The 60,948-nt window shown below is 39.9% G+C and overlaps 1 protein-coding gene across 1 annotated transcript; it reads left to right on the top strand.

The window, feature by feature from the left end:
* The first annotated feature begins 5,318 nt into the window (after positions 1 to 5,318).
* Positions 5,319 to 16,132, top strand: LOC135989815 (astacin-like metalloendopeptidase). Its single transcript, XM_065636878.1, has 13 exons — positions 5,319 to 5,387; positions 5,619 to 5,643; positions 7,873 to 7,889; positions 8,660 to 8,684; positions 9,662 to 9,733; positions 10,751 to 10,885; positions 11,533 to 11,650; positions 12,440 to 12,618; positions 12,745 to 12,829; positions 13,204 to 13,331; positions 14,349 to 14,464; positions 14,879 to 15,104; positions 16,098 to 16,132. Exons 1-13 carry the CDS (start codon positions 5,319 to 5,321, stop codon positions 16,130 to 16,132), a joined length of 1,230 nt encoding a protein of 409 aa, XP_065492950.1.
* Positions 16,133 to 60,948: the final 44,816 nt, after the last annotated feature.

The following is a 60,948-nucleotide window of genomic DNA, read 5'->3' as shown; positions in this document are numbered from 1 at the left end:
GCAGCAAACCTGCTAGTCCAGTGGCCCTGTTGTCCCCAGCTCCGTGGCGGCACCTCCATCCCACCCCGTGGGGTGGCAGGCCCTGCTGGTCCCATCCGGACCCCATGCCACCAGGCCAGACCGTGTCCCTTGGTCTGTCTGCCTGAGACCCAATGGGTTTCGCTGATGTGCAACAGCACAACAGACAATGAGCAAAACAGGCTTGCTGCCTGCCCTGAGATATATCAGTTATGGTGGTGAAAGCTGTCAAAGATCTATGGTTTCTTCTTTGGAGGCAAATGGTAAATGACTTCGGGAGCAACAAGCAGATTCTTTGTTATTTAATAAAGTTTATTATCAATTCATCTTTCCAATGTCCATATTTAGTCACTACCATCTGCCTGGATAGCAGCTCTCTTAAAATAGGACAGGGACTGCAAAGGCTGTGCTTTGACTTTCCCCAAAGTACTTTTCTGTGCATCCAGATAAAGTCAGGAGTAGCAGGGGAAGGTGTTCAAACTCGCCTGCCCAGGAGGCATGAGAGGAACTACAAATTATCCTCCCAAAAGAGGAAGCAAAGCCATACGCTATCCTGGTAAACGGGTGTAATTCATGGAGAGTCTCACATTGCACAAGGAACCTGCATTCAGACAAACAGAGTAAGACTGAAACTGTCTTCTTGAGACTCCATTTGAAATACTCAAAAGACAGTCAGGAAGCCAGTGAGTGAAAAACAAGCAAAAATATTGAGACAGGCAGTACAGACACCCTTTCTGATGATGTGCAAACGAAAAAGAAAGTCAGTGAAGTGCAGCTAACTGATGGTGATGAGAGTATATAGGAGCATATTTGTTTCAGGGTGAGAGACAATGACTAGAATTACCAATGGACTCTTTACCAGGCAGTTCTGTGTACCGTAAAAGCAGAGAAGTGGTGCTTTTCACTTACAGCGTGCACAGTCAGCTCCCATGCACTCATCAGAGAAGCAGACATGAGATGACGTTTTGAAGCCCATAGTTAAATCACCAAACAAGTGTTCACAAAGGTGACTTCCATGGCACAGTTAATGTCACCAAAAGCTACTCATCAGTAAGAGGGGACCATTTCTCACAGAAGATGAAAGCAAGCAGGGGATCTGGCTGGCATTGCACAATCTGTCACAAGGAGATGCGGAGAGGAGACAGCTCCGGTGCTTTACGTGTGCAGCTGGGGCAGCACCATGTGATGGCATGTCTCTCTTCAGAGGGCAGAGACCAAAGATAACCCCAGGCACTGCTCCAACAGCCCTCACCTTACCCCATCACACGGATTCCTTTGCAATCAGTATAACATTGTTCTGCAGGCTGGAAACACCATGTAAAACCTTTGATCCATCCATTCTTCACCTAAGGGCAGCAGACAAATCAGATGGCTTCTTCTGATAAAAGAAAGGAATTTGTTGTGTTTTTTTTTTCTTTTCAAGACAATCAGAAGTTCATTACTGGAGTTGTCCAAATTAAAGTTCCAGTTTCATCACCTCCATTCCGCACCCTCAGCCCAAATAATAATTGGATCATATGTCATTACAATTGTTAGTTTAACTGGTAAATTACGTTTCACTAAATTTGGCCTTGAAATCTGATTTCAAAATGAAAATGAATTTTGTTTCAACATTTATTTTAAAAGTTACAATGTTTTGTTGTTGGTTGGTTGTTGTTGTTGTTTTGTTAATTGCATATTTTTCATAAACAACGATCCATCACCAAAAAAAATTTTCTTTATTTTTCCTCTTCTTCTGATGACAGACTGAAGATCAATGTTTCTAGGTTGGCTCTTTGAAGTGACTAATCAATAGAAAGCCAGTGTTCATCATTTAGATTTGAGTTCTCTCACAGAAACACTTCCAGGTCTAGGACTATGACTGGAGCTAGTCATTGGTATGAGCCCATAGCTGAGCTGAAAAGAGAATTCCTCTTCCAAATAGAAGTGAGCCAAATAGAAAAATGCCCCACAAAGCAGACATTCCTGAGAAGTGATATTGAGCAGTTCTGTCTAACAAATTTATTCCTGGTTCAGACTTGTCATTAACCCCAGACTGTGAATGTAATTGTGTGGTGTTTATGTAACACCAATCCACAGCAATTTTATTTCTGTGTTGTGGATCATACCATTACTTCAAGGGTTGGTTTTGGTAAAGCCAGATGATTTTAAACTTTTAAGATTTTTTAATATCTTACCATGGTGGCTACCACATGACTTCCATAAGCTGTATATATAGATATATATACAAATCAACCTAATTGTGTCTATTTTTTTATTTCCTGGAGTTATTTTTCCTGCATTTTACTACACAGCAATTAGTAGCTAGTAGTTATAGAGATTAGTAGTTTGCCATCATAGACACTTCATTTCTTTCTTGTAACTAGGTTTTCATGGTTGACATTACATTTTTGGAGCTGTTTACAATGAAACACTTCAAAGAGAATAATAATTGTATAACACATAGGCTTCAATGACACACAATTGAGCAAAATCTGAACGATGTCTACAGAAGTGTTGTAACTTTTATATATCTGCTGTTTTGATTTCAGCTATATATATTTTACAGTGAACTTACATATGTAACAGAAAATGCATGCTTTCATTGGTATGTCTGTAAAATCTTTTCTTGGTCGAATCAGAGTATGTCCTCCTGAGTAACTCTAAGTTTTGTAGTTGTCTTTCAGAAGCAGTGCTCTTTTTGCTGACAGACTTCTTGCAGACTATGACACTGTCCAAATAATTCTTGACATTTCGTTGATGGGTTTGGACACCTGCCAATCATTGGTCACATTTTCAAAATCTGTGTGGTCCCTACTTTCCACCAGAAACTGGGATATACAGACAGAAAAACTCGAGTCCTGCCAAAATTTCCCACATGATTTTTTTCTATACATGCAAAGACAGCTTCTTTTTGCTAAGCCCTAGTTTGGTTCTTAAAGGTTCAAGACAATTTCTGTGGCACTTTTTTTTTGCTGGAGCTACCAACTTTACTGCATCTGGTAAAACCATGTGCTATTTTTGCAATACCTCAAAAAATTAGGTAATTTTCTGATTAGTGAAAACAGGACTGCTGACAATTCCTCCTCCATGAATACCATACTTAGGAAAACAACCAAATATTGAATATAAATATCAGGTGCAAACCAAAGCTGACAGGATCTTCAGGATGAGCAGCAGGCAGGAGTGTCACCGCTCCCCCTTGCTCTGTTGTGCGTGCTTTGCCAGCTGTAGCATTTACAGCCACATTGTTGACTGTAACAGCAATCTGCTCCGTCATCACTAGTGTTAGCACATGGAAAAGGTGTCAGCATATTAGCACGTTCAGCATAAAATGTGCAGAATCCTTTTTGCCAGCCCAGTTACCTCCCTCTTTCCTGAGCACAACCAGGTTATCAGTCACTCAGGAAGCTGGAGTATTTTTCCATGCTATAAAGGTGCTAAGGTTACCAACCTTCCTAACTTGCTTTTTAACTTTGTCTTATTCCCGCACTATCGCTGATCTCTCTTTTTGCACCCGGACTGGTTTTCCCTGAGGGCAGTCTGACCTTTCCTTTTTCCCCCTAACTCTAATGGAAGCAGATTATATACAAGCCCCATTCTGCAGTGTATTTTTGGTATGTTTTGGCATACCAAGGCACCTGGCATCACAGACATCTGTTTTGCCTTTGTATTAAGCGAGAAACCTGGAGAACCCGTCTCAGATTGCAGACCAAAGCTGCACAACTTTGCTTCAGCGCGAGGAAGAATTTCATCCTTATTAAACCCAAATATGAAAAGACGCATTTAACATTGCTTAGAGCAAGCATTTATGCGCACAGAGGACACACCAACTGCCTGTGTCAGCAGGATTAGCATGCTGACAATGCCTGCTTGATCTTTTTTCTTTCATGGTCACAAGGACTATGTTACCCTGCTTTTCACTGTCTGGTGCCTAGGGCACACCTTACTTCAGCCAGAGTGCAGGGACAGAAAGGGAAAAAGTAGTCTTTCCCTATGCTGCCTCCCTGTGGGGATAGTGAAAGTTTATCCCTGGACTCTGTCAGTTCAGAGTCTCCTAAAATATTCAGCAGTGTGTGACTGTGAACTGTCCTCCACTAAAATGAAGAATAATCCCCACCAATGCAATCCAGATTACATTTCCATGTAACTTCTAGCCTTGACTGGAGGTGATTTGGTGACAAACAGGTGGAAAGCCATCTGCTGCTTCTTGATTCATTCACCAGCAGGGAAAACTTCTAGAACATCTTACTCAATGCAGAAAGAAGGAAGGATTTAAAACTTACTCTGAGGGTACCTGAGCACTGTCAGGGTCTAGAGACAGAATCTGTACCTTCTATAATTCAATTTCCTTCTCCATGCATGGAAACTGTACTGTAATGCAAAACAAGCATGTATCAGAGATGAGACAATTCCGCAGATACGGCACCTTCACCAGGCAGAGCTTTGCTGTGAGAAGAGGTTGTGACAAAAGGTTGCTGCAACAAGAGGCTCTGTGATTGCTGGTTTACCTCCTGTAACCATTTCTTGCTAGGTCTGCTCACTGCTTCCTACATCCACTTCTGCTAAGTGCCCTCCAGTGAGTAGCAGGTCTTTTAATCATTCTCAAAAGGAGCAAGTGCTGCTTGTGCTGCTGCTGTGTTTCTTCCCCTCTCTGACTGCTGGTCACAAAGCACCTATAACTATCAGACTGCCAGAAGTTATAGAACACAGAAAATGTTCCTGATGTTATCAAACATCAGGAAACACAAAGGAGGAAATAAAAAATCCGCTTATAGAACCATAATCTGAGAAGATGAAGGATATCTTCTCAGGGAAGACACAGGCATGACCTCACTAGTGATGTGTTGGATGTTCCAAAGCAACACAATCCTGTCATGGCCTTCTGTGCTTTCTGTGACATAAAGAAAAAAGTCACCTACCATCTGAAATCTCACCGATACTGTACTCTGGAAAGGTATCCTGGCACAAGGTGGTATCAGTCAAACCGAACACTTAAGGAAAGATTCTTCCAAGAAACAGAGGAAGCACATGGCAGAACAAGCATGAGGCTGATCCAGGTCTAGAGAGCAGGATGAATGAGAATATGAAGGCAAGGGATGCTATAGATCAGAGTGACAGCAATAGCACAGCACTGGGAGATGCCCAGAGGCCAAACTGGCTGTTGAGGACACAAAAGAAGTTGTTTCCTGCTTGGATCCCCATTGGCTGGTGCAGATTTTTCAGCCCTGGCAGGGCAGGCTCTGCTGGTATATCTAGCGGCAGCACTCCTGAACGGGCAGAGAAAAAGGCAAGCACTGGTGGTCTGTCAGGGCTGGAGAATGGAGCTGAAGATGTTCCCAGTCTTCACTGCATTTCTGCTTCATGCAGCCCTGGGTTTCCCGATTCAGGTGAGAGCAGTTCCATGCAACCTTGCTCTGTCTTCTAATTCACCTGTTTTTCTGGGAATGAAGCTGCAGAGACCGACCTTGATAATTTCCCACAAGAAAAATATCAGTAATATAATACTATCTTAATCCAATCTAACAATTTAGTTCCTCCCTTTAGGCTGATTTTGATGCTATTGTTGCTGCATTTATGAGCTATGGAAAAATAATGCCTTTTACTTTTTGATTTTGCAGGAGACCTATGAAAACAGCACAACAAGTAAGTAGGATTTATACCGTCTTTTAAAGAAAACTGTTAATTCTTGACTGTATATCACATACTTTGTTGGTTTGTAACTTGACTTTAGAGCATGTGAAAGCACTGACTCTCAGGCATTTTGGACAAGGCCATGTTTCTAAATTTGTTATTGAGCTGAATGCAGATGTGTTTTCACACAGATGTGCTTTACGCTTATTTTTGGAGTATGGTTTGTTAGGTTAATTTAGATGCGCTTTTACAGACTTGAAAATAAAATTTTAATAAGACATTTTGATACCTTTCAGTTAAGTTAAGGATTTAAAATCCCTGCTACTCATTTGCCTCTTTGCCTACCTTGGTACAGCAGTAAGAGAAAGGGATGTCAGGCATCGGAGAAAGCTTTGCTTTGTGCTGGGAGAGAAAACAAATAGTACACGTTTAGTTGAACAGCTTTTGTCAGCCCACAAAATAGAAGGAGATAGTTGCAGGTCTCCAGACTTGGGGGTGATGTGTTGTGAGAAGAAGAGGCCTTGGAAAAATTTGCTTGACATGATCAAAGCAAGTAAGTGGCTAATGAAAACTGACCAATTCTTCTTTTGAGCTGTCATTTATGGTATGAAAGTAAAGGGATGTTGTAAAATTACTGCTCAGTATATTTGAAGCCGGCTGACGGACATGATTGTTTGAGTAGTCAGTTGCTAGGACTCAAAGTTGCATGGTTATTGGGCCAAACACATACAATGAGTTTTGATTTACCATTGTTACTGCTTTTAGTGCCTTTTGAGACTCCTTTCAGTATTTTTAGTGGAGGGAAAAAGTGAACTGCATCGTTTTGAAAGCTGTATCAGACCAGATGTTCATTTCATCAAGGACATGGCAGATGCCTTTGGTGGTGTCTCATTTGGGTTTTAAAAAGGGGTTGCAGGCTTTATGTGCCTAGGAATCTGGAGCCTAATTTCCAGTGACTTTGAGTAATCAATTAATCTAGTGCCTCTTGGGTGCAGGAATTCTGAATACGGTCAACTCATCTCAAAAATGTGCTTTCCTGCAGAATTTTTTTAGATGCCATGGATCTTTCTGATGCAGCTGGTGGGAACTGACTGAACTTTTCTATAATAAACCACCAGCATTACAGTGGACTTTCATTGCCGTGTAACTGAAGTAACAGTCTGGAAAGCAGACTGAAGCCTTTTTGGCTCAATAAAAGCAATTCTCTTGCAGGTTCTAGAAAGATTCTGAACAGGAGCAAGTCTCCTCAGCACTTTTGGGCAATAACCACTGTGAAAAGAGAAAGACACTGCAAGGAGTGACAGAGCTTGGCGCATCCTCTGTTGGAAAAATGTAGTCAAAAAGAAAAGGAACACAAACCACAAAAGGCTTAGAAATAAGAGCTACTTGCATAAGAATTCTCTGTGTCAGTGTTGGGTAGGAAAAAAATAATGGCTCTAAATTTGCAATTATTGGTAAACAGGATGAAATTTCAAGAACAGCTTTCAGCATATCCATCATAGTTAAGAAGAGGTCAAACGAACTGTGGTCAGGAATAACATAGATAAAACTGTTTCTGCCTTAGGGAAAGCAGACAAACTAGATGACCTCTGGAGGTCTTTGCAATTTCTAAACTTTATAATATTATAACAATGAGGTTTCTGTTCAGAAATTTATAAATCAGATCAGATTTTCACTTCCATGTTTGTATCTAGAAACAGACATTTGGTAGAAATCAGAAGGCATCACACTAGAAAGACACCTTGGGATTCAGAATGGTTCCAAGCTGCTCTCAGGTACATACTGAAGCCGAGATTATTTGTTGCATGCTAAATTATAGCCTTCATCCCATTTATTACTTTACTCTATGACACTGTGAAACCTGAGAGGATTTTTGAGCTGGTTACCCTGCACCTATTGCAGTGAAATCTAGGGACAAAGCTTTTTTTTTTTTTTTCCTAGTTTCCTTTGTCGTTTTCCACACTGAAGCTGATAAAATGCTTTGCTGATGCTTAGATGGTAAATGACCAGGACTGTGCCCCTCAGCATGATCTGCTAGGAACCTTCATAGCTGCTTGTGTAAACATCAATTTAATTTCTGTGCGTATACATCAATTAGTGTTCCCCATTCCCTCCAAGCAAAGGGACTTGCCAAAGGCATCCACATGGCTGAGGAGCCCTGTGATACTGAACACCGTGAAGTTGCATTCAGAACCTAATTTTTCCCTTTTGCTTGTCTTTTTTCTTCCTTGCTTTTTGCAGCAACAGAACCTACTGAGGTAAGGACAGCTAAATCAGCTCTTTTGATCACTTTGGGGTTCAGCATTGTGGAAAGTGAGGTCAAGGCTCCTGTACTCCACCTATATCTTCTCAGTCTTCTCAGATCAGCAGTGTAACAGAGTGAGCAGTTACCATCCCTGTTCCAGTTATTGCTCCACAATGCCCAGATATAGCCCAGGAAGGTTTTGCTTTCTCCGGGGTCACAGAGAAAACTCAAAACCTGCTTTTTATTTATGCAAGTCAAGGGCAGTATGGCGAGCTGTTTTGCTACAGACATGGCCCCCACAGCTGAGTACCAGCCTCCCAGTCCCCTAGAATCACAGAATGTTAGGGATTGGAAGGGACTTCAAAAGATCATCTAGTCCAATCCCTCCACCAGAGCAGGAGCAGTTCCCTAGAAGCCTTTCATCGCTGTGACATCAGGTGATACTAGGAAGATTTCATTGGCAATTTCATTGACCTTGCATGCCCACTAACAGGGATGTAAATAAAATGGGAAGATCTGAAACATACTGCCCACTTTAAGTTACATTTCCCAAATCTCCTACACTGGTTCCCTTTCTGATATCCATATTTGCCAAGATATCAAAGAAGAATATCTGCCATACCATGGTACTTCTTTACACATGGCCCAGTATATAAAAGCTTGAGACTGCACAGGTGAAAGATACTTTCAGTGGTAGCCTGGACACTTTTGATCCTTTGCATGTTATATTATTTAATATTTATGTTATAGTATAAAGTGTGAAATAATGCATCATTCTTGCAGGTTACTACACAAGAGGATATATATGGTATGTATTATTCCATCTAATTGTAAGTATTTGATAGGATATACTAATTGTTAGCTACCCAGTTACTCCAGAAAATAACACATGCTTAACGCAAATTAATCTCAAGGAAGAAATTTTAAATGAATGCACTCAACCATAATATTTCATGCAAAGCAGAGTCTCTTGGTCTTGGCCAATTGCTTGGGCTTACTAAAAACCTCAGCCTTTACTTTGGCTAAAAATAGCTCTGCTTAAATAAACTTCTGACATAAGTCTCTTCCAAATGTTACAGAAAGTGCAGAGGCCATGTGTTTGTGCTTTTTACTGATGTTAAAACTTATTGCATGATGCTCAGACTTGGCTGGTTCTATGTACTTTTAAGGCCTAGGAGTCCTGATGCTGGGCCTAGCTGGGGACAGCAGTCTGACCCATGCATGGAATAGGACTGCAGTTCAAATTCCACTTGTTTCAAGGGTTTTTCAAGAGGTCAGCATGTCCAGCAGCAAGCAGCAGGACTGCCCTCCATCCTTTTTTACTCCTGGTGTCTTATGTTGGGGGTTTGAGTGTGAACTGTGCATGTGGAAGGAAAATTGCTGTCTGAGCACATGGAGGGAGCCATGCAGCCATCTGGCCACTTGAGCAGGACAAGACAGGCTTACAGGAGCCAAAGGCCCAGCCCTTAAAATGCAATGGCTAGGGGGAAAAAAAAAAAAAAAAGAAAAAGAAAAGGAGAGAGAAAGATCGAAAGAGAATGGCTTTTGGGACTGGATTATTGCCAAAATAACCACAGGTGTCAGGAGGTTCACAAGACTGTGTCACTAAGCAAATATCTACACAACTGAATGCCATGCCAGTCCCTAAATAGGCTCTGTAAGTTTTTCATGCATCACTGTAATCAGGACCCCATCTAACTGAGCTCCTGGAAACTCATCAGGTAAAAATCAGGATACATCTTTTCCCTGGGAATGAGAAACTGATACTCTTCTCTTTCTACTCAGAATCTCCATTGCCTACAGAGACTGACTTTGAGGATGAAGTTGTTTTTAACAGAATCCTGGAAGTTAACAAAGGTAATGCCAGCAAGCCCTGCTTATAACGGGTCTCTCTTTGTTGCTTTTTGGGGGTGATGAGGGAGGAACAATGTCTTACCACAGTCTGTGCAAATATTTTTCCCATCTTACAGACAGTCATATAAGAGATACCCAGAGACAGGCCACAGGGACTACTTTGTATGGTCTGCTGAGGCCTCATGGCATCTCAAACCTATAGTGTCAATACTGAAGATGATGCCAAGAGTGGAAGCAATCGAGTCTCCAAGCAGCTTCTTCAGCTTTAGTTCTTGACATCTTTGCTGTTCTTTGGACATAAAAAGAGAACTTGGATATTTGGATGCTTCACTATTTAATTGCCTTTTTCTTGAATGCAAGCATCACTTGCGTCCAGGCATCACACGGCTTTGTGCTACAGACTCCTAGATAATCTATGGTCAGTTCTATGCTCCCTGCTCCAAACTTCCTGTTCCTTGATTCTTCCAAACATCCCCCTTTCTATCAGCTTGCCTTTCTCACATTTTCCCTTTCATCAGTCAATCAAGAAGCTTTACTACTGTCTCTAGAACTGGACACCAAACATTCCTACAGTTTTCTCTAGACAACACACACTTCTTTTCAGTTTGCATGCCCTCTTATGTTTACTAATTGGCACCTCCGGCCTTTTCCCAGCACCCTACCTGGGCAGATATCTGATACCATTCATTCAGTGTCACATGATGGGTGAAGAAATAGTACCAAGGTACAACATCCCTCTCACTATTGCAACTGCTTCCAGTCATTCCCTGTCTTGCCTCAACCCCGTCCAACAGAGTTGGAGCTTCCCACCTCTCCTCTTAGCTAAGGACACAGCAGGAAAGGTAGGGAAGCAGATAATGTCCATCTAGCCCAATAGTCCATTTCTCAAACTATTCAGGAGCAGATGCCTAGGAAAAAATAGCAAAGGAAGATGAGGAGAGAGTGACAGTTTTCCAAGTGTGCTTTGCCAGCATCCAGCAATCTGGCTCAGGTTTTTCCATTCTTTCTCCCTCACCACAGCGAGCTCTCAGTACCTGCAGGAAGGTGACATAGCTCCACGAAGGAGTCGCAGTGCCATCAACTGCCGCCAATGCAATTGGCCCCAGTCCAGCGATGGGATTGTTCGTATTCCCTATGTCTTGGATCCAACTTATGGTGAGTGTAAATGTCCTTTTTTATTTTTTTAATTTTTTTTTAATGGATGTTATCCAATAAGCTTCAGGTAGATACCTGCTTCTAGTGGCCACACAAAGAGCTGATTAAATCAGTTCTAAGGATTTACTTGCACTGTGCAAGCACAAATTAATTATAAATTACAAAGACCTGCACGGGAAAAAGAAAAGAGATCAAATTTACTTGAGAAGTTTGCATCCATAGTGTTTCAGGTCTGGTCTCTTGGTCATTCTGTCTAGTGGTACCTGCCAGAATACCTGCCTTTTTAAGGTTCATACCTGTTGAAGTGTGGTTTCAATGGCCTACCTTTCATTAGCAAAATAGCTTTCCATAGCTGTCTCCAAGTGTACAGTCAGAAAATACATCAACAATCACCTCTATAATTTAGAACAAGTAGCTGAGAAAATAAGGCTCCCACCTGAATACATTTGGATAAATATTTGGATAAAGAGGATCTTGTGCTAGGCTATTAATATCTTAAATGAAATTCATAACTGATCAAAAGGCAAGAAAGAGCCTAGGCTACTGTTTCTGTCCCTCATTTATCTTGTTTTTGAGCTCATGTGAGATTTTAATGGCACTTGCCATTGTCCTTGTTGGACTCCCAAAATTAACCCTTTTTTCTCCAGAGGAGAGCCACATAAAGGGGATTCATGATGCCATGGCAGAATTTGAAACACTGACTTGTATTAATTTTGTGAAGCGCAAGACAGAACGTGACTACCTCAACATTAAATCTGCTAATGGGTGAGTTGAATTATAAATTAACATGTTATTTCTACACTGTTTTTCAATTCTTCACTACACTCATTCTGTGTGACACTAGAGAGGAAAGAGGAATGGATTTAGAGAAGAAACTTTATGTTTTATCCCAGTGCCAACGTGTCCTCCTTGGATACCTTGCTAGCGCAAGGACTCAGCAGTTACACCAGGGACTCAGTGTAGACACTGAAGTGAAGCAGATCATGGGAAAGCAGCAGTACGGTGAAAAGAATACCTAAGCTCATGTTTTCTGTGTGGTATAATGCACACTTGAGCACAACATATAACAGATGACTGTAGGTCTTATTTGCACAGGCAAAACCAATTTAAATTTATGAAGTAAACAGTTCTCTGAATCACACAGTTGACTGTCAAGGTCAGAATTAGAGCTTATGAGAGAATTGTTCAACACCCATTAGCTTGAAAGTGCTATTCATCTTAGCTCCAGCTAATGACACAGGGTTCAGTATTTCAGGAAAAAAAAAAAAAAGTTATTTCTAGGAAGTTAAAGTCACTGTGTACAGAAAGTCAGAATGCAGGAGCCTCCTTGCTAATGAAGCTCTTCCAGGAAGCTTTAGCAATGACCATACTTTGTTGTTTTCTTCATCATGGGCAGTTTTGCCGTTCTCTAGACTCTGATTATTACAGTGGACAGGAAGGAATCCTTCCACTCCCATGAGACATGTTTGAAGCAAGGTTCTCTGTACTGTCCCTTTTCCTTCCCCAGAATAAAAATCCCATAAGTCTTCTGTTGATGTTCAATGCCTCTTTCAGCTGCTGGTCCCACTATGGGAAAGTAGGAGGTGGACAGATTGTCTCTGTGATGAAAGGAGGCTGCATGTGGAAAGGAATAATTCAGCATGAACTGGACCATGCTCTGGGCTTTTTGCATGAACATTCTCGAAGTGACAGGGATAAACATGTAAAGATCATGTGGGAGTACATCAGTCCATGTAAGTACCTTTGAATGCCTCGATAAGGAAAGTGGTGTAAATACATCCTACTGTTCCCAGTCCTTCCTTCTTCCCTGGAGAGAGTAGGTAGGAAGCATATTCTAAGTACAGTATCATATATTACAGCTGACAGACCAGACTTCAGGAAGTTTGAACACTCCAATAACCTGGGTCTTCCATATGACTATTCCTCAGTAATGCACTATGGCCCGTAAGTAGCAGCATGTTATTGCTTTTGTTGGAACTCAAATCTTACATTAATTTCTATAATAACTCTCTCCTAACTACCAGTTTCCCTGCTTCCCCTTCTGAGAAAAACACTGTGAACCAGTTCAGAGAACCACTCTCTAAGATTAATTGTCTTCTAGCTTTCCATTAAGGAGCCATTCACAACTGAGCTTGGGGGCAAAGGAGGGCATCTTGAGATTGGCTCTTCCTACTGCTGGACATTTTAATCAAACTTATTTGAATAGCACTGTTAGATACAACAACAACTTGTGTACAACTCTTGTTCTTCCTTCAAAGCATGCCATTAAAACCTGAAAGAAGTAATTGTACTTCATGTTTCTTGTTTTTGTTCTTCAGCTACACATTTACTAATACCTCTGGGCAAGCAACTATCGTACCAATTCCTGATGAATCAGTACATATTGGACAGAGGCAGGGACTAAGCAACTTGGATGTGGCCAAAATCAACAAACTTTACAATTGCAGTAAGTATCTCGAAAGCCATCCTTTCATTTTCTGCTCAGATCCTTCACAGAGACGTTTGGGTGCACTGCAGAGGCAGCAGTTTCTCATCAAAGACTGTGAGACTGTTCTCCTAAATTTGTGGTACCTATTAGGGTTACTCTGGAAGAGAACGCAAAGCTGAAGCTGGAGGCACACTGTGATTAGTGAGAAAATGCATTCTGCTTCCAAATTAAATCGAACACACTGTTGGTATAAGTGGCGGCTGCTGTGCAACTGGCCTAACTGCATACCACGTGTGCTTCACTGGAGTAATTCAGTTTCTTGCAGCTCGAGAGACAACTATAAACCCCACAAAGAGCCGGATATCTCTGTTCCTTATTGCAGTTTGTATTTAAAACTTGAGCCAAACCAAAACAGTTGTAGGCTCCTCTGAACTGGAACAGTTTCATGATGCCTTGTCCAGTTTTCAAATGTCTAAGTTGCCATTCTAGACTTGTATGTATTTTTAACTCTTCAGTTTTAATGTCTGCTAGAAGAAATTCTCCCATACAATCAGAGATATTTGTTCAGTAAAATGAAAAAAACATGATGAATAAAGTATCACCCCTTGCACAGAGGAAAGCCCAAGTCCTCCTCCCAAGCTTGGACTCTAAGCATTGCAGGACATCATATTTGCACTTGACTCTTCTAACATAACTTGATTTCCCCACCTCAGTGGAAAATGAGGTCACCAATTGCAGTGAATTGAAACCTCTAACAGTCTTTATAGAGGTGAAGAAAGATACCACTTGCAAAATTACAGAGCTAAGCAATAAAAGCTAATTTTTTCCCCACGCACTATTTTACTTCCCATTTTGATGCATTATGTGAAAATTAGGATAACATGATTCTTCATTTAACCAAGACATACCAGCACCTTGAAATGAACCCTGTTAGATCAGAAAATCAAGACTGGTCCATTCAGAAGAGATTGTAATTGTAAATGAGTGGGACCTTCCACATCCTTAGTGCTGAAGCAAACTTTGTTTCTTTCTCAGGTCGCTGCAGCACTATTCTGGATGCAGCATCTGGGTTACTGAGATCTGCCAACCATCCAAGAAATTACTCAGATAACACCAACTGTGTCTGGCTTATCCGAACCCGATCCAGAAAGGTAATAAGGCGTGAATAGTGGTCTTGGAATATGGCTGAACAATGTTAAGCATTTTGCGCTTCGCCTGCCTACCAGCTGCTAGCTAAGATCTTTTCCATGAGAGAGATTTCAGACTAGTCTCTACTTCTTCTTCATGTCCTTAAGCGAGGCAAAGACAACTGCAGATTTGTGATTTTGAAAAACCTCCATACTTCGGGCTTCAGGTTTGCAAAATCAAGACAAAGCAGTCTGAGCATGAGAGCATTCAGTCACAGGCCCATTACATCCCCTGCAGCTTCAGGGGATGAGACAAGACTGGGTAAGCAGTTCCAGTTCAGGCCTTGCTAAAGCTTGGATTCTCTATGTTTTAAAGGACACTCCATGAAAGAAGTCACATACATGTCTGTTAAAGGCTGGTTTTCTCTTCCCTTACAGATAACCTTGCACTTTCAAGCCTTTGACCTGCAGAGAACCAGAGGCTGTCAGGGGGATTATGTTAAAGTTTATGATGGATCCAGCAAGTCTTCTGCAGTTCTAATGGACAAGACCTGTGGATCACAGTTACCCAATGATGTAGTTGCTTCTGGTAGTCTTATGCTCGTAGAGTTCGTCACAGATGATGCTGATACAGCTTCTGGTTTCCAAGCCCTCTTTACCTCTGGTAGGTTTGAAAAAAAGGAAAATGGCAAAGAAAAACAATCTGTGTCAAATCAACAGGTGTTCTACCTTCCTCTTCACATGACACTTGGCAAAACATTGTTTGAGGAACTGATCTCTGCAAGAGACATCAATTCCTACCTTGCTTTTGATACAATGGATCAGTCCTACACTGGTACTATTTATTCACTGTGGCAGATGGGGCCACGCTCAGGACAAGTAAATAGTGTTATCCAGGTCATCTACTGTTTGCCTTTTTTCTCAGATATACGCCATTCAAAGCATGCATCATTAAGGGTGTGATCAATTTAATATTACTGCTAGTGTTATTGAGAATAAATCCTAATGTAATATTTAAATATATTGCTCCTCTGAAAAAGATGCAGTTTTTAATTACACAGTTCAGAGGGTGAGACAGATCTATGGTGAAACAGGTCACCCAGACCCATGGCAAGAAGAGAGGCAGTATTTCCATGGTCAGGATCCCTGGAATATATCCACCTAAAACACATTTTCTTCAGTCCCATTTAATTAATAACTAAAGACACCACTACACAATTAAGTTGCGCAGGCTTCCAAGTTAGCATGTATCAGCTGGAATAAAGAAATGCCTGTGAGCATATCTAGCTTACAACAACTGTACAGTAGTGTAGCTTGCCTTAGCATGAAAAAAGATCAGCTATGTCATATGATCTTTAATTAGCCATGGGATAAGCACAAGCATACAGAGAGTTTGCATAAATTCACTGAAATGCAGTAACTTAACTGTATACCCAAATCAAAACAGCAATTTTGCATATTTTCCTATGTAGTATCCATTTCCGTCCATTGCAGCTGTGGAAGGAAAGAGTAGTAAGAAAACTCACCATGCCACTTTGATGTGTCATAAACTATAAAATGATCCTAGTTGTCAGATAAAATGTGATTAACATTTGCATACTTTAGAGATACGATGATTTGTTCAGAGAGATCTGACATTCTCTCATTTCACTTACAGTGAGGACTCAAAGAAGAGCTGGCAGCAACAACTGATGTAATGAAGAAGAACCTATTCTGTGAATATTGAAATTATGTGTTTCTTACTTTGCTCCTGTCCTGGTTTGGATCAGTATGAAATTTAATTCTATTAAGAATCTAAGTCTTCATCTTCCTGAGAGAGTTTATTCCTCAAGCCATATGAATGTATGAATTCTATACATCCAGCGTGCTCCCCCTTTTGTCTGCACAATTAAGTTATTACCTCTTTCTATTTAACAATTGAATAAAATGCTTTTAAAAAAAAAAGAGTTTCCATTTCTGTTTTCCAGTAGTCCTTTCCAGCCATACACATTATCAATGTGGTCTTATACCACTGACATCGTCATAGGTCTGGTTAGTTGACTGAAGAGACCAGCTCAAAACTTTACAAATTCATTTTATGACATTTACAGTCTTTCAGGTCTTGGATACAGCTTCTTTTCCCAGCCTAAAATTCAAACTTCCAAAAACGACATCTGCCTTAACAATCTTGCTATACCCTTAAATTGCAAGAAAGAGGGAGAAGACAAGTGTGTTGCCAGTAAAGGACTGGTACTTCCTATTGCAGTTTTCCTTGTACGGCTCTGTAGGAAGGGGCCAGCTAAGGGTGCTTGTTTACCCACAAGCCATTTTTAGTCCACCAATACAGTTAAATCTATCACAGGACAAGAGGTGGACTAGATAATGCCACCAGAGTCAGGCAAGCAGCTGAACTCTCTGAGCTCACAAGGACAGAGAGCTGTAAGAGTGGTGGAGCTCCTGGAGACTTCGTTTCACAGCCTTTGCCTGCAATCACACTTTTAAAATGACATCCTCTTGACCACATCAAGCCTGTAACAGATCTGAGAACTAAATAGGCTGCTATTTTACTCTTGTAGCATAGACAGATAGTATAACATATGACTAACCTTCGTATTTAATACTTGTATATTTAGGTCTGAAAAAAATGGAATACTTTTCCTGTTCTTACTCTGTAACACTAGGAACCTTGGAATTTTTCTCATAGAAATACATTTCTAGAAAAGGACAGTGGGAAATCAACTTGAATCTCAGAGTAAAATTTATACAGCAAATGCTGAATTATTAATTGATTTTATTTTCTTAATGTATGCACTGGTAAGACTTACTTTGCAAGAATTTGCTCAAAGCCCTGTCTGTATTTATACTACTTGATGAATAATCACTCACTTCCTCATGTTAGAAAAATTATAATACCATCGAAGATTGCTTCTTTATCCACAGTGGCTGTTGCAAATGCCTCTGAAGACAGAAATTTTGAGACTGCTTTAGAACAAATATTTCATCAGTTCTTCAGATGCTGCAAAACAGGTTCAGCTCCTAATACATTGTTCTAGTTACTCTCAGCAGTCAAGTGTTGCTATCAATACATCACAAAAGGAGTAGCACTTATGAAATATTGTTAAAAATGCAGTTCTAGAGAAAAATATTTGACAGCTGTGATTCCCGATAACCTACAAAACAAAATGGACAAAATAATAATGCAAAGCCAGAATCTATGGGCAGATCATTGAGTACCAACATCATTCTCTGGAGAGGAATTTCAGGTGGGATTAAGGTGTTCCACAGGATGATGAAAAGACAGTTTCAGGTGACTTAGGTTCTTATGCTTCAATGAGGGATACATTAGATGAGCTTTGTGGAAAAGAGCCATGAAATACTGTTGGCAATGACTGAGAATTTAATAAAGCTGTGATCATCTGTGTATTGCTAAAATAATTAAGAGGTTTTCTTTTTAAGGGAAAATAAAGTAAACTGTGTTAAGAAAAAACAAACGTAGTGGACATTAAGATCACTCTCATTCCACTGCAAGAGGGGCCAAGGTTAAACCTCAGAGTGTGACCACTCACTTGCCCCAGGGCAACTCCTCACAGATAGCAGCAGCTCAGAGTGTTGTGAGCAGCCCAGGACAGTCACTGATTCCACCTGGCCTGGGTTCCCAGCCATGAGCTGGAGGGTATAGGGACAGCAGTAGTCGGCAGCCTGTCTGTCTGTATGGAAATGCTTTCTGTCCTAAGGAGATTCACATCCCCTTGCTGTGACCATAAATGTCACTCACCCCAATCTCAACCTGAGTGTAGAAGCCACCCTGTTCGGAGGGGTGGTATCTCCACCTTTTGCTCTATAGCGCAAGTGTAACATTCCTCTCACATAGGTGGGGGCTTCTCTCCAGCTTTAGGGACATGCACTAGGCTACAGGCAGAGCAGTAGGACATCCGGTGAGTATCTCAGCCTAGGAACAGCTTCATGAGGCTATTACTGAATGAGTCTGATTGTGGTTCCAAACACTCGTTGTCAGACACACACACGTATGCAGTCATGTCTGCATCCTCTTCCTCATCCTTTATCCCCTCCAGAAGAAACATTAGATAATGCAGCAACATTATCTTCAGAGACACCAGCAAGAGAATACTTCAGCAGGGAGAGCAGCATCATAAATCACGGCTGGGATTTTCCCAGACCCGTATCCAGGTGCGTGCGCAGTCTCCTCTGGGACAATAGTGGGCATTTGCCTCATGCAGTTCTAGTCTAGATGCTATTTCAGCAGGACAGAGCACCAGACATATTGTGAGGCTCCCTTGCAGGTTTATATTCCTTCGGTGCTGCCCAGAGGATGAAGCTGGGAATTCTGCTTCTTGTGCTAGGTCAAATCCACTTTGAGCATTTGGAAACCTTCATATGCACAGAGTCCCCCAGGGATGTGGCAGAACACCAGCTCTTCCCCCAAACCACATCCATAGCAATCCAGCCAGGCCAGTCCTTGTGGAGATATTCTTAACAGAAATACAAAGATCGGCAGGAATGCTGTAGGGATGGAAATGTGCACGTGTGAGAAAGCACTGGAAGAAGCAGCAGAACAGGGGTTACAAGAACAGCCTGTATTGATAACAAGGGACATAATTCCCATGACACTTCTCCCACGACACCGCAGCTGAGAGGATCATGGAGGAATGCATTGTTTATGGCATGTCCACGGGGTCTGTACTCCATTCAGGCAACAGCACAATGACTTGTCAGTGGAAGATCCTGCACTCACATGCCAGCAAGTCTGCAGCTACTAAATGTGCCAATTCTTTTTCCTCTGTTACCCCAGCGAGAAAACAGACATACCCTTCCAACATGGGCAAACTGTTAGCTTGCACACAAGGGGCTCTTCTATGGGGAGGCGCAAGGCTGCAGCTCCCATGCTTATTTCAGCAGTGGTTCCCCCTCAGGGTCTGAACTCTTCACTGTGCACTATACAGACATGGGAGAACTACACTGTCACCTTGAACCCCAGGCGCTCAGTGGTGTCTTTGCGTTCGGAGTCCTGAGGTACATGCAGAGTGCCCAGTCTGTGCACCATCCTGCCACACCACTCATGCTGGCGGTGACAACAGAGAGCGTGTGGGATCCCTTACCTACTCCTTCCTGTCCTGGGGCTCTTTGTCCACCCCATTGCCTGTCCTCATTCACCCTGACTCCGCTCACACTGAGCTCACCATGAGGTCTCCAGAGAGTGGAGAGCCGCACACAGAGAGGCTCTGGCTGCCCTGTGCTACATGAGGGAGCGCAGAAACCTGCACGGGTTCAGGCCGGGGAGCTGATGCCCCAGGGGAGCACAGACACAGATGGGGCCGGCCCGGTGCAGGCTGGGCTGGGTGCGGCGCCTGGCAGGAGCAGCCAAGGTTCCCTTGAGCTCCACTGGCCACAGGACACGCAGCTGTGTCCAGGTCAAGGCCTTGGACACGGGCAGGATCCCCCAAAGCAGAGGGGCACCAGGCTCAACCAGATCCCCCCTGCCTTCTCCCCAGCAAAAGGTGGGCCAAGGCCTCTCTGCAACAGCAGCACTAATTGCAATTTTACTTTCCATTTAGTTGTTTAAGCTAAAATCTTCACTAAATAATGAAGCTTTTTTTTTTTTCAGGCAACTAGTTTCTGTGGAAAAGCATTACCTTATTGAAAGCCAGTCTTTCTTAACCAGCTGCCACTTGGGTTAAGATCCTGTGCTTGGAGGGAGAGACTGAAATACTACTTTGTGAAAATGAAGAGCAGTGCCCTATACCTTAGCATCAATAGGCAAACTATTTATATGTTAGAAAAAAAAAGAAAGTTCTGTGTTGTAGATCAAACGCTATCCTTTGAACAAACCTTTTAAGCCTAACTGAACTAGAAAAGAACAAACACTATTCTAAATCTAACTGCCCAAGGGATAAAAAAATTCTCTAAACAGCTCTGGTATGGAGCACTAAGTAAAAAGAGAACTGGAACAAACTGCATTTCATGCCCAAAATGAAAATCAGTTCTACATATACAGATTATATTTTCATTTGAGATTATACTCCACTTTCTCTGGAATCTTCTCCTTGAATTCTTATTGTTGGTATATACTGCCGCATGTGCTGGTGAGACATCTGAAAGCATTTTTGCTTGGTCATTGTGGGGAAGTTGTTCTATTGACTCACAGGTTTCCCAAGCTGAGTAGGAAAATTTCTTTACAAATAACTTTCACATTATTATTTTATATGAAGGATAACTTTTTTTTTCCTTATAGAAAGCTGGTAACTATTAGTCTGTCTTTTCCACTACTTTGAATGCCCCCTCAAAAAAACCAGTGCAAACAAGCACAACCTCCCCTTTCTCCCTCCAATTCTAGAACATACAGTAATTTGTAGCAACTATTCTGTATCTCATTCTAGCTTCAAAGCAATTGGTATCATCCTCTACCAGGAGAACCTAGGAAAACAGTTGCAGCTCGAAGCACATTCAGAAGTTCATTCAACAATAACGTCACTCTGTATCTTTAATTAATACCTGTCATTTTCAATGAAGTGACAGACATAAGAGTTAGAGACATGACAACTGAAATGAAAATTTTAAAAATTTATTTGGCATTAATGGCCAAAATACATGTTGCCTGAATCTGTTCGGTATACATATCTTTCAGGAAAATGGTAAAACCAGTATCAGAGGGAAGCATGCAGCAGAAAGAATGCATGCAAGCATGCAGAAAATAATACATTTTAAAGTTACTGCCCTAATTCCCTTATATTTATCATATATTACATTTACTATTTAGTCAAGGTACTGTAATTATACAGTATCTTGACTAAACTGTAACCCAGTACTCAAAAGGCAATTCCAGTGAAATGAACAATGACAGTAATAAGAATCTTTTTCCTTCAAATGGGTTCTCAAAAAGCTCTAAATATGAAACAGCCATTCTACATAGAAAAGATTGTTCCAGAGAAGTGTTTATTTTTTTTTAATAACTTGAGAATTTGGCTTCATGGATATTAGCAGACTAGTGGATAAAATGTAAAATCTTTTTTCTGTATTTTTAGGGGGGTATGTGGAGATGATAATAGGAGGAACATGGACTAATGCACACATCCAGGATGTCACCTTAAACAATAATGTTGTAAAAAGTGTTACTTATATATAAATGGATAGCTATTTGCCTAAAAAGACAGAAGTAAAAATTAACCAACTATTGGCATCCCAATCAATAAGCAAACAAGACTTCCACACTGATGGCCACTTCTGCAAAAAGCCAGAACCCATTTTGCTGGGTTTTAGGATCCAAGAATTCATATTCAACTTCATCTTTGTCACATTTTCCATTTACACCAGCCTGATGATAAACTGGATGCCACTTGTATAATACCTCCGCAGGATTATGTTCTTTGCAAACAATGTTTTCCTCTATAGCATCCTTCTGTTACAACTGACCCTCCTGTACCTAAGCAGTTCACGGCTTCTCTTTTCGCCCGCGTTGCAGCTCTCCTTCCCATGGGTGTCCACCAGCAAGGCCAAAAGGGGTGCAAAAAAAAAAACCACCACCAAACCAAACCAAAAACCCAAAGCCTACCAACCAACATGAACCAGACGGGGTTCAGGTGCCGCTGTCCCACGGCCGTCTCCTCACATCTGTGCACCGTTCTTGAGTTACTACTCCTGCTCCTTAGCAAACCTTTATTTCCATTATGGGATTCAGACTTTGAAATACAAATGTGAATCACTTTGATGGTTGTTACCACAGCCAGCAGCCTTGGTCTTTTCCTCTCTGAGTATGTCAGTTACACATAGGTCACAGTTTTTAAAGAGGCAGAAAAAGCAGCATCATGTGAGAACTTTTAAAGCCACTTTGTGGTGGGTTTTGTTTGTTTGTTTGTGGGTTTTGTTTGTTTGTTTTCATTATTATTAAGTGTAACTTGTGCATCCCTTAAGGTTCTGATTCAGCAGCTACACAGAGATAGAAACTCTTCCACTGGATGTGCTGCTTGTGAAGGCAGCAGAGTGCAGTCTTGCGCTGCTGAAAGGCAGGGACAGGTGCTGGGGAGCAGCCAGCAGTGACAGTGAGATCCTGACAGGGTCCAGACCCACAGCACCTGGATGAGACAAGCAGGACAGACCCAGAAACCATGGCCAAAGTCAACCAGGAGCCAGACAGGGCCATGGTCATGAGGCAGGTCCACGATCGAGCCAGGAATGCGAGTCAGTAAATCACGTTTGAGTATGGCAGCAATAACCAGGGTCAGACACAGGCCAGTGATCACCAGGCAAGTTCATAGTGACCAGGTAGGTCCAAGGCCAAGCCAGGAAGTTAGTCCAGAGATCAGGATAAATAGGGTCTGTAGCCAAGTAGAGGCACAGTCATGACAGTGCCGGAGACGGATACACCTACCATGTAGCTTAACCAGAGACTGAAGGTGTTGATCTGAGCTTAAATGAGGCTGCTGGGCCCATGAGCAGAAAGTTTGGATGGACATCCTGTCGCGGTTGAGACGGACAAACGACAACATCCCAGGTCAAGCTGATCAAGGCGATTAAAGCCTATCCGTGCACTCAGGGCTTTGAGAGCAGGAAATAAATGGTGTTGGGGATGTTGTTGTTCGTTAGGTAGCAGGGTGGTTTAGGACAGGCTTAAGGTAGTTCTGCAGCTGGGTCCAAGGGTAACCAGACAGCAAGTACCACAGAGGTTCATGCACACAGAACTGCTAAATCATTTGCAAAATAAAAGTTATTAAAACTCAGAAGAATGCTTAGGTAGCTGCTCGATTAATTATAACACTTTCTATTTCTCTCAAACTCCATCTGAATTATAGTCCAAAGCTGTGAAGTTTGTTGTTGTTGTTGTTGTTTTTTGTTTTGGCTTGGTTTTTTTTAGGCAGTAAACATATGTTAGGAGTTATTTTTTATGACAGCTGCCTGCTATACATGTATTGAGAGTTAACATGTGAACATCAACAGACCATGCCTGTTTCTTCTGTGATTTTGCTGCTGCCTTGTCCTGCTGGCATTTTGTGCATCTATCAATCTTACTTGTTTTGACTCTTGTATGTCAAGCCCCTTGATGGAAGAAGCTTTTGTTTCCAGTCCTTCATCTTGATGTATCTGCATGATACCTACTTCTATCATACAGTTGTCTTCTAAAGCATCTTTTGTGATGTTTTTGATCTATAGCTATTTCATTTTACATCATTGTGTAATGGGATTATTGTGATTGAATCCAGTCATATTTGCCTGTGCATAATCTATTTAGATTGAAAGTATTATGACTGGAGAGAAAATGCACCCAGGGACATTCATGTTCATAATTGTTTTCTGTTGACTTTTAAGTTTCCATTTGCAATATACTTAATTGTTCTTCTTGTATATGACAGTTTTGGAGAAGCTTCTATATTCAGCTTAGCCAAAAGGAATTATGAATGTCGTGCATTTCAGGAAGATGCATTATCATCTTATTATAGAAATTCAGAAAACAATGCAAAACTGGCTCAAAGCCCTCATCTTCTAAATCTCAATGGTTCTTCATTGTCTTATACTTTGCTTTTACTAGGTTGTATAGATCCACCTTTCAAATGTACATATGAATGCTGCTAATTAGATTTCCTAACATATTTAAATGTAATTTACCACAATCATAAATTACTCCTTAAAGTAAAATGGGATGAGGATGTAGGTCTGTGGAGGAGAAGCATTACTTTGGGGTAACTGATGGACTTGACTTGTGGAAAGCCACATTCAACACTGCAGTTTGACTGCAAACTCAGGATTATATTATGTAAGAGGAATAAAAGAAAAAACTGTTTGCATGAATCTACAAAGCTGTATGAGATCCGAAGACTTGAATCATGTAATGAATTACAGGTTAGACTTTAGGTATATTATTAGAATCTGAAATATGACTCACTCACAGGAAGTGCGATGTAGACTGCCCCAAAGTGAGAAAGAATGGATGCTATGGTTACATTTACAATTCCAAATACAATTCTTTTAAGCTCTTAGAACTAAAATAGCGGTTGGTATGAACGCAGATGTGCAAGAGAGTTTAAAATATTCCTTTCTAAATGAAACCTAGTTTTAGTTTTCACCAGCAGTAACATCCTCAATATATTTTAAAAACAAAATAAGTAGCCCATTAAATTTGATCTGTTTTTAATCCTGTCTCTTTTCACAGTAGTTGGCAAAATATGTTGACAGATGTATCACTAAGTGTGTTTGATATAAGATTCAGTCTCCTCTTTGACTTTATTCCGGAAGAAGGCATTATTACTATTTTTAGCCAAAATATGTGCAATTTTTAACAGAAATCTGAAATTGTTTTTTGTGCCTAAGTAATACACAGATCTCAGTTGACAGGCAACACTCCAGTTCAAAGTGTTCCAGAGACTGTAACTGCTAATAATGTTGCTTTCTAGCATCTATGTGCATTGGATAAGTGCACGATACACTAGATATCCTTGGGAAATGGATACATAGCACTGTTTGTTTTCGGGGGGGAAACGTTTACAAAATACACTGTAAGTGAAAGAGGAGTAATAGTCTATTTAAACTCACCAGTATTACTCCAAAATCTTTTATTTTATGTTCTTGTGTTCACAAAATGCTCAGAAAATTCTCAAATAACTTTATTGCCCAAGTTCGTAAATTTGTTTGGAAAATGTTTTCTCTGTGTGAATGTTTTATGAACAATTTGTTTTCGATATTCATGATTCAAATTGTAGAATTAATTCAGTGCCTAAGTAGTACGGAGCATAAGTAGTACAGTTTCTGCATTGTAATTGTGATTGTGCAGCTTACCCACACTTTTCCCATTTAGAATATAAAGTGTCAATAATCACATTAAGGCACGTATTTGGGGACTATTTAAGCTTCCAAATTTGAGTTTATTTTTGCAAGTTAAAGTAAGGCTTGTTTTTTAAAATTCTAATGAGTATTAGTGGAATTTTTTTGATTGCTTATTCAGCTCTAGTAATTGCATTTTGCTGACCTAGATTTTCCCTGCAGTTTCAGCAGTTTCAGTTGAGTACAGCCTTCTCCCTTCACTTCATCTTCTAGACTAGATTGAAAAGTTCCAAGGGCTGGGAAGGACTTGTCACAATATCTTCGGATGTCACAATATCTTCAGATATCACAATATCTGCAGATATCTTCATTCCAGTGAAATCTGTTTATCCAGTGAAGCCCTTTGGGATATTTTAATGAAAGGTACCCCAAGATGTAAGATTTTTTTCCATATACTTTCTAAAGATGACAGTCAACCTCTCTTTAACCTATGAATGTTATTACTTAAAATTAGGCATTTATGTGTGTATTTATATGGTTGAATAGAAATAGCTTTTTAAAGCTCTAGATTGTCTTCTGGTTCCTTTAAAGTCAGTGACGGTTGCACACATACTTAACACTTACTAAAATAAATTCAAGTTGAGATACTTAAACATTTAGCTCTAGCATGACTGTGTCTTTTTCCCTACCTGTAAATTCTACGTTTCCTCCATAACAAGGTGCTGTGAGGCTTAAGTAGTTATTCATAAAGCGTTTTGAGATAATCAAGACAAAGGTAGCTACAGGAGTGCAAAGCAGACCTGTAAATATTGACCATGGACAGAAGTTGCATTATCTACAGTAATAAATTTTCAGTGTTTTAACAAGCTATCAATTAAATCTATAGGTTGCTAGTATCAGAAAACATTGTTCTTGGTGGTTATAGGTAGGAAATTGAGGGAAGGTTTCCCACTGAAGATGTGGCTTCCTAGGTGATTGAATTCCTCATTGCTGGCCAGCATTGCCAGTTTAGTCTGTTTCTGTGCAATTCAGAAACCCAGCTCTTTAGTGTGGGAATCCAATACTAGCAATGTCTTAAAGTTCTCATTTGGGGTTACTCAGTGACTCAGGACTTACTCAGTAACTCATCTTCTGTGAGGATGACTGAGCACAGGCACAGGTTGCCCAGAGAGGCTGTGGAGTCCCTATCCTTGGAGATACTAAAAAATTATCTGGACATACCAGCTGTAGGTGACCCTGCTTGAGCAGGGGGATTGGACCAGATTGAGCTCCAGAGGTTCCTTCCAACCTCAACTGGTCTGTGATTCCGTGGGGTAGGGGAGAGAGCAGTATGTTGAAACAGGGGAAGAATCTGGTGGTTGTACTTTAAATGGAAGGTGTAGTGAAAGCATAATTGGGCGTCAGAAAGAGTTTGGGAGGTGAGGAAGGCCTAAAGTATCTCAGGGCACAGAATACTGTCCAGAAACTGAAAATGAATTTTCTTCCTGTATAACGTGATTTGGAGTTATTGATTACTTCACATTAGAAATTTTGGCAGCAAAAGCATCACAGAGTATTATCAGCATTGTTGTACAGTAGCTAAATGTTGGGGGTTTTTTTGATCTTTGATTAAAATGTCTTAGTCCTCTGACATTCTCACCTGATATATTAACTGCCTCTTGTCATTTGGGAGGATTATGTTATTTTGATGAAAGAGCGGTTTATGAATCTCACATATCTACAAGAGAGCGGGGCGTGTTGCCAAGCTTTTTTTCCTCTGCACAAATGCTTTGTTTCACTTCTTCTAATTGGCTTATTATTTATTCCTTGACCGCGGGAGCAATTTCTCTCTGTAATGTATTCTGTAAGTTAAGAAGTTGTATATTCTTCTCCTGGACATATAGTAATATGCCAGCTTTTTGCTGATGAGATCCATCTCTTCCTTTTCCAGAGACAGAACCAGTCTTGCTGCAAGGATTGTACAAAGTCTCAGAAAGATTAGTTCTGGGAGGAAGAGCAGCTATCTCTGACTAAATTTGGGCAAAACTGAAGTGGCACTATTCAAAACACCCATTTTCTCCAGGAAACATATTCCTGTCTTCTTAGTACAAACTCCTAGCCTCTGAGAATTTTCTCACACAACAGCTAAAATTAAAGGGCAGAATATTGGCATATTGACTGAATCACAAAATTAATCGTAAGTCTGCCTTCTCTATCCAGAAGGGGAATTATGGAAGCCATGGCAGCAAATTATGCTCTCATAGACAGAGAGTGGTTTTGGTGGGGTTTTTTTTTTTTTGGTGAGGACATCCATAGCCCCTTTAAGAAGTTATTTAAGTGGCTAGTTTAATTTGATATATACAGAACGATATGGCAAAACATTTTACATTTTTGAGGATTAGTATTTTCAGTATGAGTCATCCTGTGACCCTTGCAATTATTTACATGCAGCTTCTCCTCATGTTTGCCAAAATCCCTGACTAAGCCTCATGTGCTTTATAGGAATTTTGTAGCACACTTGTGATCTCCCTTTTGTAAGTTCATTTCGTTTTTATGCATATCAGACTTCTCAAGCTTTTTGTTTCTCTGTGTGCAAAAACCACAAAGACAGCCATGAGAAACCCAGCAATTTTCTAGGTCATTTTGTTGAGAGTCAATCTCGTCTAAAGACTTGATGTCACTGGGCATTTTGGGTTTGCTATTTGAGAGAGTAATTCTTACATTTTTTCAAGGGATGAGATTATTCCAGACCTTTCCATCACCCTCTGTATCAGAGACAGCCTGAGGTCAGAAAGAGAGAATGCAGCGGCTGTATTAACACGTGTCATATTAATGGTTATACTGTTAGAATAGATAAATGCCATCTGGTGAATAAAGAGAAGCTACCCAACAAGTTAAATTTACAAAAGAAAGCAACTAAAACATAACGAGGAATTTAATTAGTTAGGCTTAACCTCTTAACTCCGCCATTTATTTTTTCAGTCCAGTCTATTCTGGACAAAGCTCTGCAGTTTTCTGTTTGTTTGATTGTTGTTTGTTTTAGTATTATTTATTATTTATTGTTATTATTATGTTTGTTTGTATGTTTGTTTGTTTGTTTTGATAGTGTTTCCATTGACTGAACATATTGGTAAGTCAAGAAAAATAATCATTGAGATTAAAAGAAACAATACAATGAGCTGCAAGTAGCAGAAGCAATACAAACAGTGGAAGGTGGAAGGAGAAACCTAAAGAAAAGACAAGTAAAAAAGAAAACAAGATACACATGCTACTTACTTCTTTACATCCATATTGTATAACTTTCTTTGTTCTTGTGGTTTTTGATCTGGAAGAGTTATTTATTATCTTTTACTGACTGATGTAATAGAAAAGAAGCTAGTCCCCAGAAAATCAGTATTTTACAAAGTTTAAGACAGCTCTTGTTTCCACAACTTGCAACTTAAACTCTCAACATTTTTACCAAAATCCATGTAGGTAATTTTACTGTGTTTTACTGTAACTCTTTTTAAAATGACAGTTTGTGCAGTTATTGATTCTTGGCATGGTCTGTAGAGAATTCATGGGAATTTTGCATGTTCATGGAAGAAATGTATAGAACACCCACGGCTGTCAATGAAACAAAACCAGAAAGTTATTTTTACAGAATACTTTACTGATTACTTTACAGATTGCACCCGTTTGCTTGCTGTACCTTAATTCTACCCCCTGGGGCCATAGCAGCACATGTCCAGCAAAGGGCAAAACTACCCTCATTTCATCCTCTGGAAACTGTGTAGTTCACTGGCCTGTGGAAGGAGAGGTGAAGGCTGTATATGGGTGTGCATGGGTGCTGCACACAATACCATCAGCCACATGAAGCTGCCGTTATCACCGAATAGGTGAGTCAGCAAAGCATCTGCAGAGAGAAAAGCAGGCACGACTGTTGCTAAGATACCATGGTTGCAACACAAAAAATAATACAAGTGGTGTTTCTTTATTAATAACTTACTGCAGCATGTGTAATCATGGCGTGTAGGAAAAATAATGGACATCCTACATGTACAGCAAGTTATGTCACATGGTGAAGTATAGCAGGGCTGTAGGTGGGAGCTCTGAGGCCCATCCTGATAGAAAAAAACAGGCAGCAGTGACAGATTAATAAAGAGCTGCTATGTGTTCATTTTGGTTTTGCTGTGAACGTGGTTGATGGAATTGGCTTGAGTTTTGCTGAAAAATTACAGGTTGTATCAGACATAAGTGTGTGAATGTTAGTATCTGTGTACTGAAAACCATCCTAAACTCATTAATCCATGAATGAATGAAAATTGGATTTACTGAAAAGCATGCTTGTTTTAATTGACTGGAAAGCGGTAAATGATTTCAGAGCTGGAATTACATTTCAGCTGGATACATTGTCATTTCCATTTGAAAATCATGTTGTAAATAACACTGTACTTTATGAGGCAATATGTGATATTATTTCAGTAACTGAAAATTTGGGAAATCTGCCTAACATCCTCAAGCAGCTACTCCTGCTTGAAATAGATAGGGTTTTTTTCCAGTTCCACATATTGGAGAGGATCTATTTTTCCTGGGATGACTAGTGTGGACTATAGGGATATTGAAAATATGACTTGCTTTTTTAGAAGAAAATGATTATGAAATAGTCTGAGGTCTTAAAAAACAGAACTGAGATTCTCCAGGTGTTTGAATTCTCTGACCTGACTTGCATTGTGTTCCTATTGATTCTGGTATAAAGCTTTATTGCCAAGCATAGAACAAATGTTTTTTATCTAAACAAGCCATTTAACATTTTGAAGTTCTCCTGACCGCTGACTTGTAAAGTAGACAGTGGTTTAATCACATTACAGTTTTTAAAGAACATAATGGAAGCCTTAAGCAAATTCTCCAGACCAAGAGTGGGACACCTAATCCTGACTTTGAATTCTCAATCTTGTTTGAGAATATGTGCAAGAGATTGAACAAGTAGCTATTAGTTGCCAATATATATATGGAAATAGAAAATATGGAGACAAGGTGGGGCAGGGAGGTGGGGTGAGGGAAGTGGTGCACCAGAGAGAGCATAAAAAAATGAAGGTTCTGGGAAAAGGAATGTGGATAGGGGAACAAGCTGAGCATCCTTGGACTGGAAGTGCACTTGTTAATTATGTAGGGGTGATTTATCTTGAGTTGCAGATTAACCAGGCTGTGGAATCAGAGACACAACTTCAGACTCCATGAGGAACCACCTCAGTACTATGGAGTTCGTCAGCTTTGATGCAAACAGAGCTGTGGAGTGGCCAGCTCAGTGGTACAGGCATTTTTAGGCCAAGCTAAAAAGCCCAGATAGAGCTCAGCTAGCAATTGGTCTGAGCTCACTCCATGTAAATCCTCTCAGGATTATGCCATGCCTCTTAGTATGTCCTGTCATACCTAGAATACCGAGCTTCTTCTAAGTATCTGCGCCTGTGGCTAATGAAGACCTGATTGTATACTCTTCAGTTAATTTGTCAGATGTGAGGAAAAATACCTCCCAAGCTTACAGAAGTTGATCATCTTTGTTTTAAATAACTGCTAAGTACTGTTTAGTGACTTATAGCAAAGATTGAGATTAAATCTGTTTCTCCAGGGTGAGGTTTTACTGCACAAATCATAAGACTTATATTTTTCTTCAGCCTCCTATGTCTGACACTGTTTGCCTGCCATTTTCTCTAACAAGTGTTGCACAACGTCCCATATACATCATCCCTCCACTGCATAACCTTGCTTCATTTCAAGGCAGAAGGGCCTGAGAACAAGAAGTATACAAGCAGAAGTTAATTTCATGTCACTTTATTTGGTGTAGGTGGCAAGGTCTTGGTAGCAGGGCAGAGGATGGCTGCAGGGGTGGCCTCTGTAGGAAGATGTCTGTGCTGGACAGAACCACTTGCAACCAGCTCCATGATGGACCCATCACAGGGGACAGCTCCAGAGCAGGTATTTTCTGCAGTTCAAGGAGGACTCACGTCGGAGCAGATGGACCTTCCTGAAGGAACTGCAACCTGTGGAGACCACATGTCAGAGCACATGCTCACTTTTAACTAGTAGGAAAAAAAAAAAAAAGGCACAACTTTGCTTTGGTCCCACGTAACAGTTTATGGAGAAGTCATGCATTCCTAGGGATGAGGGCTTCAGAGCCCTCAGGCTTATTTCGGTCACTTAGGAGTCCTGCAGCTCATATTACCAGTAAAGTGGAAAGATTCTGTCATTTGTCATGATTCCAGTGTTTTGAGAGCAGGTGCAAGTCTGCAGTGTCTAGTGATTGTATCACAAAAACATAAAGCTGGAAATTAAGTTTCAGCACTAGTCTCTAATGTTTTTTGACCTCAAATACTTTCAGAACTAAAGTTTGTCAGTCACAAGCTGCTGTTGCTGCTGTTCATGAAATTAGGCTTTTTGAGAAGCAAATGTTACCAAATAAAACAAATTTGAAGGTGAAGTTTGCTTATTAACCTTACCTTCAGCTCACATAAAGAAAAATCTTTCCTGTCTATCCTAAATGTTTAATTGTCTCTGCTGTGAAAGTGGTCTTGTGCTGAATGTAGGATGGAGAACTCTGTCAAAAAAAATCAAGAAGAGTCAGAAATGGACCTGAATCTGAACTCTCCAAGTGAGAAACAAATCAATCTGTTAGATGCCAAAGATAAGTCAGAACTTTGATGGAATCAGCAGTAAATCTATTGGTCTTCAATGCTGTTGTTTGGGCTAGGAAAAATGGGGCCTCAGAAGCCAGTATTTTCACATGAAAAAGAAGGCTAGAAATTTTCTTAGACTCTGCAAAGGCAGAGGTGTGCTTGCTCTACCTCATTTACTTTACTGTTAGAACCAAGATATAGAGGGATCACTTCTGAAACTCATATTCATTCCTGTATTTGAACTCATTATTTTTATTTTCAGTAATAAATCCCTAGAACAGTGCTTCAGAGCTGTGGTTCGTGTACGCCAGGAGAAGACACAAAAGGCCAAAGCCCAGTTTGAGTCAAAATTGGCCAATGTTGTTTCAGATAACAAGAAGGACTCTTTTAAAGTATGTTAATAGCAAGAGGAGGTCTAACGAAAACATTGGACCAATGCTTGTTGAAGATGGTTATCTGACTAACAGGGATTAAGAAGAAGTGGAGGCATTCAATGCTTTGTTTGTTTGTTTGTTTGTTTGTTTGTTTTTTCCTCAGTCTTTAATAATACTGATAAACCTAGGCTGCCCAGTCCCCTGAGTCAGAGGTTCTCAGGGACATGGTTTAGTGACAGTGTTAGGTTAACACCTGGGCTCAATGATCTTGAGGGCCTTTTCCAACCAAAATGATTCTATGATTCTATGATTCTGTGACCACAAGTGTGGGAACAGTGACTTTCCATTTGTCGTCACTGAAATTGTAAGGGACCAGCTGCATCAGCTGAATGTTCACAAGTCTGTGGGGCCTGATGGGATTCATCCTAGAGTACTGAAGTTGGATGTTATGGCAGGACCCCTCTCAATTATCTACCAAAGGTCTTGGGAGTCTTGGGAGGTCCCTCCTGGCTGGAAACTAGTCAATATTGTTCCAATTTACAAGAAAGGTGTGAGGGAAGACCCAGGAAACTGCAGACCCATTATTCCAACCTCAGTTCCTGGAAAAATTATGGAGAAGATTATACTGGGTACTATTGAAAGGTGTTTAAAGAATAATGCAATCATCAGTCACAGTCAACATGAGTTCACAAAGGGAAAGTCCTGTTTAACTAATTTGATATCCTTCTATGATAACGTCACCTGCCTAGTAGACGAAGGGCAAGCAGTGGATGTTGTTTTTCCTGATTTTGGTAAGGCTTTTGACACTGTCCCTCACAGCATCCTTCTGGACAAGTTGTCCAGCTGTGGGATGAGCAGGTTCATGGTGCACTGGGTGAAGAACTGGCTGAAGGGCAGAGCTCAAAGGATTGTAATGAATAGGGCTACATCTGGTTGTCAACCGGTCACCAGCAGTGCTCCTCAGTGTTCAATTCAAGGACCAGTTCTGTTCATATATTCATCGACAATATGGATGATGATACCAATCTGGGAGGTGCTGTTGACTCTCTTGAGGTAAAAGATGCCTTGCAGAGGGATCTAGATAGATTGGACAGTTGGGAAATTATTAATGGGATGAAATCTGACAAGTCAAAATGCCAGATTCTGCACCTAGCATGGCATAATGCCAAGCACATGTATAAATTGGGAGGGGAGTGGCTGGAGAGCAGCCCTGCAGAAAAGCATCTGGCGGCGCTGGTCGACAGCAGCTCAATATGAGTCAGCAGCATGTGCCCTGGCAGCCAAGAGGGCAAACCCCATCCTGGGGTGCATCAAGCACGGCATAACCAGTCGGTCAAAAGAGGTGATTATTGCACTGTATTCAGTGTTGGTGCAGCCACACCTCAAGCACTGTGTGCAGTTCTGGGCCTCACAATGGAAGAAGAATGTGAAGGTCCTTGAATGTGTTCAGGGGAGGGCAACAAAGTTGGTGAAAGGGCTGGAAGGAATGTCCTGTGAAGAGTCGCTGAGGACTTTGGGTTTGTCTATTTTGGAGAAAAGGAGGCTGAGGGGAGACCTCATTGCTCTCTACAGCTTCCTGAGGAGGGGACGTGGAGACGGAGGTGCTGAGCTGGTATCCATCCAGTAACAGGACACATGGCAATGCTCAAAGCTGCACCAGGGAAGGCTTAGACTGGACATCAGGAAGCATTTTTGTACTGAGAGGGTGGTCAAACACTGGAACAGGCTTCCTAGAGAGGTGGTCGATGCCCCAAGCCTGTCAGTGTTTACAGGCGTTTGGACAATGACCCTTAAGAACATGCTTTAGCTTTTGATCAGCCTTGAAGTGGTCACACAGTTGGACTAGATGGTTGTTATAGGTCCCTTCCAACTGAAATTCTGTTCTGTTCTGTTCTGTTCTGTTCTGTTCTATTCTATTCTATTCTATTCTATTCTATTCTATTCTATTCCATTCCATTCCATTCCATTCCATTCTATTCTATACTATACTATTCTATTCTATTCTATTCTACTCTATTCTATTCTATTCTATTCTATTCTATTCTATTCTATTCTAATATCTGAAAAACAAACGGTACAGTTCTCCGTAATCACAGGGCCTGAAGAACTTAATGACTCTTCATCTAGCATCTTTAGCTCTCAGTAATGTGTCTTATATTCTTGAGTTTACTGACTGACCAGACCTAGTGGCCTGTATCTGTGTCAGAAGAAGAGTTCTTAATCTTTTATAGTATTCTAAGGGTTTACATGTAACTTCATTATTAATTTACACAGAACACCAGCATTAAATACTCTCATTTTGTCCCATTTTCTGCCCTACCACTCAGTTCCATAATGTCATTCTAGCTGTATCCATTTCTGTCCTCTCTTCAGATGATCACATCTCTTACTCTTTCTAGACAACATTCCCCATTTCTTTTGGTGCAGACAGTCTAAATTGCATATGGTCTCTTACACCACCAGTTGGACTGAGATTGGCTCCTTTAGCTTCCGTCTGCTCCAAACACTAAGTTGTCTATTCCAGGAAAGCTTTTTTCTTCCCTAACCTGGTTTCTTCTTTTATTCATTGTTATATAATCTGCTTTCTTTAAAACATACAGGTAGGATATAAGTACATGAGCACATATAAGACTAGTATCAAGCTGAGGGCAGGATTTTTCCATGTTAAGAGGTAATCACACCTCTCTTTATGGAGCAGAAGTTCAAATAAACGTATTTTTTGATCAGGCTTGCAACATTTCGTAAGAGGCTAATAGTATATTTTGCAGTACTAGAAATAAGCTCACAGAAGGGCATAGACTAAAAAAGGGCAATTGTAATGAAATTGCCAAGTATAGACCCAGTTTACCTTTGACTTGTTTGAAGTTTAACCTTGGATGTATTTGGCAGTTTTGGGTGAGAGGTTGGTATATATAAAAGATCAATCATGATGGAGTCTGACATACTGACCACAGTGTGACGCTGGATGAGTTTCCAGAGAATATTTAGATTCCCACATGCTCACCAAGTTTGAAATGACATCAAGGATAAACCCCTGCAGATGGCAGCAGTGCTTTAAACTTCAGCATCACAAAGCAGTGCTTGTGATCGTCTGAGCCAGAATCCCCTACTGAAGACACTTATTGATTTCCATAGACTATTACAATGACATGTTTTGCTAGTAGTCAGCATGTTGCTGTTTGGTGTGTTTTGTTTTGGTTTTTTTCTTTCTGTTTAAAGAGGGAAGTTTTAATACTTGTCCAGTAACAGAAGGATGTTTTTAAGCCTTGTGAAATCCCTCCAAGTTCGCAATGCACACATCTCCTATCCTTGCATTTTTTTCCAAAATATTTTACAGCCGTCAGGCTTGCAGCAGGAATTTGACCTAGCTGACTTGGAGTAGCACAGCACGCTGGTGCTTCTATAACAACCAGTTCAGTTGCAGCAAAATTTAAGTGATTGTTAAAAAAAATCCTTCAGGTGGCAAATGCCTAGTTCTAAAGACACTGAATCAGAAACAGAATAAACAGATGGGTCCAAATACCTGAAAACATATTTCTGCTAATCTACTCGGGTATGAAATATTGTTTCCTTTCCTTTTACTAGCTCTGTTGACCTAAGCTGGTTTCTTGAGCCTGTCATGCTGCATAGGCTCTTTCTTCATTGCTCTAATGCCTTTATCTTCTTTTTCTCCATTTCTCACTAATGCTAATCCATCTTGCAATTTGTATGACTGATCTTTACATCTTCATCATCTCTTTGCAGTTGCTAACATTCAGTTTTACTAAGACAGAAACAATCCAGAAGAATAATGATCAAATGGAACCTTATGCAGGTAAACCTATATTTCTAATATCTTTATTTTGTGGTAGTCCGTCTACACTTAAGGAAGAGTTTAGTACCCGTTACGTTTGTGCTGCACTTAAATATTTTGGCTGTTCCTTCTCTGTCTTCAGGGAAGAAGCTACCATTTTCACTAACATTGCTTTATCTCTGCGCTTATATTGTAATTTATTCAGGACAATGATAGTGCCTTCTTACAAAGTACAAAGTATCTTCATATCATGCTTGATTGAAGAACTAGTTGTTAGCAAATGGCTGTCTATTTTGACAGTTTTCTAGCTAGGTTAATCAAAAAGATGCAATATGAAATAGTTTACTAGGAGTCTAAATAAGCATAGTCTATGAAGTTTGAACATGTTTTTGGTTCCAAGGTGTAGATATATCAAGAGCAATTTTGAAGCACATGGACAGGACAGCTCTCTTGAGTTGTTCAGCAGATTTAATCCGCCAAGACTGTAAGCTTTTGCCCTCTGCTAAAATCTGCTCAGTATATAGCTAAATACTTTCAAACTCAGTCTGGGCATGGGATTTTTTGTTAGTGTTCCATTTCCTGTCATGAAATTTTGTATAGTGTTACTGGGTGATAAAGATTATTGTGTTTTAACAGTAGGGAAAACAATCCCTGTAAAGCCTTTGGGATGCTTCATGATGAAAGGTGTTATGTAAATTGTTACCGGTTTTACTATTTCATGTCCTGTGAACTCATGAAAGTCAGCAAGGGAATGGCAGTTACCTCTCAATATAATACAAAACTTGCCTTAGGTAGGACCATTCTATTACTGAACACTTCATTCACTCCCAGTGGAAAACCAACGGTTGCTGTTTTCATAACAACCCAAAGAGGATGCTGTGTCTCAGACTGGCTGGCTACCCCCTGATGGCAAAATAGCAAACAAGTAATGTGAGAAAGAACTCTGCTAAAAATAATGAGCTATCATCACTGAAGTGTGTGGATTCATTTCTACTATAGGTCTGTTTCCCCTATAGCAAATTACTTCTCCCATAGTGGTAGATTGCTTCCATGACTCTCTTGGGCATTCCCACTTCTCTTTTTTTTTTTTTTTCCCCTGCGTAAGCAGCATAAGAGGACAAGATAAACTGGAAAGGAAAAGCTGTTGAAAGAAGTCTGCTGTTATGTGACTAAACTACGGAGTAAATAGGGTATTAATGAGAAAAAAAACTCAGCTGCCTAAACTGCTGGAATCCTGGGATTCAGATACTTAGAAAATTGTTACCAGTTTATTTCTTTTCATGTCAGAGAGAGAGAGAGAATATAACACTGAACTATATCATAGACACTATGTTGGAAGGTTAGCAGTGAGAATGGCCAGAAAGAAATAAAAAAAAGCAAGTGTAACAGTAGCTGTGCTTGGAATTCTGCACAGGTAGTGTGAGCCAAGAGAAGGCGCCACTAACACCTCTGAGCAACAGCTAATGTGTGAGCAGACCTGAATATTCACCCACTAATAAATCTATTAATACAAAATTAGATGAACCATACAATTTGAGACCTCTGCAAAATAAAACCGTGCTGTGGTCAAGAAAGCAAACAACAGCTGCCAGAGCTGAAAACTGGTCATAGTTCACAGTAAAGGTAAAAACTCTTTCAACTGACAAGGATGGAAATAGCAGGCAAGGAGTTTACTTAGATTGGGTAGTTCTGCTCTGTGGGGTTGAGTAGACCACTACAAAGAGTAACAAAAAAATTCATGATGCATCAAGGCAACAACAGCAGTCATTCAAGAGGAAACAAAATTAGCTTCCATTGTCTTTGAACAAAGAGTTTCACTTGATTCTGAGGAAATGAAAAACCTTGCAAGTGTAGCCAGTAGCAATACAAGATCTCAAGATATTAATTTGAAACCACCTGTCAGTGTAGGCAAGAGTGATTAAACACAGAAAGATCTGAGGCAGCCTTTGAAAAGCCTTAGCGGTCAAATTTTGCAGCCAGGTGTTTGTATACAAATGTGTGCTTTTATATACATGTATTTGTGTGTATATACTTACACATAAATATATAGAGAGATTTTATCCTCGCTGGTTATTTTACAGAATAACTGGGAGCAGCCTCAAAAGGCACCACGTTCAAAGCTGAAATCAAGAAATGAAGAAGCAGTATAGGTGTATAATATCGTGGTGTAGATTTTTACCTGACATTTTCAAAATTATGGAAAGTACCTCCTGGATTGCAATGGTGACGGGGTCAGACGTGTACCAACTCAGAAGCACAAATTAATGTGCATTAAGTTCTGGTTTTGGCTGGGGTGGAGTTAATTTTCTTTCTATAGCTGGTATAGTGCTGTGTTTTAGATTTAGTATGAGAAGAATGTTGATAATACAATGACAGCTTCCCATGCTCTGCTACGTGCACAAGAACCTGTGAGGGAGCAAAGCCAGGACGTATTGTAGCTTTCTTGATGGAATTAATATCGATCTTTTAGTGAATGAGATTTTAGTGAAGAGTTTCACATAAACTTTTTCTTGCACAGAGTAAAACTTGAGATTTAGCTTTGGTGAAAGCGTGGGTATTTCCACATGAAACTGAGAAAGGTTTGCATCTCGTCACCTATCTAAAGTGAGTTTGACTATCCTGAAGGCAGATAATAATTTTAATTAAAAAGTTATATTGTGTTATAATAGATTATATGTTGAACCCTTAAACAAACCTGTCTGTTTCCCTGCTGACCTATCACATCCTCACTGATGTGTTCTTACAGTTTTGCCCCAGGAGGTGCTGGTTTTCATTATGATCCCAGTAAGAAAGGCACTCAGACTCTGTAAAGTATCTCTTAAAATGCCATTTATTTGAGCTAACACTATAAAGAGAGGATAGTGTAGATAATTTTGCATCCCTTCAGATGCTGAGAACCCTGAGTTGCACAGCATCAACAGGCATCAGGGAGCAGCATGCTGTGCAATCCCATCCACGGAAAGGTTATCCAGCATTTTGGTCTTTCGAGCTCTTACAGGATTTTCTTAAAAGAAAACAACTCTATTCATCATTTCTACTCTCAAACAAAAAGCTCACATGAGAACTTGTTGCTGCACTTTTAGATAAAGGCAAGGACACGCAGGTGGTGTAGTTGCTGTTACCAAGTGGTAGTTGCCTACAGACGCCTCTGTTACCATTATCTGGCTGAGTTGTCCTGTGACCCAGGAACACACACAGCACAACACTGTCCTCAAGGCCAAGCTGTAAGTGCAACATAGCACAACACAGCACAACACAGCCCTGCGCCTACTTGGGTTAAATGTAAAGTGGTGTACAATGGTCTTCTAGTTCTGATCATTCCACTTTGGGTAATTCAGAGAACAGTTAATTACATACTTCCCTCCCTCTCTAATACATCTCATTCTTTTCTTTCATTTTCAGGGATTTAGCTATCATTTGGAACACACACATTTATTTCTCCTTTGTTAAACAAGGCTTTAGAACAATTGCAGTAGGCAGGCTCTTGAATAATTAATTCCAGGTTTGACAATGTACGTGGTGCAAGTCTGGACAAAATGTTCGGAATTTTAGTCAGTCTAGGAAAGCTTCCAGTACAGCTGATTTCTAAAGACTTTGCAGATTTAGCTTAATACTCAACCTTAGTAATTCATCTTAGTCAAGGTTGTGATATGGCCCTCAGACAAACTGGCATCTAATACTATTTCATGCAGCTGCCATGGAAATTTTTTTCCTGATAACCTTCCTATCTTTTCTTCAGCTTGTTTATATCATATCAGAATGTGTCAAACTGCAAAGATTCCTTCCGGTTTCTGGTACCTCAGGCTCACTTATACCTAATGAAATGGAAATAGTGCTGAATTAAAATATGAAAATGTATCACTTACAATTTAGTTCAGATTTGGAGTCAAAATAGTAACAGTATTAGAAACCAAGTGGCCCAGAAGAGGTGATTAGTCCATTTTTGCTCATATGAAATGTCGAAACACTGCCAGAGGTTAATGACAAAGTCTAGGCCTAAGATGAGTTTTGCTGTTCCCAATGTGCAGTACTGATTACAATAGCTGCTCTTCTTCCCACCAAAAATTCTCATGCATAAAGTGAAATTGCATATTAGTAATAAAAAAAGAATGTTAAATGTTCAGAAATCCCAGTCTCTTGCCCTCTTGTTTCCTCTCTGCTCTTTCACCTGTTATTTTTCTTTGAATCTGACTTCTTTAACCTTGCAAAGATGAGTAAATGATTTGTTCTTCTTTGACAATATCTACACATTCCTATTTCTGACTTCCAAGCTTTGCATCTTTGATATTAGTTTTTATCTGCCTGACCACCTGTCTCAATGAAAACTAAGCTGTTCTTCTTCTTTCCACAGTCCTTCGGTGTCTTCTTCCTGTGGGGTCCCGATCTGATGCCAGATTCAGGATAAGTAATTATTTTGATCCAAAGAGTAAGATTAAGACACAAACAAGGTCAAATGCCATCAATCAGATAGTCCTTTATTGACTGGTAGCCTAGGGGTTAGAGCAAAAGTGAAAGTAGGAAGTATTAGTAGAAAACATTAAAGCAAGCATTCGGAAGAATAAGCAAGATAGATTCAACACCGTGATGATCATGTCAGGTCCAATGGTGTCCCAGTGGCTGGAGCGTGGTTTTCTAGGTGTCCAGGTGTTGGTGGTGGTGGGTACACTCCACTGGTGGTAAGGTCACACTGTCCACAGGGACTGCTCCTCTTTTATAGCAGTTAGGGAGAGCTGGTTGTCATTAACCAGGCCTGTTTTTGCAGATTCAGCTGATAACATAATTGATCCCGAGTTTGGTAGCTGAATAATGTAACCAGTCCCAAGTTAGGTTCCAAGTTCTGCTTTTCCTGTATTGTCTCTGCTTACAGATCAGTTTTGCAGCACTGGCTGGTGGGTCTTGCTCAGTTTAGAGCAACTTGCATCCTGCAGGCCACAGCCTCCTGTGGTACGAGTTTCTCTGTACTGTTGCAAGGTTCTGCCTTTGTTCCATTTAGCAGGGTTAGACAAGCTTGGCTGAGACTTCAAGTATCCTTGCGGTTAGTCTTCTTGCGGCAAGCTTTGAGACATATCCTTGTGACATGTCCTTGTGATTGGTCTCTGATATTATTAGGGTCTTACACTTCCTTACCAGATGGAAAAGATTTTACTATGCCTTTTCACTACCCAGATGAACTAGGTGGGCCCTCTGTCTTTTTACTTTTTCTGCAGTAAATTTTTCTTCCTTCAGTCCTTCAAAACTTTCCAAGAAACAGTAGATAGACTTTGAGGAATTGTTGTCCAGGTTGATACTACTCTTCATTTCCTACCGGCATCTCATTTACTTAAATACTTGATGTGTTTTATTGCAGCTATCATATGGTGAGTTGCTGGTTCCAAGGAATTGAATCTGATTTGAAAAGTAGTTATACAAATAAAAAGGGGCATTTCTAGAACTGAGCTTTACTTAAGTTTTGGGGTTTTTTTACCTTCATGGGTTTTAATAGAAAAGGTGAAGATGTAACAAAACTGATCATAAAACATTCAATTTTTTACAGTTCAGCCTCTGAAGACTAGGTTCAGAGCCATGTTGCCACTGAGACCACCTCTAATTACAAGTTTCTAGGGTTTCTTATTTATTAAGCTTCTGAAATCCTAGCTGTGTGTTTAATCTTCAGCCAGATATTATTATTTTAGTCAATTCTTCTTCCATTAAAGCAGAGTTAAGTCGGCAATGTTCACCTTTCTTGTTTAAGAAAATCTTCCTCAGTGAGAAGATTCCAGTAAATGACAACACTAAAGAGACTGCATCTCCATCAAGAATTGTTTGCTAAAAATTCCTAACAATGCTAGAAGCTTGTCTGCAAGCTTCAGCTTACCACACAGGTATTCTGGAATAACTCCTGGTGGGAATCTGGTCTTGCAATAGCTCTTGGCTCATACTGGAACAATTATTCGCTAATACCCATTTCAATAAGTATAGAGAAGCCAGTATAGTAGTTCAGCCAGAAGTACCAGAGGTAAAAATGGTAGAATGAACAGAGTGCTGACAGTTGCTGATGTTTTACATAGGGGGTCACATAGCCCTACTTTCAACTACTTTGCTTTAAATGTTAGTTACTGCCTGCAGCACTGCCTACAGTAATGCTCTCTTCTTTGAGGTTAACTGCTGTTAGCAGCAATGGAAAATTTTAGTTGGAAAAAATATCATTAGAGACAGAAAGAAGAAAAGCAATTTAAAGGAATTACAGTAATACTTCCAACTTCCATGGAAATGCTGTAATTTGGCAGTCAGGTTTCTAAAGAGTAGCAAGTATCTAAATTCAGAGTTCCTGTGTAACCTGACCTTCTGTTTAAAAGGAAAGCGAACAATCCTCTGAGTCCCATCTGCCTATGAAATATTTTCAGTATAAATACTTGATGCAAATTATATCCTCCTAAATGGCTCCTGGTCACTCTGACCAGTGGAAAATTTTCTTACTAAACCTCAGTTTGAGGACGAGTTTAGCCTCAGGTTTGTTGTGAGCTAAACATCAAACATCTGAGAAACTACTACTAGAAGGAACATCAGTTTAGGATGGTTAATGCTTCAGGAAAAGGTAAAAAAGACACTGCTTCAAGAAGCTAAATTATTCAGCCAGTCAGAAAATGGCCATCCTGGGGCTATCCATCCAGGGTCACAAGAACGATCAAGGGACTGGAGCATCTCTCATATGAGGAAGAGAGCTGGGATTGTTTAGTCTGGAGAAGAGGAGGTTCAAGGAACATCTTATCAAAATGTACAAATATCTGATGGGATAGTGTAAAGAGGATGGACACTCTTAGTGGTGTCCAGTGACGAGAAACAGTGAGCTCAAAATGTAAGACAGGAAAAGAAAACACATTGTTACTGTGGTTGAACATTGAAGCAGGTTGCCCAGAGAGGCTGTGGAGTCTCCGTCCTTGGAGATATTCAAAACTCATCCGGATGCAGTCATGGGCAACCTGCTGTAGCTCATCCTGCTTGAGCAGTGGGATTGGAGGAGACAATCCCCAGAGATCTCTTCCAACCTCAGTTATTCTATGATTCTGTGAGAAATAATCCTTACTGACCTCTTAGGCAAGCAACAGAGGTCCAGAAACTTGAACAAACATTTTGCTGATAAGGTGGAAATAAACATAATCAACAAAAGAGTAATCAACTCTTTAAACAACACCTCTGGTGGATGAAGAGGTTTTATGGCTTTTTGCCTAGAAGATACCTTCTTGTGAACTGTGTTATCTTTTTGTACATATCTTCAACTGAAAAAAATCCCCATAATCCTTTAAATAGTGTCTACTTCCATTATGTGTCAGCTTGATCTATTCTAAAAGCTCTGCCAAATAACTATTTCTCAGTTAAACACTGAGACTTCAACTTCCATCCTCCTGCCTGATCCTGCATGTTGTAGTGTGAATGCTTCTTGGTCCTTGGAGTCCTTCCTAACAGCTTGCATCCTGAGTCTAGAACTTGCTGCATCTTTCTCTGTGTTATATACAGTCCAACGTTCCTTAACCACTGAATCCACCCAGAGACTGTCATGTAGAAACTGGCAGTGGAAGTACCGCACATTTGTCACTGGTGTCACAGAAGAGCTGTTTTCCCTGATTGCTGTGTCTCCCAGTGACACAACCTTCTGCAGACCATTAGCAGAGATCTGAACTGTTGTAAGGGTATTGTTAATGAAAGAGGATAGCCTTAATGGGTATTTCTGTCAGTTTTGCCCTCTTCTATCTTGATAGCTTTCTGTCAAGAGATTTTCAGCCTTCTTAGAAGCATGCGACTACTAGCTTGAAGACGAAATTCTATTATGTCCTTGAAATTTTCTCACCATACCTTCCCATGTCCCTGAAATCTTCCAGTTCAGTAAATGTACACTCAAGGGACAATAATTTGTCACCGAGGCCCTCAGACTGCCTGCGCTTTGTGTGTGTTCATGCCACTTGCCAATGGAGAGGGTTATGATATATGCAGCATTTAGCATTTTGTCGTTTTCTCAGGAGGTGAGCACTAAGAATTCCATAACTTTCTCCATCCACAGATGAACTTGTGCTGTAGCTGAACTCTTCTTTGTCTTTTCATGCCTAACTTCATCCTGGTCCTCATACTGGACAGCAGTTCTGCTTGCTCAACACTTTCCATACGAGTGTCATGGCTAATACTGTGCTGTGGTGATGAACACTCCAGTGATGAATACTTGTCAAAAATACAGTGCAACAAGTCTGTCTTGATCAAAATTAGGATTAATAAGTGTTTAATTTCAAAACCTCGTTATTTCAGTTAGGCTTTGAATAATTTACTTAAAGTCAACTTAAGAGAATAGGAACAAAATGAGATTTTTTTTTGGTACTAATAAAGGGAGAGTATAGTGAAAGCTCAGACTAGGAAGGAAGGTGGTTTTGTTTTTTTGAGACAGATCCATGAAGCAAACTCAAGGATTTGCTGGAAGAACGTGTCTCATGGGAAGCATTTCTGAATTGCGTTCTGATACAGCTGGAGATCACTAAAAGCCCTACAGGACGGGACAAACCGACTGTGCTACTTTGCGTACACAAGTGTCACGTCCCGCCCAGAGATATGAGTGAGGGGAGAGGTGACTCAGGTTGATGGGTCCCCTTGGCTGGAAAACAGTACACACAATACTTAAGATCCTTAAACAAGAAAAACAACACATTTATTTTACAGCGTGGCCCAATTAGCAGATGATTCGGCGGCAGAAAGATTTACATTACTTAAGCCTAATTGGTGAACAGTTTAACAGCAAAAGGATTTACATAAAAGAGTTCTGTGGCACATGTGCGGTTGTGAGCCTTATGTTATTATACTACTCATAGAAGGAGAGGCAAAGAAATAGGGATATAGGAAAGGAAAAGAGAAGGAAAGAAAGAAGAGAGAAAAAAAAAAAGAAAGGAAGAAATAAAGTGAGGGATCCTGCCACCTTCGCCTTTATGGCTTCGCAGTGTGGATGATGCTACTTGTAGTTCGGGTCTGATGATGTGTGGCCTCTGGTGTCCTGTGCTGAAGGTGCTGGGGTTTGTAGTTCAGGAGCGCAGCGTCCTCAGGTCATTGGTTCAGTTCCTGCGATGAGGCTGGTGGGCAGAGAGGTCCTCAGGGTGGTGGGTTCCCTGCCAGTGCTGGTGTAGATGAGCCTTTTTATAGCCCGCTGGATTGCCTGCTTGCATAATTTTTGGTCTTTTGCAGAGGTCTTATTGTGAAAGGTAGAAAAGTCTGGGGAGTGATTGCGAAAGAGAAAAGTCTTGGACCACCTTGAAGGGTCTCAGCTTTTCCCCTTGTGCCATGCTGGTCCTATCAGCAGATGAAACTACGTACCCTCCAGCATGTCCCCCACCTCTTGTATCAGCCAGCCGGCCTTGGTCTGTGGCTCCTTGGCTTGTTGGCATGTAAATCGCAATTCACCCTTATCCTTTACGTCTCATCTCCTGCTACTAGGCCACAATGTTTGCGGTATGATTCTTTTCAGTCTCTGACAATGTCCCATCTCCTGCGGCTGGATTAACTGGTTTTGCCTCAGTGTTTGAGACATAATTCTTTTCAGTCTCTGACAACAAGTAACTTCATGATGAAGCTTACTTCCCCAAATCCTTCACTACTAGCTAGCAGTAGGATAAATTTGTCAAAAGATATTAGTCTCTGCCTAAAAAATAGCCTGTTACTTGAAATAGTGTCAGCTGGAAAGTCTATACACATGATAACTTTGCTAAAAGTTTTAATGGGTCTTGTGCCTCTAATGAGCTTATAAAGTATGTGAATTGTACTTTGTAATGTAGCGTGTTACCCAAGTGTATTGATTTCCTTTCAGTTTCAAGGTGTCAAGAATTTTTAATGTAATAGGATTGTTTGTAAGCTGTGCAAGTCTTCTGAGAGAGGAAAAGTTGTAACTGCACCAAGTGTGAATTATTCAGTGTAAACACATTTTTGCACAAAGGAAACCTAAGCAGTCCCTCTGCCACTCAGTGTTTTCTTCTTCTTGTACCGGAGATTCACCAATTCCTGTATTTGAAAGCTTTTAAGGATAACACATGCTTTGTTATTGACCTTTAATGATGCTAAGCTTATTCTGGAAGACACAAGCAGTAAGGACTTTAATCGCTTGCACAGACAGCTACTTAAGATTTCCATCCCACTCAAGGCTGTCAAGACACATATCTTTTTAGTAACTTGTGGGAATATTCTACCATTTAAAAATAGCAAGCACATAGCCCAATAGCTGGACAATCTGATTTAATGAGACTTCTGACTGGAAGTAATTCATATCCATGCAGGTTTTTCTCTGACATTTTTTTTACCTTTCCCCATAAGAGGATTCTCCGTTTAATTATTGGCTTTTGTTATGTTCCTACTTGATCTCCTACAGAGCATGGTGGGATGCCATAACAGATGTTAGAGGAATGACTGAAGAAGTCCACTATGTTCTTTGCTCAGCAGCTAGTCCAGACCGTATCAGTGAAACACTCACTGTTACGCTGTTGTTTCAGATCACATAATTCTGAGGGCTGAGATGGAGAGGGAGAGAGAAAGGGAGAGGGAGAAAACAGACTGTGAAAGGCAAAGAACAATCTGGGGAAAGATCTTGATCTTCCCTACCCTACATTCGAGGAGAAAGACCATCACTGTAAAACAGGACATTCTGTACCATAGGAAACCCTACTGAGAGGAATCACAGGGATTACCAGTAGAAATAAAATCTCTGAACTCCAGAAGATGGAGAATGTGAAGTATCTCTGTCCAGCCTTCTAGGTGGTGTCCTCAGATGATCATTGTGGAGATATTCTGTCCCTAACTTCAGTACAAAGCACAATCTTTATCACAGAAACAAGGGAAAAGTGAGACCTAGCTAATTAACCAGTTCTGCCCCTGATTAAAAAGGTTTATTCTCTATCATCACATCCACCATTTTTTTGTCTCATTGTACATTTTTAAAGATTCCAAAATTCCTCTCTATTTCTGAAGGAATATTCCACTGTCACTAATTAAAACATTAAGACATTTATCCAAAGAGTAACCCTAAATTTTCCCGTTCTTAATTTTATTTCAAAACCTCTCAGTACTCAGAAATATTAGACACAAATTCTAGAACATAAGACCTGATAACTGCCAAGTTCATGGCTAATTTCTATAGGCTCACTGTTTCTGTACACAGCTCAAGTACATTCAAGGACAGAACTGTATACTCACACCAAGAGAATTTGAATAATAGATAAATTCAGTATTCCCACATTTGTTGCAATACATCTTCACTTAAGAGTGTTTCTTATTTTTACATAGTGCTGTAAAATTTCAGTCAGCAATATAAATTGGTTCTATAGAAACTAAATGTAAAGCTGGAATATTCACAGTTGAGCGGGAGACATTCCTGCTGCCACATAAAAGATGGGCTGAAGTACAGGTAGCCTACACGTTGCTCAAGCTTTGGCACAGAAGGGGTGTTAACATATTTTTTGCCATTGAATTACAAAAGCGTGGAAATAACATTTCTGCGGCAGCATATATTCTGAAGTTGTTCATTAAGGCTTGATTTGTACACAACTGCTGAGCTACCTGGCAGTATACATTTGACCTTGGTTTGGCCAGAGAACACAACAGTGCTTGTGCCAGCGCTATATCTAATGCTGGCTTTATCGTATTAGAGAGCTACATGACCTGATATGGCATACACTTACTCCCTATAGATAATATGACCAAATCCAAACCAGCAGAACAAGATGGAGTAACAGCTGCAGTGAACCAAGGCAGGAGTCATAAGCTGAGGCAGTTACAGCAGAGACTGCTGTGCCTGCAGCTCCCTTTCCCTGTACTACAGGAGCCAAATGCCCCTTCGGATTTGTGACCAAAGCCACATGTGCATTTTTACCCAAACTCAGTTCCATTTGAGGGATCCAATGTTAAACACGTTCATGCTAGCTTGGATCATCATAAGAGAAGTAGGTCAGGGAAGCAGTGATAGCAGTAGTTCTCAAAGAATGGTAATCTAAACAAGAATACACGTAAAACAGTGCAGTATTTACTTTTAACCAAGATCTACTTGGATGTCATGTAGAAAAGGAACTGTTGCAAAAGAGTAAGAAAGAATCAGAACTGAAGAAATCACGGTATTAAATCACAGTGCCTCAGTAAGTTGTGTTGCACTGTGGCAGAGGAAGATTTATTTAATAAGACTGATATATATCTAATATGACTTTTAAAATTGATAGATTCTTTGCATCTTAGCTATGGAGGTCCTAGGACAAAAGTAGAAATACAAGTCACTGCTACAGAAGGTTACAGGTGACAGAAAGAAGTTGTGACATACTAATTACAGAGACAGGGGAATTGTACACTTTTCTGAATGTCCTGATGAACAGGGTTCTCTTGAGCTCAGAATTGAATACAGCAGAATAGGAGACAGTTACTCTTGGAGCCATAAATGCAGGACAGACTACTAGAAAGAGAAGCACTGTTTTGGAAAGCAGTGAATGACACAATTCAGGATTATGCAGTGTAACCCAAAGGAGGCAAAAATCCGTTGTGTAATGTATCTACAGTGGAATATCCTACATAAGTAGGGTGTTGTTAGTATCACAAAAAGTGACAGAAGAAAACGAATGTATTTAAAGGCGGCTTGCCTGGGTTGTATATGTATGATCTGAGGATAAGGCGGCTCTTCAATCTACCAGACAAAGCTATGCTGAAGAGAAAAATTAGACTTAAATTTTTACGAAAGAGGTTCGTTAAATGCTGGAACAACTTATTTATGAATGTGCCAAATTCACCTCCTTGAAGTCTTTAAATAAAGACAAGATCTGTTCATAGAACACACATCCAGCTCTGCTGGAAGACACAGATTTTATAAAGGAATCAGTTGATAAAATTAACTGGTCCGTGCTAGGCAAAGTCTGGTAAGATTATTGCAAGAGTATTCTGGCCTGCAAAGCTGCGGCAATTCCTGGAGGGTTTTAACTACAGAGCCACAGAAAATCCATGTTTGTGTGAAGAATTCTGAATGACATGGCTATAAGGATTTAGTTTGCTGTGATGCATGCACATAAGATGGACAAATTATTGGCACTTGTCTCTGAAACAGAACTAAATGTGCTGATCGAATCCATGTTTACACAATGATTGCTTTAACTTTCAATCAAGAAAAAAACCTGCCTTTGTGGCAGTCTGGTTTCTAACACAGGTTACTCAAGGGAGGTATGCAAAGTAGTATAAAAGGTATTTTAGCACTGGAGAATGTTATCTGAAAATGAGTGCATTATTTTTTTTTTCTTCTTATTTCAGTGATATGTTAGATATATCTATGACATTACACCAGTAAAGGAAACTTACTAAGGAAAATTATTATTAATGTGCCTTTATTCATTCAGTTTTGACAGAAGATTCAGATCTTTTGTAAAGAGCTTGTGCTTTTTATTACAACAGAAGACAACTTGTGGCTCAAAAGTGAAAAAAAATACCAAAAGTAAACTTCTGATGAACTAAAACTGAAAGAAACAGAAATCTCTCTTCTCGTTGGTATTTAACTTCATGCAGTGAAGATATATACATGAAAGGAGAAAGGCTGTTGAACTAGAATTCAATAGCATCTGACAAAAGTCTGTTGAGTACTATATTGTATTCAGAGTTTTAAAAACGAATGCTTAGGATTGAAAATTTTATGTCAGTTTTCATGCTGCATATCAGAACAACAAAAAAACTGTTGCCGAAATTTAGGTTTGTAGATTAATTTCAATGAATATGTGATGCCTTCTACTCTTGAATTACTCAACCATTGTTAGAAAAATGCAAAATGTTTGCGGTATCAGTGGAGGAATAAGAAATAGGATACAAACTACTTAGCAAAGGTTGAAAGGGTAGATTCTAGTGAATAGGTTTAAGAAAATGAAATTGGTTTTTTTGATGTCCACGTAGGCAGATACCATCATAATCTGAAAGCAACTGAATGAGTCAAAAAAATAAAAAAAAAGAGGCTTTGAACTCTAGGTTAATGACTTCAATCTATATCAGGTGAACAGTAAGATAAATCTTCACATACCACTTTCATGGTTTCTTTATGGTTTACAATGGAAATGCTTTTTTTGTATCATGAGTGATTACACTGTTAGGTATATATTTGCAAAATTATTGACATGCACTTTGTTTTTGTCCCATCCCAACAGATGGGATGAGGGATGAGTTAACTCTGAACGCGACATGTGCCCTGACTCAACAGATAAGACTAGGTGCGAGTTAACTCTGGGTTAATTCTGCGCGGTTATGCGAAGTGAATGACAGACAATCACTCCAGGGGTACAATTTGATTGTGAGTTTTACTAAAAGTACGTGTTGGAATACTAGTTACAGTGAATAGTGGCTTGACAAAAGTATAACAGCAAAAAGTCCTTCTACAAGCGATGTATTGGCAACCATTAGTAGCTATAATACAAAATTTAACAAGAATCCAACAGCAGAGCTTAAGATGATGTTATTCTTATATGTTCAAAAGGAAAAGAGAGAAAGAGAGTGGTAGAGAGGGAAGGAAAACTAAGGTATAAGAGAGAGAGAAAGATATAAAGAAATAGGGGTAAAGAAGAAAAAAGAGAGAAGAGCCGAGAGAAAGGAAGAAAGAAAAGGATGAGGGATCCAGCCACTCCTACGGCTCCGCAGTGAGATGGTGAGACTTGTATGATGATGTGTGGCCTCCGGTGCCCCGCGGCGAGGATGCTGGGGTTTGTAGTTCAGGAGCGCAGCGTCCTCCGGTGTCTGGTCCAGTTCCCGCGGCGAAGCTGGTGCGCGGGGGGTCCTCAGGGTGGTGGGTTCCCTACCAGTGCTGTTTTAGATCAGCTTTTTTATAGCCCTCCGAGTAGAGGAAAGTCCGGGGGGAAGGGGTGATTGCAAAAGAGCGACCAGTCTTGACAAGTCCTGGGCCATGCTGAAGGGTCTCAGCTTTTCCCCTTTGTGTGCCAAGCTGGGCATATCAGAAGATGGAGCTGTGTGCCCTCCGGCACATCCCCCAGCTCCGGTATGGGCCAGCCGACCTGGGCTGTGGCTCGTTGCCTGTCGTTGACATGTAAATCGCAGTTCACCCTGTACTGAATGTGTCATCTCCTGCTATAATGTCTGAGGCATGATTCCTTTTGGCCTTTGACAATCCTGGGGCTGGAGGAACTAGTTTTGCCACAATATTTCAGCCATGATCCTTATCAATACGCAACAGCTTTCTGTGTATCAACAAAGCAGATAATATGTGGCTTCCAGACACCATTAAATGCTCCTTGCTCCCAGACACCATTAAATAATCCTCACCTTCTACAGGCACAGATGGAAAACTGCTTCCTTTTTCTACTTCATTTTGGAATGAACAAGCTACTAAGTGTTCTCTCCTATGCAACTTCCTTTCCTTCCCTGCTCTTGAGAATCACTGAGACTTAGATGCCCAGTTTTACTCTTTGTGCAATGTTAACTTCATCCATTAGCAGTCAGATATTAGCATAAAACAGGCATCTTTTGAGCAAAGGGACCAAGCACCAGAAAGGGAGAAAGCTAACGTTTCTTTCTATCACAGCTGCAGCATACATCTGCTTTGGTGTGAGATTCAGCTGGCCAGGGAGCAGCAGGAGCAGGCAAGCCAGAAGGCAAGCCAGAAGCCTGGGATGAGACCAAGGGAGGCAGATCCCCTGCTCACCATGCCAAAGAAAGAAGAACAGCCACGTCAGCCGATCAGCAAACAATCCCGTGATCTCCAGTCTGTAATGTCAAGGCAGGAAGCTACAACACGAGGCACTTCATACCTCCCGCATTGTTCAGACATGGGCCAAAGCCAAGGCCAGAGATGAAGTTCAGCTCCCAGGCCAGAGGGTGGAATTCACACGGACAAGAGACTTGGATGAGGTTGGTCAGGACGGTTAGTCTTTGGTGTAGTCAGGGCCCTGAGAGAGCCGTGCATCAGTCTTATCTGCACCGTGGTTTCTGTGGACGGCTGAAAGGAACACGTACCAGCCTAATTACTAATCCAGAAAATCAAGGAACCATGAGCCTGAGGTGTCTCATGATTCAAGCCTTTCCAACAGCTTTGCCATGATCGCTATTTTTGAGATAACTCTGTAAAACCCCTTTATTTCTGTTGGATGTTTTTGCTGCACCGAACTTCAGAAATGAGGAAGCCAAGAAATTAATGCAATATTTGAAGCATATTTTTCTAACGTTGACTGTTTTTCACATACTGTTTTTTCTGGTCTGAGTTACAGCCTGCTGCAGAAACACAAAATCACCCAGAGAAAAAAGCTGATCTCATTAGGCATTCACTCCAGTTCCTAGACGCGAGAAAGAGATGGGCTGCTAGTTGTCTATATTTTATCAGATTCTCTGGATTTTTCAAAAGCCATCTGTGTACTCTAAAAAGGGCATGTGGATGCATACACAGCATCCACTATACAGCAGCTCTTTGTTGAGCTCTTTGTTTAAAATTGATTAATTTCCTATTGGCTACACTTTAGGGAAAGAGTTAGGATTTATCCACTTTTTTCTTCTACTGATATTGTTTACACTACTGAGCTCACATCATATAGTATTCTGCCAGTCATGCTAATCCTTTCATATGAGTTATATGCTGAGTAGGGAATGTAGGAATCTGCTATGTGCTACGTGTTGTACATTCTACTACCTGATACAACTTTAGTCCTTGGAACTATGATTGCTGTATTACCAAGGATCTGAAAAATAATGTTGCATTACACTATTTTAGTAATTCTGCCTTGGGCCATTACACTACAGCCTTACATCACTTGAAAGCATCCAGAAAATCTAAGAACTCATAGAAATATTATGCTTTTAACTGGTTTATTTTACAAAGTAAGATATTTTGAGCTACATTTTCTCTTGCTGTGTCTTTGTAAGGTTTTTTATCCATTACTCTAGTTGGGGATCTAATACAAATGTTGAGATAATAATGAAATATTGTAATGGACCTTAAAAGACTTCATGTAGGGATTATCATGGCATCACTGTGTTATCAGAGACCTTTTGCAATGAAACTGTATAGACACTCAGGACTACGACTGCCTCTTTGGAGAGAAGTACATGCAGCATAACCATCCTGATGCCTGAAACTGTCTCATCTGGCATTTTGCTTACGAAGGAGGTAACAAGATTGTAAGAAACTGCTGCACTAAACATTAAAACTGTCAAGAGAGACTGACTGGTGAGGAAGTCATGCTTCAGTTTCTTAGATGCAACAAGAAATGTCTTAAATTTCTAAGTCACTGACTTTATTTCAGGTACTGGCTGCAAGAAGGGGAATTGGGTTTTGACAGCTTTCTTTCATCTGAGCATATGATGACTTGGATTGTAGCAAGGCAAAGGCTTCTTTCAAAGTGACCATTCAGAACGCTGGCTGAGAAACTTGAAATGCCTTTGTGCAAGCAATGAAAGAATCATCCAGAGCAGCAGTTCCTTGTCTCTGCCTTTGAAGGGAGATGTATACAGGGGACAAAATCTGAAATGCTGTTTTTCAGATTTAGTAGGCAGGTGAGCATTCCTGGCAAGAATTTTCCTAAAGAACTAAGCACAATACAAGGAAGGGTGTAGGACAGACTGCACAGACAGTAAGATCCTGTTTGGTTTTAAATGTTTATACAGCAATAGCTTAAAGAAATATCAGTTGAGAGCAGAATGACACAATTTTAGATATTTATCTTGCTCCCGAGACTTATGATCTGAATTAGAGATATCAAACATTTGGATTCATAGTCTGGATATTGTGCACTTGAAGTGTTTAAATGGCCCACATGGCATATTCAGAATGTGTCTGTTCACTAAAAGGGAGATTTTTAGCTCTGATCCTTGAAAGGGTAACATTTTGGATGTAAACACATTGTCAAGAGGCACAATGTTCTCCTTCCAAACCTGCAAACTGGCTCCCATAGTGATTGGAAACCGTGCATTTTTCATTCCTTTTTTGATGAATGGGTTATTTTGTTCTATATTTTTATATACTTCTATCTTTCTGACTCTTCACTTTTTTAAAAATTATGTTAAAATAATCTTACAGTTTCAAAATCAAGTCCTCAAATGTTAGGAAACTTGACAGTCCAAGTCCTAAATGAAAGACTGATTTAGCATGAATGCACATACATTATGATATAGATGTCATAATGTATGCTGTCAAGCACAGATTTTAGTGACATGGTCATGCATTTTTTCTTCCCCACAGAGCCCTTGTCTCTTTTAGGTGAAAGAAAATAAGGGAAATATAAAGAAGAAAAGAATGAGAGACAGATAACAGGACAGAAGCCTGATGTGGTAGAAGAGGGAACACAGAAAGGAATATGCAGACGTAAAAGAAATAGAAAAATAAAGCTGATCCTGAAGGTTTTACTACTGCATAATGCTGAAAAACAATGTAATAAAAACTACTGGAAAGTTTTATTAATGTAGGAAAGTTAGTTTAATTTTTACTTCTTCTTGATTATGAGTGAGTTAGAAGAACATAGAAATTTGCTGTTGCAAATTGCAACTTCCCTAATTAATATCAGGTCAAACAAACATTACTTTCTGGATTAAACCCCTACTCTGAGAAAGAGAGAAATTCAGAAGAGATCATTATCAAGAACCAGTTAACTGTGTACCTCTGATAAGCTTTAGTAACCAGCCCTTGGAGATATGAAGGCCTAGTATCCCATCTACAAGAAGAGAGAATCCCTCTGCCCATCACGATTCTTATTTTAAATGAGTTTATTAGTACACTGATTAGCTGCCCCTGTTTTACTTCTGCATATTATAGTAGATGATAGTTCTTTCTTTGCAAAATTATAGCTCCTATTGATGTCAGCAATAGTGGTACTTGTATTGAAGCGCCAAAACCCACCTTCTCTGTCGCTGTGGCAAGGGGACTACGCAGTATAATATGCTTATTATTATATTAAAATAATAATAGATCTTCCAACAGATTAAGCCAAGCAACTGTCCTTTGACAAAAGGAGTAATGCAAAAGCACTGGGTGCTCAGGAGAAGCAGAACTTCTATAATTTATTCTGATTAATGAGACGCCACCGTAAAATTAAAACCTAAGTACTTTGTTTTGTAAGATTGGGTTAGAGTGTCTCAATACACCATAACCAACAGTTATAGAACATACCTAATTGCTTATTTCGTTCAAATTTACATTAGACAAGCCTATTGTACGTTAATCAGAGATCTGGCTGGCTTGAAAACTTGGCGAGATTTTACCCAATAGATTTGTATTGCCACTCAGTGACGGTGAAATATATATTTTTCAAATTAATTTTAGCGGTTCCCACAATCTAAAATACCTGAAGGGACCAACTTTGACCCTGTTAGCAGCACTGAATATTTTTAATTGTGCATATGCAGTCTTCTAAAGCTACATCTACTATAGTGGCCATGTGAGTGTGGGCAGTTTTAGTAGTTGCAACTCTGATGCCAGAGTGCTTATGGCAACGTAGCGTTCAGAGTGGTTCTAACTGCTCAAATCTTTTCCAAGCATCTTTTGTGTATTTATAGTCCCCATTTAGATGTATGATATCAGAACTAGACTCTTACCAGTGCTCCAGCCAACTTACTTAAGTGGAGAATACCTTCACTTTACTGCAGCAGTGACTGCAGGTAAGTGTTCCCTAAGATCTTACCGTTCTGTTTAACCTTGTGTGCTTGTTTTCATATCCTATACAATATTATACAACATACAATATACAATCCTACACAATATTATAATGGCATGGGCCCTACTCACACCACTCAAGAAATTTCCCATTGTATTGCAAAATGCTACTGATCAGACCATGCAACATGAACAAAGGAAAATTATTTAATCAGGCTTGTAAATTATTAAAAAATCAAACATGACAAACTACTAGAAAATTATTTTTCCCAAGTTAAGGACATGACAAAAAGAATCAGCTTTGTATGTGGTGTTGTCTGTCTTCATATTATATTTTCTTTGAATATTATTGAAGTCGACAGATACCATTAAAAAGTGCACCTGCTATTGCAACAAGGGCCTTGCCAGCAGATTTTGAGGTAAAGTCAATGACTTCTTCAGTAGATGAAAGTCTGCCACCTAGTGACTGCCTTCAGCAGCTCCATTGCACCTAAGCACACTGAAGTCTTGGAAAATTACCATCGAGAACTGAGACTTGCGGGGATTTGGCATGGTTTCTGCTTAAGGAAATTGTAATGTATTGATATGTGATGTCTCCTCCTGATAGACTTTGGTGAATAAATGATCTGCTCTTTTAAATTACTTCAATGTTTGAAAATCTTGGAGAGCGCATAAGCAGAACGGTAGCACACCCAGATCTTTTTATCTAAGACAGATTTAAGAAAGATCCCATGTCAGTCATGACTTCAGAAACATTCTCCATTACAAGTTCACTTGAGAACATGTTGTTGTTAATGCTGCTGTTATTGAAGGTTTGTTGCATTTGATTTTAGCACTTATGACTGTACAGTAACCTATAGATGATTAGACTTGTATAGTAAACATCAATGGCACACTGCTCACAGAGGCCGTGTGCAGCCTCTGAACACCATGGTAATAATGATTCTTACTGATTATTACTGGATTTCACAGATTATAGAAAACTTTGCTATCAGTGAAATTATTCTTAGTAGAAATCCCAGGCAAAATGTTCAGGAATATTGTAACAGAGAAATAATTTGCTATAATATTTGTCACAGAGTCAGAAAACTTGCAGTGATGGACACAAGCAAGACAGGACCTGTGATGAGCATTCTCCATGAAGAGTCCAAGGAACCAGGTAGAATGTCGTCACACCTAGTGAATAAATCTGTGTGCCTTCATAGTCTTCCCTCTTAGTGATCTGCATATTCTCTTCTTTATGGTACTAACAACAACAAATAACAATAATAGTGATACAGTCTTAAAGTAAATGACCTTGAGTGTCCAAACTTTCTAAAGCAAATTGAATGGATTGTACTGAAAAGATGTCCTAAATATTCCTGAAACTGAAGTTTGCTTAGAAATATGCACAGAAAGCAGTAATTTTAATAGTGATTTTTTTTTTTTCCTTTTTTAATTGTAGGCCTGTTTAAAAAAGTAGTCTTTGGGATATAGCTCTTAAAAATTCTGGTTTGTTTTTCAGTATGTTTCAATGAAATATTGCTATATTTTGTGTAAAAGATACTGTCCACAATGCATTGGTAAACAGCACCAATGATATCAGTCAGTAGTCACTAGTAACTAGTCGCAGAGATAAAAAACTATCTTGGAAATTATTGTAATTCTGTAATACTTTCATATAAGGAAAATAATTTTCATTGAGAATGAGTGAATTTTCTTAGAATAAACAGAACTGACTTGAATATTTTTCCCTACTCAAACTAGAACTAAACCCCCGAAACTCGTACAAACTCAGAGAAATTCTGGTAAACATATTCTAAGTTTTAGTTCCGTGGTTAGTTCTGTAATTCCAAAACATGGAAGAATTGTGTATACCAAAATGCCAAAGCAAGGCAAGATCTGCTTGTGTTTCTGTCTGGACTGTGAGCAGAGAAGACCAAGAATATTGGGAACTTGCTTTCCAGAAGCTGGTGCTGCCATGTTCCCTAGACTATTATGAGAATGGTTTAAAGTGAAGGCTCTGACACTTTCCATAGGACAATATTTCACAATCCAGTAAATATCATTGTCAATAGTTTTTCTTCATATCCAACCTTAATTTTCTTTCTTGATCTTTTCCATTAACCCTAGTTCTCCTCTCTTATATTTGTTTAACCCTCAATCTCTCTGTTACTTTGGTTTTAGCTGCATCAAATACTTGAGAAAAGGAAAAGGATGAAAAAAGAAATGCAAAAAAGTTGAGAAAAATAGAAAGAAAGTGAAATATACAGAAATGTGTTTCTTTTGGCTAGTTTTGTTAGAACTTGCCAGTTAGGACTCTGTAAAAAAGAATAATAGCATTTACAGAGCATCAGCAGAATATGGGAGAAAATAAAAGAGGAATTGAACACAAAGTGGAAACCACATGGAGTAATTTGCTGAGCTTCAGATTGTCTTAGAGTATAATTTTTTTCTGTGCCATATTAAAAAAAAAGGAGATACGATAAAGAGCTCAGAGAAACTTGTGACTATGCCACAATTGCTAAGTACATCACTTTTTTTTTCCCCAATGTGTTTTTCATGCAATAAAATGTTACTCAGTTTTCTTCATAGCAAATTTTTCCTTTGAGCCTCCCTCCTCCCTCCTCTAACCCTCAACTATTCTTTTATATTATTTTCAAGAGGGTTTTGCCAATTACTTCAGCTTTTTTGTTATATTGTATTGAAATAAAGAGTTTCTGCCTGGCTGGTGGAATCTAGAAAGATTGAAACAAAATCTTTATATTTCCCTTTCCCTTCCTGTACCTTACCTTTTTAAGAAAAAGCCATAGCCCTCTGACCTGGAAAATGCTGACAGACATAGGGATTGTTCCAGCCAACAACCAAAATTTGAAACGTTACTGTGTTTTGGTATGTAATAACTTTACAATGCATGACAATAATGAGGAACAATGAAAACAAATAGAAACTTGATCTTCAATATTAGAAGACTGTTCTTGTTAATTTAAACGATATTCTTCTTTGTCTAGGAACAGTAGGGGGACTTTTACTGTCTGAGGACTTCAGCTGTAACAGAGCTATGCATAATCCTACAGTCAAAATATGGGAACTTGGACTGGCATCACTTACACACTTATAGTGTTCCCCATATCAGGTGACATGTTCAGAATAAGCTCTTCTACCTGGAGTTTTGCAGGATGAAGTTACAATATGCAAATTTATACAGTCATCTGCATGTCCCTCTGCTGGCGCTGTTATCCTCAGCTCAGTGAAGACAGAGGAGCCTTCACGTCATAACCAAGTAAGAAGAACAGTCTCCCTGTAAAAAGCTGTCTCTGTCCTTTCTCATTCCACAAAGGAAAGATAGATAGATAGATAGCAAAACCATCAAATGATGTTGATTACTGGTGTGCACTCTGAAGCTGTGGTGTCACTTCGTATCTCCTTTCGCTGAATATTTCTAGATGGTTGAGATTAAAGTGTTCTGAGTGAGCATTTTATTTGGTTCTAATGAGGCTATTCTGGTGTGTTAATTTCCCATTCACTGGACTCTTCAAAGAGCTCAGCATGGCTGCAGAGTCCTGAAGATACACCTCAAGCTGCTGCAGAATTAAATTAGGAATTATAAAAGGTTACTCTTTACATATAAACGATTACTCTTTTTCGTAATACATGAAAAAGGAGATGTGCAATTGGCACTTTAACGAACTGGCAGAAGGAAATTAAAATTTAACATGATTATGAAATGACAATTATTATTAGTAATTAATTGGTATTACCTTTCTGTAGCCCTGTTCAGTACTCTTTGTGTAAAGCTTATATCAATGAGAGAATAATTATGTATTTAGGTGAAAATTTGGGAGAGTGTGACCTTACAAAATACTGTAAAATATATCATTTTTTTTTCTATGGGAACTATGTCATTTGTTACTGTTAACAAGCAGCACTTGCACCCCATAAATTTTCATCTTACAAGAATCTAAAGAGCTTTGGGACTGCATGAAATTGCAGACATTCCTGTACCAATAATTAAAGTTAACTGCATTTGTACTACACTGAGAAAGCTTGGTAAGACACTACCCCTAAACTGCAGCTCTTAGTAAAAAGTAGTGTGGATAGTAGTGTAAGCATTTGAAATCACAGAAAGGTCTTCCTGGCTTGCAGAGAAGAATAGGAAGGTACTGAAGCTGACATGATGCCTTTGCTGATTTTTAATTACTATGACTAATCATAAACTCTTTTTACACGTCATATGCAGTACTTCTAGCAGAGAATTCCTCTACTAGAATCATAGAATCATATAATTGTTTTGATAGGAAAAGACCTTTAAGATCATTGACTCCAACTGTTAATGTAGCACTGTCAAGTCCACCTCTAAACCATGCCCCTAAGAACAGTAGAGGACCTTCTGCTAGAAGACCATGGTGGGGCAATGGCTCAGTAAAGGCAAGTGTAATTTCTTGAATAATTTTTTTATTTTTGGAATCTCAAACCTCATCCATTTGGATCACATAATTTAGGAATGCAAATGTGACTTAGACCAAACTTCTGCCACTTCCCTGTATATGTCTCAAACAGTGTCATTTGAACTCATTTGCCAGACATCAGGCAGCAATGTACTTCCCTCATGGACTGATCCCTCGTGGGAGAGGGAAAAACCAAACCAAACCAAACCAAACCAAACCCCACAAACTCATGAAAAAAACATGAGAAAAGACACAGAGGTATGCACAGAAGGAAAAAAATAATAAAAAATATCAGAAGTTAAGAAAGAGTGAAAAGCAGCAGTGGAACTATCATAAAGAATATATATTTTACCATTATTGCCTCATAAACCTATGTTTCCTGCTGGAGGGAAATAACAGGGAGCAGCAAGAGAGGGCTGCTCTGCAAGGGAAGTGAAGGAGGAGCAGAAGCTGACAGCAGGTCATGGCACAACAACAAGGACACAGACCACCTGTATGTGACCAAGAAGAACACAGCACGTCCAGTGGCAATAACCAGGGCCAGCCTCAGTCCAGTGATTGCCAGACAAGACTGTAGTAATGAGGCAGGACCAAAGTTAAGCCAGGAACTCAAGCCAGCAGACCAGAATTCAGGTCAGCAAGGTACGTGGTCAGGCACACACACAGCTGCCATGTAGCTCAGAACTAAGGGCAAGTACCTCAGCTTAAAAGTGGCTCCCAATCAAAGTGGGGGCAGAGGCCATTGATGGGGCTTCTCACAGCTCTCACAGCTTTTTCTACAGCAACTTGACCCCAGGTTTCAAATGTATGATCAGAGCTGGCTGTGGGCACAGACAGCCAAACCCTGCCTATGAGAAGGGGAAGAGGCCTCTTCCTTGGGGAAAATTAAGGCTTTTCCAGGGAAGAAATTAAATAAGACACTTCAGGGCACAGGTGTCTTACTGT

The sequence above is a fragment of the Caloenas nicobarica genome, chromosome 5 (genome assembly GCF_036013445.1).
Source record: "Caloenas nicobarica isolate bCalNic1 chromosome 5, bCalNic1.hap1, whole genome shotgun sequence".
Lineage (NCBI taxonomy): Eukaryota > Metazoa > Chordata > Aves > Columbiformes > Columbidae > Caloenas > Caloenas nicobarica.
This window is presented reverse-complemented; position numbering and strand designations above follow the sequence as displayed.

Excerpts from the sequence above, each read along its gene's own strand:
- LOC135989815 (XM_065636878.1), top strand. The coding sequence starts at position 5,319 with ATGGAGCTGAAGATGTTCCCAGTCTTCACTGCATTTCTGCTTCATGCA. Across the intron at positions 5,388-5,618 it reads CCCTGGGTTTCCCGATTCAG|GAGACCTATGAAAACAGCAC; the intron begins GTGAGAGCAGTT and ends TTGATTTTGCAG. Across the intron at positions 9,734-10,750 it reads AATCCTGGAAGTTAACAAAG|CGAGCTCTCAGTACCTGCAG; the intron begins GTAATGCCAGCA and ends CCCTCACCACAG.